At 46.5% G+C, this 60,948-nt stretch overlaps 2 protein-coding genes, 1 non-coding gene and 1 pseudogene across 3 annotated transcripts; 3 read left to right on the plus strand and 1 right to left on the minus strand.

Moving 5' to 3' along the window:
* Window positions 1–37,129: 37,129 nt before the first annotated feature.
* LOC133931143 (auxin efflux carrier component 2-like) lies at window positions 37,130–40,719 on the plus strand. Its single transcript, XM_062377948.1, has 7 exons — window positions 37,130–38,219; window positions 38,443–38,618; window positions 38,718–39,021; window positions 39,627–39,712; window positions 39,813–39,970; window positions 40,058–40,134; window positions 40,243–40,719. Exons 1-7 carry the CDS (start codon window positions 37,222–37,224, stop codon window positions 40,307–40,309), a joined length of 1,866 nt encoding a protein of 621 aa, XP_062233932.1. The 5' UTR covers window positions 37,130–37,221; the 3' UTR covers window positions 40,310–40,719.
* Window positions 40,720–48,689: 7,970 nt separating this feature from the next.
* Window positions 48,690–49,226, minus strand: LOC133883379 (SKP1-like protein 1B; annotated as a pseudogene).
* A 2,657-nt stretch (window positions 49,227–51,883) lies between these two features.
* LOC133931368 (pollen receptor-like kinase 4) lies at window positions 51,884–57,533 on the plus strand. Its single transcript, XM_062378235.1, has 4 exons — window positions 51,884–52,614; window positions 55,803–56,095; window positions 56,177–56,552; window positions 56,644–57,533. Exons 1-4 carry the CDS (start codon window positions 51,996–51,998, stop codon window positions 57,303–57,305), a joined length of 1,950 nt encoding a protein of 649 aa, XP_062234219.1. The 5' UTR covers window positions 51,884–51,995; the 3' UTR covers window positions 57,306–57,533.
* Window positions 57,534–59,310: 1,777 nt separating this feature from the next.
* LOC133883782 (small nucleolar RNA Z247) lies at window positions 59,311–59,450 on the plus strand. Its single transcript, XR_009902991.1, has one exon. It is a non-coding gene; the product is annotated as a small nucleolar RNA Z247 (small nucleolar RNA).
* Window positions 59,451–60,948: the final 1,498 nt, after the last annotated feature.

A 60,948-nucleotide genomic window follows, 5' to 3' on the forward strand; every position in this document is an offset into this window, starting at 1 on the left:
TGTTTAATTGGTAAATCGGCTGATAGCTTGTATAATGCGTAGAAAAATGTATATAACTCCAAAATTCATGAAACCAGTTTTGTTAGGTTTATATGATCATTATCTACATGTTAAAAATACCAGCAGCCATGAAATGTGTTCTGGGAATTATTGAATAAATGAAGCATGTTTAAGCTTTGATAATTCATAATTAAATCTTGGTAGCTCCAAAATTGATGAATCCAATTTTGTGAATCTTGCTAAATTGTTTCCTGATCAGTAAAATATACACCCTCATGTTAAGCATAATTAACTTTCCAGTTTGGTTTAAGCTTTGGTTTATGCTTTAAAGTATTTCAGGAAATGTTTAAATGGTTAACGCTAATTGCAATTAGGAAATATTTGATGTTTTAGCGCAAGGCATAATGCATGTCACCTCCGTTGTTGCATGGCTTTCATACTCATCATTGCACGCGATTATTCTTTTAGGGAACTTCGACCCGGCGAACGAGGCTGTACCCGGAGGTTCCCGCAGTGGTGATCGTGACTCGGGTAGCTGTGAGCAGCAGCTAGGGCAGCAAGGCAAGCATCTATCATATTGCACCGTGTCTACTTGAAAATCTAATATGTTATCTACGCTTATGTATACATTGCATGTGTCGGGTTCCGAGTTGGGTAGAACCTATGCCTATGCATTCTTCCATTTCGGTCACGTGTCATGAGTTATTCCATTGGAGCCTAGTGGTGTCGTCGCGGTCTAATTTTAGTTCGCTATGCTTAGTGGTACTTAGGCTTTCCGGTAGAAGTCGACGACGGCGTCCACCGTTGTCGCGAGCCTAGGACTTATTACTTGTTCACACTTATGGTTGTGTTGATGATGAGTCGGTTTGGTGAGTGGTGAGTTGAGACGAGGTGTGGGCGGTGTTAGGGGTGTCATCTGCTCACGAGGAGTCCTCAGGCAGTTCGGGGAGGGAACCCGGACACCGTAGACCGCTTGCACCGGTTAAGCACCGATCATCGGTGTAGTCGGCTTTAGCACATACCTTACTCACCACATGCTGATATAATGGTAGGCGAGCCGATTACCTTCGCAGACGTGGTCATGTGGGCCTCGTCATAGACGGTGTGAGTCCGGTTTGAGTCCGGGCTTTTAGCGGTATTAGTTTGCTCGAGGAGTAGTTCTAATACCGTCTCGCCGAGCTATGGTTGATCCACATGGTTGGGCCTGGTTGGGAAAGGTTGTCACGGGTACCCCCTTGTGCGCATCTTAGCGGGTGGCACAAGCCGTATGGTCCCTGTGTCGTGTGGGTCCAGGAGTATCCCCCTGCAGGGTGTATAATCAGTTCGAACTGCCGCGCTCTCGGTCATGAGCATCGCTATTGCTTATCTCCACCGAGCGACCATATTTTGGTCGTAGAGTTTCGATGTGGGTTGTGGCATGGTTGGATTGGGTGGTTTGGTCGGTTTGTGGTCGGTGATTTGGTGGTATTGGTTTACTTTTATACACTTGTTATTTACATATCTGTTATGGTCAGTTGGTTGGCAGGGTTTGAGTTGGTGGTTGGTTAACTTAGTTGCTTACACCTAGAGTCTAGGTTGCTTACCGCTTAATGAACTTAAACATGTCTTAATCCTTGCTACAGCTTTAAATGCATGATCCTTGGAGTCGAGAATATATATATACTCATACTGTGTCAGACTTGCTAGTACCTTCGTACTAAGGGTGCTGCCCTTAAGTTGCTTTCAGGTTCACAGGTCGGCGAGGAAGAGGCAGTTTTCGGCTACTTTTTGCCTGCCGATCCGGGTGGCGGGCAGCGGTAGCACATTCTACTCCAAACTCCGGCGCTTTTGGTATGGAGCCTAAGGGCATCCGGCTTCATACTCTTTTGTTGTATAGGTTTCTCTTCCGCTGCGTAGTTGTTGTTGTTCCTCTTTTGTTGTAAATTGTGTAAGCAGTTGCATGTTTAATAATTGTAATTCAGTTTAATTACTTGCTCTCTATTAAACTGTGTTGGGATATTTGAGTTGGAAGGCATGTGTTCCGATCCTGGGCACAAAACACGTGCCGGGACTACCGGAATGGTATTCTGATTAATCGTCGAGGTTGTGATTATGAATAATGATCATCCTGATGATTAATTAGAATTCCATTTGGACGGTTCCTCACAGCTTGGTATCAGAGCCTGGTTTAATTTAGTAGCCTAAATATAATTAGTGCGTTGTTTAGTAAGTCGACAACTTCACCTAAACAACCCATAATTTATGTTTATGCCTCTTCATGTTTAATATGTATTAAACTGCTATCGTTTATGCCCCTAAGTTAAAATGCGTATTATGAGTGACGTTTATATGTCTTATACCACATTGTTTTGCTTTCGACCCTGCATTGATTCATGTTGAGCATTGCATCTTCGGCTTTGCATCGTCGGAAGGTAAGGTACGACGCTCGGTGGCGGTCAATCACCGAGGGCTCAGCCGGATGCGAGGCAGGGGCCCGGCATGTTCCGTACGGTGATCCGTACGGGAAGTGAATACGCTAGCAATAGCGTATGAACATCCACCATGCGATGGGAGACATGGTCGTCTACTCGTGTGGCGTTTACACGAGATGTTCCGTAGGGTCTACGGGAAGTGAATACGTCGTTGTCGACGTATGGATTGTCGCTTGTACGGCATGTGGTACAAGGGCCGTTCGCGCTCTTACCCTTTCTAGCGCGAAGGGTACGTTCTGGATGTTATAAACTGCCTGTGGTTTGATGTTTGCAGGTGCGGCTCTTATTTTGAGAAAGAAGCGGTAGTTAGGTTCGAGCATGCATCATTTCATGGCATTCATGCATGCATTCATATTTATACATGTATTAAGGGATTCTAATAATGTATCCGGCGAATGCATGATGCTAAGTCGGAGTTTGATGTTTCCCCTTTTGTTTGCAGTTCAGAATGGTTGTCACACGGCGTGGTGGGGAAGTTCCGGAGGGTTCCGGTCAGAACAACCCTCCTCCACCACCGACTATGGCGGATGTGCTCATGCAAATCGAGCAGAACCGCCAAGCGAATCACGCTCTCCTCCAGACGAACCAAGCGCTTCTGGAGGCTCTCGTGCGCAACGCGGCTCCTCATGGAGGAGGTGGAGCCGTGCGCCGAGACGACTTCTCGGACTTCTTGCGGACTCAGCCACCGGTCTTCTCGCGAGCTGAGGATCCTCTGGATGCCGATCACTGGCTCCGGACGATCGAGCAGAAGCTCGTCCTTCTTCACTGCGAGGATCACGAGAAGGCGCTTTTCGCCGCCCATCAGCTTCAGGGCCCAGCGGGTGCGTGGTGGTCTGGCTTTCTGGCCATGCACCCCGCCGATCACCGCGTGTCATGGGCGGAGTTCCGTGAGGCCTTCCGCTCGTTTCACATACCTAGTGGTCTCATGGAGGCTAAGAGGCGGGAGTTTGAGGACCTCAAGCAAGGAGGTCGGGTGGTGATGGAGTACGTGCAGGTGTTCAACCACCTTGCACAATACGCTACTGAGGAGGTCAGCACGGATGCGCGCAAGCAGCGCCGCTTCGTGAATGGCCTGAACTCGAAGATGCAGGACCGGTTGTCTGCGCATAAGTTCGCCGACTTCAACGAGTTGGTGAGCACGTCGATCACGGTGGAGCTCAAGTATAAGAGCCACCAAGAGGAGAAGAGGCGGAAGAGGGGTTCCTCGTCTTCTGTGGGCGGTAGCTCGCAGCGCGCCCGCACTGAGAGCCAGCCTCCACAGTCTCAGGTGCCGTCGGCTAGCTACCCACGGCCGATGTGGTTTGTACCACGTCCTGCGTTCTCCGCTCCACAGGGGCAGGCTGCACGACCAGCCGGCTCCCAAGTGAGCGTGACCGGTGGCTCAGGTGGTCCGTGCTTCAACTGTGGCCGCGTCGGCCATTTCTCGAGGGAGTGCCCGTATCCGAGGCCGGGAGCTGTGATGGGTGCCCCACGACCACCGCCGGCTCAGTCAGCACCGCAGTCTTCGCAGGCGACCCACGTTCCCAAGCGTGGTCGAGCTCGCCATACTACCGCCGACGAGGTTCAGGAGGGTGACACCGTCCTGATGGGTACGTTGGATATGAGTTTCAACTCTGACATCTTTTCTGCAGTGGTTTTGTTTGATTCAGGAGCCTCTCACTCCTTTATATCATCGGATTATGTTTGGAAGTGTGGGTTGAGAGTCAGTGCTACCCACACACCGTATCTTATAGACGCCCCGGGGGCCAAAGTTCTAATCAACCAGTGTGTGAATAAAGCGGCGGTAATTGTCAACAAAGTGCCTTTCTTTGTCAATCTGTTAGTGATGGACTCGAAGGGAATTGATGTTATTTTGGGAATGAATTGGCTCTCCAAGAATAAGGCTGTGTTGGACTGTGCTCGGCGAACCGTCACCCTCGATGGTCTGTCAGGCACTCGTATTCAGTTGAAGCTGAAGGGTGTCAAGTCCTGCCTGTTCACCATAAAGGCTGCCCCCACTAGGATTATGGAGACCATTCCTGTGGTGTGGGAATTTCCAGATGTTTTTCCAGATGAGTTGCCTGGAATGCCTCCTGGCAGGGCAGTGGAGTTCTCTATTGATCTCGTACCCGGTGCGGCCCCGGTTTCGAAGAAGATGTACAAGATGTCGCAAATTGAGCTAGTTGAGCTGAAGAAGCAGATTCATGAGCTGCTAGCAAAGGGTTTCATTCGTCCGAGTTCCTCACCTTGGGGATGCTCAGCTTTATTTGTGAAGAAGAAAGATGACACTCTCAGGATGTGTGTTGATTACCGTCCGCTGAATGCAGTCACGGTGAAGAATGTGTATCCGCTTCCTAGGATTGACATCTTGTTTGATCAGTTGACGGGAGCCCGAGTCTTCTCAAAGATTGACTTGAGGCTGGGCTATCATCAAATTAAGGTTCGGCCAGAGGATATTCCAAAGACAGCGTTCTCTACTCGATACGGCTTGTATGAGTTCACCGTTATGTCGTTTGGCTTGACTAATGCGCCGGCCTTCTTTATGTACCTTATGAACTCGGTGTTCATGGAGGAGTTGGACAAGTTTGTAATTGTTTTCATCGACGACATTCTGATATACTCCAAGACCGAGCAAGAACACATTGGGCATCTCCGTGTTGTTCTGGGCAGACTCCGAGAACATCAGCTGTACGCCAAGTTTAGCAAGTGTGAGTTCTGGCTCAGGGAGGTGGCCTTTCTGGGACATGTTCTATCAGAGAACGGGGTGGCAGTTGACCCGAGCAAGGTGCAGGATGTGCTCGACTGGGTTCAACCCCAGAATGTTAGTGAGATCCGGAGTTTTCTTGGACTTGCGGGCTATTACCGCCGGTTCATCGAGAACTTCTCCAAGGTTACGAAGCCAATGACCGAGTTGTTAAAGCAAGGCAGCGTGTTTGATTGGTCAGATGCCTGTGAGTCTGCCTTCCAGACATTGAAGAAGCTGCTCACGACCGCCCCAGTGCTTGCTCAGCCTGATGTGACCAAAGGGTTTGATGTGTATTGCGACGCGTCCGGCATCGGTATCGGGTGTGTTTTGATGCAGGAGGACCGAGTTGTTGCATATGCATCCCGACAGTTGAAGCGTCATGAGGAGAACTACCCGACACATGATCTTGAACTTGCAGCTGTCGTGCACGCTCTGAAGATGTGGCGCCACTACTTGATGGGCAACTTGTGCCGTATCTACACGGATCACAAGAGCTTGAAGTACATTTTCACGCAAGCGGATTTGAACATGAGGCAGCGAAGGTGGCTTGAGTTGATCAAAGACTACGAGCTGGAGGTTCACTACCATCCTGGCAAGGCGAATGTGGTCGCCGATGCTTTGAGTCGAAAGGCTCATTGTCACTGTCTGGTAGCCTCGCCGATGGATTCCACGTTGTGTGATGAGTTCCGGCGTCTTGGGCTTGATATGGTGCCAGACGGTTTTATTGCAAATCTCGAAATCAAGTCCACGCTCATTGATGAAATTAAGGCTGCTCAGGGGGATGATAAGGGTATGGCCCGAATTCGAGAGAAGCGGAAGATCGGGCAGGCCTTGTGCTTTACTGAGGATGATCAGGGCGTTATCTGGTTTGGGAACCGTCTAGTGGTTCCGAGGGTCGAGGCGCTGAGGAAGAAGATCTTTGATGAAGCTCACGATTCGTTGCTGTCCATTCACCCAGGCAGTACGAAGATGTATCAGGATTTGAAACCCCGTTTCTGGTGGACTCGCATGAAGCGAGAGATTGCTAGGTATGTGTCTGAGTGCGACGTCTGCCGAAGGGTGAAGGCTGAACACATCAAGCCTGCCGGCACACTCCAGCCTTTGCCCATTCCATCTTGGAAGTGGGAGGAAGTTGGGATGGATTTCATTACCGGCTTACCGAAGACTTCGAGTGGGTATGACTCTATTTGGGTCATCGTGGACCGGTTGACAAAGTCCGCACACTTCCTTCCTGTCAGAACCACTTATTCTGCTAAGCAGTATGCGGAGTTGTACCTCACTAGAATTGTTTGCCTCCATGGGGTGCCGAAGAAGATCATCTCGGATCGAGGTACCCAGTTTACTTCTCATTTCTGGAGAAATTTCCAAGAGGCTATGGAGACTGAGTTGTTCCACAGCACGGCGTATCACCCACAGACGGATGGTCAGACGGAGAGGGTAAATCAGATTCTCGAAGATATGCTCCGTGCTTGTGTGCTCACTTATGGGAAGAAGTGGGACATATGCCTGCCGTTTGTGGAATTTTCGTATAACAACAGTTTCCAGGCTAGTATAGAGATGGCGCCATTTGAGGCCCTTTATGGTCGGAGGTGCCGTACGCCGCTGAATTGGTCCGAATCCGGTGAACGGGCTTTTCTAGGTCCGGATTTGGTCAAGGAGGCAGAAGACCATGTTCAGAATATCCGCAAGAGTATTCTCACGGCCCAGTCTAGGCAGAAGAGCTATGCAGATCGACGTCGCCGGGAGCTCACATTTGAGGTGGGGGATCATGTGTACTTGAAGGTCTCACCTCTCAAAGGCGTTCGTCGATTCCAAGTCCGAGGCAAACTGGCGCCTCGGTATGTTGGACCGTTTCAGATTTTAGCTCGGCGTGGAGAGGTTGCATATCAATTAGAGTTGCCGCCGTCCCTCTCCGCGGTGCACAATGTGTTTCATGTCTCACAACTCAAGAAGTGTCTCCGAGTCCCGACTGATGTCGTTGATGTTGTGCCCGAAGAATTGCATCCAGACTTGACATATTGTGAGAAACCGATACGAATCTTGGGTGAAACCGAGCGCAAGACGCGGCGGAGTTCAATCAAATTCTTGAAGATTCAGTGGAGTAACCACTCTGAGTCCGAAGCGACTTGGGAGCGGGAAGATCAGCTTCGTTCCGAGTATCCTGAGTTCTTTGAGAATTTGTAATGCCAATGTAATATAGCGTATTTGGAATCTCTCGCATGTATGTGTTCATCTCTATGATTGAATAAAAATCTGCGTTGGATTCCATCTCATGCGTCATGGTGTCGTCTCCCAACCTGCTAAGTCATCACAGCGTTCTCATTGTCCCCTCTCTGGCTCATACCAAATCTCGGGACGAGATTCTTTTTAGGGGGGCAGGTTTGTCATGGCCCAGAATTTCCAAAACATATAATTAAGTGCTAATGGACGTCATTAGCATCATTTGCTTGGTTTTGAGCAATTTTAGGCATGCATTTTTTAATTAAATAAATTGTAAAAATCAATATTAGTTGATGCGTTGTTAAGCAACTCACCATATTTCTATACAACATAGGGTTGGAAACAATTTTAGAAATTAGTAGGTGCCTAGAGGAGAATATCAATGAATTTTCCCAAATTTTTGGGAATTATTTTAAAGGTATAAAAATTAACACAAGTTAGAAAAGCTTGCCTATTTGGAGAATTTTCATTTGAATTTGGTGCAAGCTTTTTGGGTCAAACAAGGTAAAATGGATTGTTCATGATTTATAGAAGCCAACAAAATTTGTTCCACAATTTTTAGACCACAGTAAGGCCTCCACCTTGATAACCAAAGTAGTGAAGATATTTTTGCCTGGCGGTTACTGTTCATCGGCCCCACCTGTCATCCCCTTCGCTCAGGCAGCCTCTGCTTCCCCTTCTCCCGCTCTCACAGAGCAAGGCGGCGCCGCAAATCTTGACTTCGGTGGCCAGGCCACGTTGCCGGAAGCCGAGCACAGTGCCGTGTCCTTATCTTCCCCTCCCCGCCCTCTTCTCTCTCTCTCTCTCTGCTCCTTCTCTCGCGCGGCTGGAAATCAAAGCGCAGAGCACGCACTGGCCGCCGGCCAAATCACCGCGCCGCCGGTGTTTTCCGCCGAGCCCGAGCAAGGTAGAGCACAGAGGGAGGTCGCCAAAGCCCTCCTCCGCCGTTTCCCCTCCTTCCCCGGTTGTTTCCCGCAAGGATTGAAGCCGTCCGCGCCTTCTTCTCCAACGGCGGCAGCCGAGCTCCGCCGTCCTCCGTCGACCCGCCACGTCCTCACTTCTCCGGCCCAACCGACTGCACGGTGAGCTTCCCCGTGCTCCTGTACACCTTATGCGCGCGCCGTTTTCTCTCTGTCCCGTCGCCGGCGCGGTGTTCCGCGGTGGTTGAATCGCCGCCGCCTCCCCACGCACGCCGCCGGTCGGGCCGCCATCGAGCTCGTCGGTCGGGAAGCGAGCCGTTAGCTCTACGCGCTCACATAGAACGTATTGGTGTGCTCGGCCGGGCTTATTGCGTCGCCGTTCGCCGTCGGCGTGTCAAAGCCGTGCCGCCGCCGTGCTAGTTTTGCCCTCGCCGCCGCTCGCCGTGCTCCGGCCGTCGCCGGCGTCGATGTGTGCCCCCACTGTGATCGCGTGCTCGCGCTAATGCCGTTTTTGCCCTCGGCCAAGCCGTGCAGGCTGCCGCTCGCCGCCGGCAGCCACCGCAAGAGCCGCCGGCCGTTCTCCAGTGGCGCGCGCGCAGCTGCCGTGGCCGATTTTGACTTCGGTCAAGGGAGCCGGCCCCACCGGTCAGTAGCTGGGGCTGGGCCGGTGTCGGTAGAAAAAGGCGTGGGCCCATTTGAATATTAGAGAAAAATCGGAAAATGCGAAATTGGATATTTGTTTAATTGGTAAATCGGCTGATAGCTTGTATAATGCGTAGAAAAATGTATATAACTCCAAAATTCATGAAACCAGTTTTGTTAGGTTTATATGATCATTATCTACATGTTAAAAATACCAGCAGCCATGAAATGTGTTCTGGGAATTATTGAATAAATGAAGCATGTTTAAGCTTTGATAATTCATAATTAAATCTTGGTAGCTCCAAAATTGATGAATCCAATTTTGTGAATCTTGCTAAATTGTTTCCTGATCAGTAAAATATACACCCTCATGTTAAGCATAATTAACTTTCCAGTTTGGTTTAAGCTTTGGTTTATGCTTTAAAGTATTTCAGGAAATGTTTAAATGGTTAACGCTAATTGCAATTAGGAAATATTTGATGTTTTAGCGCAAGGCATAATGCATGTCACCTCCGTTGTTGCATGGCTTTCATACTCATCATTGCACGCGATTATTCTTTTAGGGAACTTCGACCCGGCGAACGAGGCTGTACCCGGAGGTTCCCGCAGTGGTGATCGTGACTCGGGTAGCTGTGAGCAGCAGCTAGGGCAGCAAGGCAAGCATCTATCATATTGCACCGTGTCTACTTGAAAATCTAATATGTTATCTACGCTTATGTATACATTGCATGTGTCGGGTTCCGAGTTGGGTAGAACCTATGCCTATGCATTCTTCCATTTCGGTCACGTGTCATGAGTTATTCCATTGGAGCCTAGTGGTGTCGTCGCGGTCTAATTTTAGTTCGCTATGCTTAGTGGTACTTAGGCTTTCCGGTAGAAGTCGACGACGGCGTCCACCGTTGTCGCGAGCCTAGGACTTATTACTTGTTCACACTTATGGTTGTGTTGATGATGAGTCGGTTTGGTGAGTGGTGAGTTGAGACGAGGTGTGGGCGGTGTTAGGGGTGTCATCTGCTCACGAGGAGTCCTCAGGCAGTTCGGGGAGGGAACCCGGACACCGTAGACCGCTTGCACCGGTTAAGCACCGATCATCGGTGTAGTCGGCTTTAGCACATACCTTACTCACCACATGCTGATATAATGGTAGGCGAGCCGATTACCTTCGCAGACGTGGTCATGTGGGCCTCGTCATAGACGGTGTGAGTCCGGTTTGAGTCCGGGCTTTTAGCGGTATTAGTTTGCTCGAGGAGTAGTTCTAATACCGTCTCGCCGAGCTATGGTTGATCCACATGGTTGGGCCTGGTTGGGAAAGGTTGTCACGGGTACCCCCTTGTGCGCATCTTAGCGGGTGGCACAAGCCGTATGGTCCCTGTGTCGTGTGGGTCCAGGAGTATCCCCCTGCAGGGTGTATAATCAGTTCGAACTGCCGCGCTCTCGGTCATGAGCATCGCTATTGCTTATCTCCACCGAGCGACCATATTTTGGTCGTAGAGTTTCGATGTGGGTTGTGGCATGGTTGGATTGGGTGGTTTGGTCGGTTTGTGGTCGGTGATTTGGTGGTATTGGTTTACTTTTATACACTTGTTATTTACATATCTGTTATGGTCAGTTGGTTGGCAGGGTTTGAGTTGGTGGTTGGTTAACTTAGTTGCTTACACCTAGAGTCTAGGTTGCTTACCGCTTAATGAACTTAAACATGTCTTAATCCTTGCTACAGCTTTAAATGCATGATCCTTGGAGTCGAGAATATATATATACTCATACTGTGTCAGACTTGCTAGTACCTTCGTACTAAGGGTGCTGCCCTTAAGTTGCTTTCAGGTTCACAGGTCGGCGAGGAAGAGGCAGTTTTCGGCTACTTTTTGCCTGCCGATCCGGGTGGCGGGCAGCGGTAGCACATTCTACTCCAAACTCCGGCGCTTTTGGTATGGAGCCTAAGGGCATCCGGCTTCATACTCTTTTGTTGTATAGGTTTCTCTTCCGCTGCGTAGTTGTTGTTGTTCCTCTTTTGTTGTAAATTGTGTAAGCAGTTGCATGTTTAATAATTGTAATTCAGTTTAATTACTTGCTCTCTATTAAACTGTGTTGGGATATTTGAGTTGGAAGGCATGTGTTCCGATCCTGGGCACAAAACACGTGCCGGGACTACCGGAATGGTATTCTGATTAATCGTCGAGGTTGTGATTATGAATAATGATCCTCCTGATGATTAATTAGAATTCCATTTGGACGGTTCCTCACAATACAATATGTATATCAATGTGCAGTCCTTATGCCAAATTTTATTTTTTCTGGGTTCCATATATTTAATCTGTCTGGTGAGATCCCCGTTGATAAAAGAATCCCGATCGGTATGCGCGCGGGCAGTTGCCGCTAACTTACGTCTGTCGTGGTAGGCTGTGGTGTTCGGTGTCGTGGCAGTCTCCCGGGCATCACCGAGTCCCTGGGTTCTCTGGTAATCCTATCGCTCGAGCAAAGAGTAGTCTGGAGCCTAGGCCCCAGGGGCGGGCTGTCGGTGCTCGATCTGGTCTGTCATACCCGGGCACCACCGAACCATAGGACCTCTGGGTTATGCCTCTGCCTGTTTAGTCCACCAGTCTGGGTATTCGAGAGGTCTCGGGTCAAAAACGAGAGCAGTCTATAATGAGTACCGCACTAACAGAGCGCACCAAGCAAAGAATCTTTCTATTTTTCTCAAGTCACAGATCGACAATCAAAAGCAAAAGCAGCTCGACCGCGAGGGCCTCAGTGCCCAGGTCACTGTTCGGCCCTAGGGGTCCTCGGGTGGTCCTACCATGAGTGGTTGGGATCGCCTGATCCCGGGCTCCCCATGCGCCCCCAGTGCTCAGGCGCCCCAGCCGCGGGAACCAAGTTCCCGGGCACCCCGAGCTCGGGGCGCATACCTCTCCTGGATCGGTCGGCCGAAAAGCTGACAGCTGTCCGGTGAGTGGTAAAATTCATATGAATTTACATTAAGCAATATATTGTTCCCGAGTTGTCCTCGGGGCCCTCGTATTCTTATCTGTTCGGCGAGATGGTCTCCTCGTGCACAAAACCCTGTCGCATGTCCGCTTTTCTCGGAACGACAGAACGGACAGTAGAAAGGTGTACCGTACGTACGGCAATGTCTGACCGAAGTCTTTCATTGTGGTCGTGGTGTTCGGTCCGCTTAAAAGGCCCCGGGCACTACCGAGCCTTTGGGGTTCTCGGGTTATCTCACTGCTCGAGCTGCTCGAGCGGTCGGGAGCCTAGACCCTGGGGGCGGGCTGTCGGTGCTCGGTCCGGTCCGTCCTAGCCCGGGCACCACCAAACCATGGGGACTCTTGGTCGCATTTCCGCCCGCACGTGTCTCCAGTCTACCTGTTTGAGTGGTCGCTGAGTGGGAAAGTGTTCACTGGTCATGGCGTGCTCCGTGCTGGATCGATCTATCTCCCGAGCAAGGAAGTTCGTGCCTTTGTCTTTTGACTTAGCCACTGCGGACTCGCGAGGGCTCGGGGGCTGAACGCACAGAGAAGGCCTCACTGCTCAGGCAACGAGTGGTCGGGGCGACTTCGTTCTCGGGGAGGGAAAGGTCGGGCTCGGTCTGACTGAGTACTCCTTGGGGCATCAAGTAAAAAGAACAGAAACTTCATCAAGCACTCAAAAGAACACTGGAGTTGCGACCCCAAAGAAAGGCTTCTATTATATTCACAAGAAAGGACAGCTATTCTGAGAGATCACTCCCATATTTACATCAAGTCAAAGAAAAAGAAAATTACAAAGCCTAATCTAAGTCGGAGCCCTCAGAAGATAGCGGGGCCTCCTCGCTGCTGCTCCCCAGGTCCGGAATCGGCGGTGCCTCTCGCGTGAAGCAGGCCGCCACCTCGGCGGCGGCACCCCGACCTGCCTCCCGAGCGGCCTCCTCCTCGGCTTCGACCACCCCTTCCCGAGCTGGTTCGAGCGGGAAGTTCGAGTCCCGGCTTCGGTAGCAAGATAGGACATGCTTGGCCACCGCTTGGGCCAAGCCTCGCCCTTCCCGGGCGGCTAGCTCCTGGACGGCCTGGGGGAGTGCCTCGAGGCGCTGGTTGATATCTTTGAAGCCAAGGGCGATGCGGCCGATGCCCGTCCCCTTCGCCTCCACATGGACTCGCCCGAGCCTGGCCACCCTCACAGACCTCCGTGCTTGCCGAAGGATGTCTTCCATCATCAGCTTCACGTTGGTCTGTTCGGTCTTGGTGGCCTCGAGCTCCTCTGTCATGCTCCGCAGCCGCTCCTCGAGGCTCTGTCCCCCGGCCGCGCCGGCCGAGGCGGCGCCGGGCGCTTGGGCTTCGACCTGCTTCACCCGCTCTGCAAGGGCAGAGAGGGCCTGCTCGCGGGTGGTCATCTCTGACTCCCACTTAGCGGCCCACTCCTCCCGAGCAGCTGAGGCCTCCAATGCCTCGGCAGCCTCCGTCTCCCGGCTGATCAGCAGCTCCTCCCGGGCGTCTAGGTCCATCGCCGTAATGCTGATGTCGGTCTCGCGGATCGCGACGTCCTCCTCCCGGCGCCGGAGCTCCTCCTCCTGCCACTGGAGTTCACCGCGGCTCTGCTCAACCTCGCCTTTCTGGTGGGCCAAGTCCGCCTGGGAGGCCTCCACAGTCGTCTTGCGGGCTAGGACCGCCTCCTCCCGCGCCTGCACCTGCCTCTCCCTGGCGAGTGCCTCGGCAGCCTGCTACCGCGATGCCTCGGCCAGGCGGGCGGCTTCCTCCTGCTCCTGCACGGCCTCCGTGCGAATCTGTTCTAAGGCCTCTCGCTCCGCCTCTAGCGCGTGCCGCTCGCTCTCGTTGGCGCCGCGCGCCGCGGTGACGCGGGCCTCAAAAAGGCGCCTGCCCTCGGCAAGCCGCTCCCTCTCCACGGCAAGGGCGACACGGCTCGTCTCAAGCTACATCCTCTCCCCCACCACGGCCGCCTCCAGCCGCCCGATCACCTCCCGGGCGCTCCCAAGCATGTCTGGGAGGGGTTCGGCAGGCCGGCTGAGCGACGACCGGGCGTTGGGTCCCCTGCGAGCCCCCTCCGAGGGGCTCGGGGTCCCCGAAAACTACCATGCAGGCACCGCCCATGATGAGGTCGTCCGCCCCACATTCGACGCACTCGGGGCGGGCTCAGCCGTCGCCGGTTGCTCGGGCGCGGCCTCCGCCATTGGCTCGGGGTAGGGCACCACCTGTGGCTCTATCTCGGCCAGCGCGCTCAGCGGCTCCGGCTCCACCGGCACGCTCGGCTCAGGCGCGCTCGGCTCGGGGGCTGGAGCCAACCTCCGGCCAACCTTGGTCTCCGGCGGCGCCCGTAGGCGACCTACAAAAGAAAAACGAGGTTAGTCTCCGAACAATCTCCAGGCTAGGCATGCTCAGGAAAAAAGGGGGGAAACTGACGCAGATTTGGGTCTCCGGTATTGCCACCTTGATTTCGGGATCCTGTACCCCGGGCCCGACGGCGTCGGCCCGGAATCCTCCCTGCTCCACTTTGCCGGGGGGCTCTGCGGGGCCGCCGCGCGATCTCCGGGCTCCAGACCAGGCCCAAGCAGATCAAGGTCTGGTTCCAAAACCGCAGATGCCGCCCCCGCCGACGGCCCCGCGCTGGACGATTGGCCATCCCGGCCTCCCACATTCTCGCCAGGCGACGGTGATGGCGGGGACGTTGGCGTAGGAATGAAAGTCCGGGGGCGCTTCCCTCTGTCCCCCGGCGCTGTCGCTGCCCCACTACCGGCGGCGCCTCCTCCTCCGGCCTAGCGACTGCTGCCTGCAGCAGCCCCACCGCTGGCCTGTGGCCCGCCGCCTGCGGCACCCGGGCCACCTGTCCACGTCGGACCGCCTACGGCCTCCTCTCCGGCTGCCTCGTCCACCCCGGGAATCTGGATAGTCCCGGGGTTTCGGCGCCCTGGCCGGTCGACCAGCCCCTGGGCGTCGAACTCCGGTAGCTTCGCTTGCAGCGCCACCTGGTTAGGGTCAGCACAGAGCGCTAGCTCCTTCTAGGGGAGCTCCGCCCGACTCAGGTCGTCCACCCCGATCACCACCCGGAGCAGGTCCCTCAGCGCCGCTCTGTCCAGGTCCCACTCCGCGTCGATCTGGGTCCTGGTGATGTCCTGGGGCCGGTGTACACCCAGCAGGGCCGGGCCTGCTCCCGTAGAGGCGCCAGGCGGCGACGCAGGAAGTCCACCATCACCGAAGTGAGCCCGGCCTGGCACAGGAAGTTGATGCGCTCTAGGACCGGCTCCATCCGTGCGTCCGCCTGCGGCGGCACCTCCCAGGTCACCTTCTGGGGCTTCGCCGCCCTCTCCGGCAGGGTCAGAGCGGGTGGGCGGCGTGCGGGACCTCGCCGAGGTGGTAGAGGGCGGCTTAAATAGGGGAAAGCGTGAGCGGGGTGGCCGGAATTTGAAGGGGGAGGGGCGGCGGCCATGGCCTTAATGGCCGGCGGTTTCTTGCAATCACCGCGCAATAGAGAGGGGGAAAGAAAGGGAAACAACCGGGGAACACTTGGTGGAGCTTAAGGGTTTGAATTCGGCGGTTATAGGGAGAGGAGAGGGCGCCGAGAGAGAGAATTGGCTGGCGGCCATTGAAGCACTAGCGTGGCCAGAGGAAGGAGAAGAGGAGCCGTCGGCTTGGCTCGGCGCAGCCGGCTTCGGCTCGGGGCTCAGCGGGCCCACACGGCAGCGAGAGCGGGCGCTGGCTCAGGACTCCGGTGGGCCGGCTCGGGGAAAGGGGAGGTCGGCGGCCCACGCGGGAGGGAAGGAAAAAAAAGGAGAAGGGGGAGGGGGTTTGGGCCGAGGGAGAAGGAGGATTCGGCCCGAGAGCGCTTTCTAATTTTCCAAAACTTTTTCCAATTGAATTTCAACAAATTTTCCAATGGGGTTTTAAAGCGGCGAAACCTAGCGAAATTTTGCAAACTTTTTCCACCCAATAAAACCTTATTGCATCTACAACGGCATGAATGCAATCAAACAATTATCCTAGGCCATGTTAATTTTAGAAATTAATTTCCTATTGAGCTAAGTTGCAACACCTGAGTTAATTCTAAGAAAGTTTTAAATTATTGCAAAAATTTGAATTTTTGGGTGTTACAAACCTACCCCCCTTAGGATGAATCTCGCCCTCGAGATTCGGGTTGATCTTCAAATAACTGCGGGAATTCTGCCTTCAGATCATCTTCTCGCTCCCAGGTTGCCTCATCTTCCGAGTGATGACTCCATTGAACTTTGCACATTCTAATAGCCTTTCTTCTCGTTGTTCGCTCTGCAGTATCCAGAATTCTGATAGGATATTCTGCATAGGTCAGGTCTTCCTTTGGGTCCACTTCTTCCAGGGACAACTGTTCTTCTGGCATCCTTAAACATTTCTTTAATTGAGACACATGAAATACATCATGCACGTCAGCCAGTGCAGATGGCAGTTCCAACTGATAGGCTACCTCTCCACGTCTAGCGATTATCCTGAATGGTCCAATGTACCTAGGTGCCAATTTTCCTTTGACCTTGAACCTGCGGAGGCCTCTGATAGGCGAGACTTTCAAATACACCATATCCCCCACTTCAAAGGTCAATCCTCTCCGTCGATTATCCGCATAACTCTTTTGTCGGGACTGTGCGGCCTTCAAGTTTTCCCGTATGGCCTGAACCTGTTCTTCTGCTCTTCTAAGAATTTCTGGCCCAAACACTTGGCTTTCTCCAGTTTCGTTCCAATACAGCGGAGTTCTGCACCTTCTACCATACAAAGCTTCATATGGAGACATTTTGAGGCTGGCTTGGTAGCTGTTATTGTAAGAAAACTCTGCATATGGTAAGCTTTTATCCCAACTCTGCTTGTACTTCAAGGCGCAGGCTCTTAACATATCTTCCAACACTTGGTTGGTCCTCTCTGTCTGCCCATCGGTTTGGGGGTGATATGCGGAACTGAAGTTCAGTTTAGTGTCCAAAGATTCGTGTAGTTTCTGCCAGAAGCGAGAGGTAAATTGGGTACCTCTGTCCGACACAATCTTTTTGGGTACCCCATGTAGACACACAATTCTTGACATATACAACTCGGCAAGTTTCGCACTTGAATATGTTGTCTTGACTGGGATAAAATGTGCAATCTTCGTTAAGCGATCCACCACTACCCAGATAGAATCGTAGCCTGCTTGAGTGCGGGGTAACCCGACGATGAAATCCATACCAATTTCTTCCCACTTCCACTCTGGAACTTTCAAGGGTTGCAATAATCCTGCTGGCCTTTGATGTTCTGCCTTTACTCTCTGACAGGTGTCGCACAAAGCCACATATTCTGCAACATCTCTCTTCATACCATACCACCAATAATACTCTTTCAGATCCTGATACATCTTAGTGCTCCCGGGGTGAATGGAATGTGCAGAATCGTGTGCTTCTCGCAAAATTAAATCCTTCAAAACTTTCTGGTTGGGTACACAAATCCTTTTCCCAAACCATACTGTTCCTTGATTATCTTCCGAGAAACCCGGTGCCTTATCTGTTTTTATGAGTTCTTTGATCTCCTTTATTTTCTCATCCTCCCATTGTCCTTTTCGGATGTTTTGTTCCAATTGTGACTTCATTTCTATTACTGTTGCATCCATGTCGGCAATAAAACCTAAATTTAATCTCTCAAATTCCTTGCATAATTCCGGCTGACTTCCTCGCAACATAATCATATTGCAATATCCCTTCCTACTCAGGGCATCTGCCACAACGTTTGCTTTCCCAGGGTGGTAATGTATTCCCACATCATAATCCTTGATTAGTTCCAACCATCTACGTTGCCGCAAATTAAGATCCGGTTGGGTGAAAATATATTTTAGGCTTTTATGATCCGTATATATTTCACATCGGTTGCCAATGAGGTAGTGCCTCCAAATTTTCAGGGCGTGAACTACTGCAGCTAATTCCAAATCGTGGGTCGGATAATTTTCCTCATGTTTTCTTAACTGCCTAGATGCATATGCTACCACATGACCTTCCTGCATAAGCACACATCACAACCCTTGTCGAGATGCATCACAATACACTGAGAACGACGTCTGGGTGTCTGGCATGATAAGAACTGGTGCGGTGGTCAACTTTTTCTTCAATTCGTTGAAACTGGCTTCTCGAGCGGCTGTCCATTTGAATTCTGCTCCTTTTCCTAGTAGTTCTGTCATTGGTTTCGCTATCTTGGAAAAACCTTCTATAAATCGGCGGTAATACCCTGCTAAACCCAAGAAACTGCGGATCTCTGAAACATTCTGCGGGGTTTTCCAGTTTAGTACATCCCTTACTTTGGACGGGTCTACGGACACACCTCCCGATGAAATAATATGACCAAGGAAGGGTACTTCCGTCAACCAGAACTCACACTTACTCAATTTGGCATAAAGTTGGTTCTCCCTGAGTTTCTGTAATACCATCCTTAAGTGTTCCTTGTGTTCTTCCTTGTCCTTGGAGAAGACCAGGATATCATCGATAAACATTACAACGAACTTGTCCAGAAACTCCATGAAGACTTTATTCATTAGGTACATGAAGTATGCTGGCGCATTTGTCAAGCCAAAAGACATTACCGTGAACTCATAAAGGCCATATCGGGTGACGAACGCGGTCTTTGGAATATCCGAAGCGCGAATTTTCAACTGGTGGTATCCGGACCGAAGATCAATCTTGGAGAAAATACACGCCCCTTTCAACTGATCAAACAGACCATCAATGTGAGGCAGTGGGTATTTGTTCTTGATAGTTACTTCATTGAGAGCCCGATAGTCAATACACATCCTTTGCGTTCCATCTTTCTTGGGTACAAAGATGACCGGAGCTCCCCAGGGTGAAGAACTAGGGCGGATAAACCCTTTGTCTAACAGCTCTTGGATTTGCTCCTTGAGCTCTGCCAACTGATTGGCATCCATTCTATATGGTCTCTTATATATAGGTGCAGTTCCTGGCACTAATTCAATCACAAATTCTATTTCACGATCTGGCGGCATACCTGGAAGATCATCGGGAAATACGTCCGGGAATTCATTCACCACACTGATCTCTTCGATAGGAATACCCTTCATTTGATTTAGTGAGCCTTCCCCTGTCGAGGGTATAGCTGCAACAAACTCGACCTGCGTGCCTTCTTGCTTAGTCAGTTGAACTGCTCTTCTTGCGCAGTCTATGATTCCCTTATATTTCGCCAGCCAGTCCATTCCCAGTATGACATCAATCCCATTGGATTCCAGAACTATAAGGTTGGCTAAGAAATCTACCCCCCTTATACAAAGGCTTAGCTTTGAGCATATATACTTTGCCCTCATCTCTCCTCCAGGAGAGCTAATAATCATTTGCTGCTTCATATTTACAATTGGCAGATTATACTTTGCAACATATCTTGCAGTGATGAATGAATGTGATGCTCCTGAATCAAATAAAACTGATGCTGGGTTTGAGTTGACAAGGAACATACCAAGCACCACATCTTGCGCCCCTTGGACTTCTTCAGTAGTGACATGGTTGATTCGCCCACGCGCGTAGTTCTGTTGAGCCCGGTTGGTTGGAGCTGGTGCCGGGTTCCCATTGCGGCCCGGAGCTTGATGTTGTCCCTGCTTTGGAGCATACCCATTGCCATGCTGTACGGGAGAGTTGCTGGGTTTCTTCCTTGGGCATTTATTGGCATAGTGCCCTACTTCACCACAGACGAAACATGCCTTTCCGGTGGAAGGTGCCTGATCACCAAACTTCTGTTGAGGCGTCGGGGGTTGGGTCTGATGAGGGGCTTGGAAATTTGAGCGCTGAGCTTGCATTTGTAGCTTGTTCTGGTTCTGGTGCTGGTTCTGTTGACGGAACATGGGTCCTTGTTGAGGTGGGTTATAGCGGGGTCGGAAGCGACTGCTTGAGCCTTGGCCTTGAGAAGACATCTTTCTCTTATGCTCCATCTGGCGGCGTTTGTGTTCCACCACCAGGGCTTTATTTACCATAGCCTGGAAGCTTGCGAAATCTTGGGGAAGCAATGCATATTGGATACCATCATTCAGGCCCTCTAGGAAGTGTTCCTGCTTTTTCTCATCTGTATCGACATCCTCGGGGGCATACCTTGATAGTTGTGTGAACTTTGCCACATACTCACTTACAGACATAGCTCCCTGCTTAAGCTCATGAAATTCCTTCTTTTTGAGTTTCATTGCCCCAGCGGGTATATGGTGAGTGCGGAAACTGGTCTGAAACTCCGCCCAGGTTATGGTTTGTGCGTCTTCATGGGCATTGACGTATGCGTCCCACCAATCAGCCGCGGGTCCGGAAAGTTGGTGTGAAGCAAACAAGACTTTTTCCCTGTCGTTGCACTGAGCTATTATGAGCTTCTTCTCCGTGGTGTTCAACCAGTCATCGGCATCCTTTGGTTCCATGGCCTGTGAGAATACCGGGGGCTTGGTTCTCATAAACTCTCCCAACTTATTCTGCGGCGGAGGAGGAGGGGCTTGCATGCGCACGGGGGCCTGCTGCATATTTGCCATAGTTTGAGCTAGTCCTTGAAGGATTTGCGTTTGCATGGCCATCATTTGCTCCATGTTGAATTGAGGTGGTGGAGGAGGAGGAGGCAGTTGCTGGTTGTTGTTGACTTCGTTGTTGGCGGCGCGGGGGTTTCTCCTGGTGTTCACCATCTGCTGGTTGCCAAGGTATGAGCGGGGAACGGAGGAAAAAGCCAAGACGACAAGATATGACTGAGACAGGAAGAACAAGAGCAAAAAGACTCCCAACTATTTATTATAAGATAACTGATGCAATGTGGAGAAAGAGCATCCACCTTACATCGACAATCACAAAAAGATCCAACTCATAACATGATCACAAAACAGACACGACGACACCAGGACTAGACAACACAAACGGTCTAGACGACTTATTAAACTGGCTTTAGGTACTCTCCTAAGCATGCGACCCGGCAGATGGTTTGGCAGTTGACTGGTCGTCGTCCTCCGAAGACTCCTCACTGGAAGGATCACTGCGGCGCGGCCTCTTGGGAGAGGGCGAGCGAATGGACTGGTCCTCTGAGTCGGAAGAGCTGGACATCCCATTGAGGCTCTTCTGCAGCTCCCTGATCTGTGCTTCGGCATCACGAAGGGGCTTGCGGGTGTCCCGAAGTTCGTCCAAGGCTTCATCCAAGTCCTCGTGCAGTGTGGTGGCCAGCAGCACCTGCTCTCGAGCCACACCGCTGTGCTCGTGGGTGGTTGCCTTCACCTTGATGTCCCGGCTTCCACGCTCTCGACGAGGGAAGTAGTCGTAGGAGGTCCCCCTCAGAGCACTCCTGTGGCGCTCACAGACACGAGCCAGTGCCTGCCTTGCTGCATCTCGGATCCCCGCCTCGAAGCTTGCACGGACGGCCATGGCTTTGTGGATGCCCACGATCTCATAATTGTCGTCGCCTTCCGGAGAACCGTAGAGGCACACCTCCACTGTCCACTCCTCACGTCCTGGATAAATCTGGCGAAGACCGTGGTAGACAGGCGCCTTGGTGTACCCTAGACGCTGCAGCATTTCCACCAGTATCATTGGTGCCTTCCCTGCTTCGAATCCCTTGGAATGGTACAGCTTCTTGCTTCCGTTCTTAGGGATGATGACTCCACGGCTAGGTCCAGCAGAGGCGTTGGGTGCAAAGGTGGCCGGGGCACGGGGAGGAACATAGCCGCCGGTGGTCTTGCGGGCAGTCTGCTTGACACGAGCCATCTACAGTTTGGAAACAAGAGAGAATCAGAAAACATTTTCAATAAAGCAGTAAAATGAAGCTCAAGGGTAAATGAAGATTTTGCAAATATAATTTTTTTTTATAAATTAATCCCTATTACGCGACCATTTCTAGCTAGGCTTGCGACCTACGGTCAACACGGCTCTGATACCACTTCTGTCACACCCGGTTTAAAGACCAAAACCAGATGTAAACTATATGTATGCCAGGATCAGTTATTCATACATATAGCGACTTCATTAGTGTAACAGACACAGTGTTTCTTATTACAACGCTAGAATATTACAAAATGACCACCCACGGGTCTAAAGAAAAGAACACCACAGCGGAAAAAGGGAACGGCACAGCCCCAAACCAACAGGCAGCCAACCGAGAGGTTCCACAAGCCTAGAACTCGGCGCCATCCTCGGGGAAGTCATCCTCAGGAAAATCTTCAAATGCGTCACCTTCTGAAACAGCAAGCGTGAGTATTTCCAATACTCAACAAGTGGGGGGAAAACAAATGAATCAAATATGGTGGCTTGAGACAAGGTTTTCCTAATCTAGGGTTTCATTTGCATAAAAGCTGTTTTTTTAGCCCTGAACTACGGAAACAAATTTTTATTTTAACCGAGAAAAGATGTACCAAAGGTTTTCTTTAACCTCCGGGAATTCAACCCAATTCCCAGACAAGGAAAAACACCCACCCCGACTAATCATGCGAGGGTCCAGGCTGCTCATAACCGTGAGCACGGCTGAATATTCAGTTTGACACTCTGCAGAGTTTGTGCACTTTACCCACGAGTCGTGATCTTCTCTGTTGCCAGCACCCGATGGTACCTTACACACTTCCGGGGTGTGCGCCAAGAGATCACTACGAGGCTTTTCCAGAGAGTCTCCCAGAATGCACTTGCCCACTGAGGTTTCACCGCCGTACATAAGTGGAGTAACCCTCCACCCCAGAGGCCCCCTCTTGTGCCGGGTAGAATCGGGAAGTAACCCTTCCTTATCTACACATCCGATTGGCTCATACAACCCTGGGAGAACATCTAGTTACTAGGCCAAGCCGTACCATATTGGTCTCGTGGTTGCCTTGTTTGCCATGGGTGTTCGCTCCACGAACCGGTCCTTAAAATGGTCTGGGCAAGACCTCCAATAACCCCATAAGGGTATACTACCCAACAACCAAACAACCAACCATGTCGGAAAAAGTACCCCTTTCTTGCCCAGAACCCCAATTATCACCGTTGTTAACTCCCTTAACAACATAAATTTTCCATGATATTCTTCCTATATCAATTCTTTTTAGTTCATAACTCAAGATTTATCATCCTACACGCTACATGTTCATCTAAAGCATGGCTAAGCAAAAACATGATGATCTTGTATGGATAAAGCATCTATATCCAACACAAGTATTTGCTATTCTACCCATTCTTGTAAAGCATCATGCATATTTTGAGAAAGACTACTTGATGTAAAAGCTGGGTTTGCAACATGGTCAAGACACTTGCCTTCGTCGAAGTGTTGCACAGGTCCCTCAAAATCTTCCTCTTGAAAGTTGCCGAACTCCTGGACTGAATCGTCTACACGAGCACACAATCTAACATGAGAACAGTACACCAAACATTCCTAAAACTAGAGAAAAACCCTATAAACAGATTCTACACGTCGCTACGAGAATATGAGCGCAAAAATCGCCTAAATCGGAGCTACGAGCAAAAAGTTATGAGATTTTGAAGATTTAGGGGCTATTCTGCAAATTATTTGAATTTCAGAGAATTACCGAATTGTTTTTGTACTGAAAAATCCTATTTATTGCACCTGCTGATGTCATAAATAAAAAGAATTGCTACTGGAAAACATGTGAACCGGGTCCACGGGCCGGAGGGAAGGCCCTTGGTCCACCAGACCGTGATGGACCAGAGGGGCTGACAGCCCAGCACGGCGGCGGGCATGGCGGGGGTCGCCGGACTTGGCCGAAAATCAGGCTCCGGTGGCCGGTATGCTCCGGTGAGCGGCGGAAAACGATGAGGATGAGCCGGCGAACTTACCCCGAGCAAAAGGAAGACCGGAGAGCTGTCGAGGTGACCGGCCGACGACAAGGACGGTGGTGGCGGTCGGTGCTGCGGTAGAAGGGGAGTTCCGGCGCCCGAACAACGACGGCGACCCGAAGAATCGGCTCTGGATGGTCCTGCAGGTCCAAAGGAGCGGTTAGCTCAGACGGAGAGGGCGCGCACGCGATGGGCGACGACGGCGGCGCATCTCACCGGAGCCGAAGAAGAGAAGGGGCGGCGACGGCGTTCCGAGCGGAAAAATGAGGCGCGAGTGGGTGGGCGGCGTGCGGGGACCTCGCCGAGGTGGTAGAGGGCGGCTTAAATAGGGGAAAGCGTGAGCGGGGTGGCCGGAATTTGAAGGGGGAGGGGCGGCGGCCATGGCCTTAATGGCCGGCGGTTTCTTGCAATCACCGCGCAATAGAGAGGGGGAAAGAAAGGGAAACAGCCGGGGAACGCTTGGTGGAGCTTAAGGGTTTGAATTCGGCGGTTATAGGGAGAGGAGAGGGCGCCGAGAGAGAGAATTGGCCGGCAGCCATTGAAGCACTAGCGTGGCCAGAGGAAGGAGAAGAGGAGCCGTCGGCTTGGCTTGGCGCAGCCGGCTTCGGCTCGGGGCTCAGCGGGCCCACACGGCAGCGAGAGCGGGCGCTGGCTCAGGACTCCGGTGGGCCGGCTCGGGGAAAGGGGAGGTCGGCGGCCCACGCGGGAGGGAAGGAAAAAAAAGGAGAAGGGGGAGGGGGTTTGGGCCGAGGGAGAAGGAGGATTCGGCCCGAGAGCGCTTTCTGATTTTCCAAAACTTTTTCCAATTGAATTTCAACAAATTTTCCAATGGGGTTTTAAAGCGGCGAAACCTAGCGAAATTTTGCAAACTTTTTCCACCCAATAAAACCTTATTGCATCTACAACGGCATGAATGCAATCAAACAATTATCCTAGGCCATGTTAATTTTAGAAATTAATTTCCTATTGAGCTAAGTTGCAACACCTGAGTTAATTCTAAGAAAGTTTTAAATTATTGCAAAAATTTGAATTTTTGGGTGTTACAGAGTGCTCGGGGCTGCGTGCAGCGGCCCCCGAGCACTCGGTCCCCCGAGGATCCGTACAAGCATGCCCGGGAGAGAGTGCTCGTGAAGGTGAACAGTAGCCCCCGAGCACTCGGTTCCCCGAGGACCAAGAAAGAGCGTTCTCGGGAGAGAGTGCTCGGGGAGGTGAACAGTGATCCCCGAGCACTCGGTTCCCCGACGACCCAGGAAGCCCCTCCGTCAGTGGCCCCCACAGGGGCCCAGTGATGAGGTGTCAGCCAGTCAAAGGCCCGAGGCCGTATTTAAGAGCGCGCGTGGCCTGTCACCTCCAACTGCTCCCACCACGCTCGGTGTCAGTTCCTGCCACATTTTGGCAGGAGGGCGTGGGGACATTAAATGCACGGGTCCCATCCCGTACCATCCGGCACGCCTCGGGAAAACATCGTGAGGGCCGAGGCGTTCCGTCTGTCGCACTGCTGTGGCAGGAGAACAAGACAGGGCGGGCACGTCGGGCCGCTCTGCGGCTGCCCGGTGGGCCCTCTACACGGCACCTGTTGCCAGTGCATTTATGGTGACGGATGACCGGGCGCGGGGCATTTTTTCCACCCCCGGCCACTTCGCGCAGAGGCTATGATGACACCCTTTCCATTTATGGTGCCTTGGGACTCGTGCCCTCCCGTTCAGGGCACGCTACTGCCGGCGGGTATTTAAAGCAGCCGGCAGCACGGACAAAGACAGAGGCTAAGAATATCAGAACAGGCTGAATCGAGAGACAAGTGAGAAAGACGCTCGACGAGTTAGACAATCCCAGAGGAAGTTGGTAGAGAAGAGAAGAGAAGCTCAAGAGCACCCGAAGCCAACAGATATGCACAGACTGAAGAACAAAGAGTCCCATGCTCTAGGATAGACAAACATTCTTGTAACCAGCAACATCCTTGAGGGACATTCTCAGGGCATTTATAGTATCCATACAGGAGAAGGGTGTTATGCCTCCGTGCGGCCCGAACCTGTCTAAACCCTAGTGCATTTACTCCATTCCGCACTAAATCATTCCACCCCACCGGCCATCGCATTTATTTCTCCGGTGAACATATTCAGGATCATCCCCCCAGCCGAATCTCTAAAAAGGGGTCCCTCAGGATCCCTGCGACAGGAGTTAACCCTCCGATAGGCGGGATACACATTCGGTGAGGGTCCCACAGGGAAGGACATTGATGATGACGAGCAATGGAGCATGAGGCAGGGCCAACACAGGCCGCTGGGATAAGGGCCACACACCTACCAAACGCGTACACTCCTAGAGATTGTGTACGGTGTCGTCGTCGTTGAGTCGCTAGTACAGTTGTTTGGTGCATTTGTACTTGTTAACGACACATGTATTGTTGACTTTATTATCGTAGTCATCCCTATTTTGTATTATTCACTGTATTGTTAATTTAATTATTTTTAGTTTATGTAATGTTTGTTAAATAATTCTGGCACACAATTTATGTAATGTTTGTCAAATAATTGTGATATTTAATACTTGTTTAATGTTTCTTAAATAGTCATGGATTTGTGCTTTGGTACAGAGTCATAACGTTGCGTTAGGTGTTCCCAGAAGACGCACAGTTGATCAATAAAGACATCACAAACTATTTAGTGATGTATATGCTCTTTGGCGGGGGTGTCTGGTTCGCGTAGAAGACAACGACAGTCAGCAAACCTAAGGGGTACGGGGGCGCTCTCCACTACTCATCCAGAAAATGGTGAGGACGATGAGGATAATGATTTCATGCCCCCAATGCATCGACGTTCCAGCAGCAATACATGAGAAGGTTCAATAATCACTGCAAGATGACGTTCACGCACCATATCGAGATGGCGTACAACCGACAAGAAAATATGACGTGCTACTACCATAATAGCTCAAGATGACAACGACGACGACGATTTCATGCCACAACAACCCCTCCCTCCGAGGCCTCCATCTCCAGAGGACATTGATGACCCTGAAAATGATGGTGGATTTGCTGTTTTCTATCCTTACAACTTTACATTACCACCTCAGAGAGATAACTATCTTACCCTGATAGCATTGACTGGCACAGTTGGCATTCTTCCACTAATTTGCATCACCACTTTCCTCCGTCATCTTGACATGATCTAGGTATTCAACATCTATGCACTACGAACTATGCAAATTGCAGGCAAGACTATTTATTTTGTTTATGAACTATTTGTCTAATCAATGTGATGGTAAGTTTATTATATTAACGTACTATCCAAGCACAATTCTTTCTAACATATGAAAGGTATTTGTGAACTCAGGCTTTAGACACGACAATGTATCACCAGCACCTCGGAGACTAAAATTAATTGCAACTCTAAAATCAACAATGTGATTGTATGAACCGTTTAACCTCGGGTTGTGCTTGCTTTAGGATGAATGCTTAAAGCAGGCTTCGACTTTGGATTAAGATCAAAGGGATAGATGTTACTTCTACACCCACTCAAAATCAACAGCTTTAATAGGAAACGCTTTCATAGGATTTTATACCTCCATGCAGAGGCAACATTAACTCATTGCTAAATTTTTGTAGAATGAAATAACTACACCAAGCAATAGCTTTCATGGGGAATCTTTATCAAGCATCAATACCATAACTTTTTTCGCTTTCACAGGGAATCCTATGCTCTAGTCTCTAGCCAAGATCATGCACTCAGTCCATTCACCAGCCCCCAGCCAACATAAATAACCTCACCCTCATCCATGGATAGACCACTCCCTCCTCAGCTCTCTCAACTGCAATGTCTTCCTTAGCTCCACCAAGCCCACCCAAGAAACATTAGGAAATTTTCATCCCCCCGGGGGTCAAACTGCCGATGTGCTTCTGTGCTAACTCTTGTAGGCTTCATGAGTCCTAGGATATCTCCTACACATATGACCTACGCTTCTTCATGTGTGCCAACTCCCAGTGCAACAAACCTCGATATGGACCGTATGAGTACCCACCGGTATAGCGACATATATCACTAATATGGCACTTTCCGTACGATTTCATGCATTGTCTTACTAATCTACCCTCTTGTTTCATTTGTTTAGTATCCTCCACCTATTTGTGACTTCATGGAATGGCTGGACATGGAGCAAAATGCGCACCAGAAGCGGTGGGTCGACATGAGCATCCGGTGGAGGAGGGAAGCGTACGAACGCTGGGAGTATGAGTAACAGCAGAAGAAACTACGGCTCAAGCGTCAGGAGGAGGAGCATATGAGAAAGACGGCCAAGGACCACGCCACGGTTGAGGCACGTGAAGTAGAGAGAGAAAGTAAGCGGGAGAGGGCCCATCACGCTAAAGCGGAGGGCCTCGATGCCCTGCGAAAGGGCAAATATCCTAGGTGCACTCAGTATAGAGCATCTATTGTAACGCGATCTATTTTCATTCCCTAAGGTATGTTTGATTTAGCAATGCCACACTATTAAGTTAGTCTTTAGGCATACCGTACATGCCAACGTTTGTTATTATCATTTCTTTATGGTTTGGGTCCATTCACGCAGTGACGAAAAACCTCATATCGCATGTAATATTTATCAGCGTATGTAATGTCTATAGCGGGTTATGATAATCGTACTTCACAACTATTAATATTCAACAAATTAGATTTTGTATCCTCCCAGTGTTACTTCCCAAAAAAGTTACCTACACAAATACATTAAATGAATAATAAAATATCGAAAAAATTACGACACACTAACTCATTCAGTTCCTTTCTTTATTTATTTGTTTGTGCCTGATAAAACTAAATTGTGCTACAAAACCATCCCGCTCATATTTTATAGCAAACCATGGCATCACATGGTTTCAAAAAAAGCGACAAAACCGAAACGACGCCACGGTCGCTTTGGGTCGGCCTGTATTCGGCACCTGTTCACTGTATTCAGCACCTCAAGTGGCGAATATGGTGAATAGTATCATATTCGGCACCTCAGGTGCCAAATACAGGAGTCTTTGGTACCTCAGGTACCGGAATCTATTTTTCAGTGTTTGAGGTGTTGAATGCAAGTGCTAAATTTGCAAATATGCCGATATGTTGTCTATTTTAGCAAATACAGTTACGTTTGTTGCGTATTTTAGATTTTTGCCAACAAGCAATGCATCTCAATAATTGAGTAGATCTTTCAACAAAAAGTGATTGTTTAATTCCACAATAATTTGATCATATACCACATTAAAGATTTCATATTTGAAGTGATGATAGTAATTTACCAACTGTCCAACACGACCCCTTGAACGACCCCTAACAGTTATTATATCTTCCATATTTGGTATAACGATGTGATGTAGAAGACAAAAGGTCTTTACCTCCTCAAATAGGTCCTCCCAACCATTCTCTTGTATATCATTAATTTTCTGCAACGTGGTCCCAATCAAACCTACTGCACGAATAATGTTCTGATCTTTTCTTTGCAAGCATTGTGACAAATCATTAGTTATGTCCAATAATTTAATCGTAAGATGCAATATAAGCACAAATTCAAACACACTCCATTTGTTTTAACAAAACCGAAGCCATGTACTTCTTTTCCCGTTGGAGGCATAATCAGTCACATTCTCCAATACCTCTAGAACTGCATCCCACATGAGAATAATACGACACCATGGCATAAGCCCCATCGAGTTGGTTTCTTGGTTTTTCCCTCTCCCTGAAAAATTGTTACCGTTGTCCAATTGGCTCATAAGATTCTCATGGTGTTATTGGGCCAATTGATCCCTTCTCTTGCAAGAAGCATTAACGGTATTCACAATCAAAGTGGATGTGTGAAAGAAATCAAAGACAAAAGAACAATACTTGGCAACCAAAACAACCACTAATTGTAATTGGTGTGCAAAGCAATGTATATAAAAAGCATATAGATTCTCATCCAATATCTGTCTTTGCAAACCATGAAATTCTCCTCTCATATTTGATGCCCCATCATATCCTTGCCCACGCAACTTAGACATAGACAAACCATAGAAAGCAAACATACCATCCAAAGCTTCCTTTAGTGAAGATGGTGTTGTGTCAGCAACATTCTTAAGACCAAGAAATCTCTCAATCACTTGACCCCATGAATTGACATACCTGCATGGAGGAAAAAGCATGGTTTGATGCTAATATGGTGAGCCTTTAAATAAAAAACAGCAAACAAACATTAGATACTAACCTCAAAACCATAGCCATTTGCTCCTTTATAGATGCATCTCGAGCCTCATCAACAAGAATGGAGAAATAGCTATCCCCAATATCTGCAATAATGGTTTGGGTGGTTTTTTGTGCACAAGATTTGCACAAGTCTTTTTGAATTTCTAATGAAGTCATTTGATTGTAACGAAGTAGGTGTGCAATATTTTTATCCTTGGCTTTATACCACTCTATCAACTCTAAGAAGTTTCCCTTGTTGCTTGAGCTAGAAGACTCGTCATGTCCACGAAAAGCATGTGCTTGCAATAGAAGAAATCTTACAGCTCCTAATATAATAAGCATACGACATTTGTATTCATCATCTTTCTTCTTTTTTCCACTAATCATCACATGTGACATACTTTGCCTCTGATTTCTGTAAGCCTCATAATGCCTTCTTGCATTATTGTGAGCAATACCTTTAGCATGATCATTCAAACTTGTAGTTCCATCTTTCCATCTATGAAACACAATATTGGTGAAGGATATGATACCAAAGTTTTCAGCTCTTGGTTGTTAAAGAAAAAAAAAACAAAAGGAAGCATCCTTAGCAACACCGTATTCCAACCAAGCATGACTTTTAAACCATCCTTCAAGAAAACTCCTATTGCGTTTTTTTATTACACTTTATGGATAATTATGATCTTTTGGTCGGCATGGACGTATCGAAATGTACTCCCTTTTGGCAACATCCCCAATGTTCAAATGAATTTGCTCAATTGGTATGCAAAGACTAGGATCTACGACAATTTGATTGGAATCAGGCTCAACATGGGGATTGAAATTAGCATTGCTAACTCTTGTTCCTATTGTTTATGCTTGTAATGTTTCGTGTTCTTCATTTCTAGTTCTAGAGGAGGTTGGCTAGATCCTACTACAAGAGTAGGAGCAGGAACAAAGTAAGATGACAATGCCTTGGTCCTCTTCATTGTGTAATTCTAGTACCAATTAACTACAATCTACAAGATGCAACATAAATATAATTAGATGTCTACAAATGATACAAAATTTAATCAAATTAAAGAACCAATCTACCGAAACACTAGACTACATAAATATATTCAATTCACAGGCATTCTAACCAAACCAGAAAATATATACCTTCTGTTCACTTTTTTAGACTGCATATGAACCAATCTACTAAACAAAAATATATATATATACTACACTACATATGAACGGATGAACTAATCTACCAAACCAAAAAACTTTATACCTTTTGTTCACTTGAGCTCTTGACTCTTGTGCAGAGGAAGAGGGCGAGTTGACGAATGACAAGTTGAGCACTTCTGCTGTTCTACATACTGAAAGGACAATGATGTCGTCTAGAGGGGGGTGAATTGGTGTTTTAATAAACTAACGGATTTTTCACAAGTGAAAAACCTAAATATGGTAGGCTTAACCAGTGCACAATCACCCTAAATAAGTGTGGAGCTTACAATACTAGAGTGTGACATAGATTATTCAAATCTAGCAAGATATGCAAGAAAACTCTAATATGAAATTCTAAAATTACTGTTCATCAAAAGTTCTGATTTTACTATTTATCGGGTGTTCTGATTAATTATGGATATCAAAGTAATGCATAAGAGTAAGGAAATACGGAGACAAATGATTTATTACCAAAGTTCGAATATCCACCGATAACCTACGTCTCTGTTGAGAAAGCTCGATCACACTTGAGCTAGGTCGCTTTCAACCATTTTCTTCACGAGGTTGCACACATGCACTCCTCACCTCCATTATGACCAACTATTCCTCCACTCCAGAGATGGTGAGTTTCACAACCACTTTCGGGCCTTCACACAATCTTCACTTGAGGAGATCGCCTGCAATCCACCACCGAGCCGTCTAGGAGACGGTAGTCTCCAAGAGTAACAAACTCCTGATCTCGTGCATGATCAACACCGAGTACTCAACACACGTAACTAATACGACAACCGTTGGCTACCAAAGCATCACACCTTTCACACCTCTCTCCCTCTATTCACTAAGCCACAAAGGTTTGATTCTCACCAAATCTTGATAGAGAAGGAAGGAGTGCACTCAAAGGTGGAACACTAAATTCAAACACCTCACACAAGCAGCGCAAAGCTAGCCATGCAACCAGCCCCACTCAAGAAGGCCAAGGGGTATAAATATCTCACTCTAAAAAACTAGCCGTTGGACTCAAACTGTACATATCGGAACTTCTGATATCCTGATCGGAACTTCCGATCCTATGAATCCCAACGGTCAAATATGGACGAAACTCACTCCCAGACTTGGTAAAAACCACACATCGGAACTTCCGATTCCCAAATCGGAACTTCTGATTAAAAAATAACTCCAAACGCGAGAGCAGTAGATTTCTAAAACATCGGAATTTCTGATTGACATCGGAACTTCTGATTTTGGGAATTGGAACTTCCGATATCAGCATAGTTGACACTTTGAAAACAGCGATAACTTCTGATCTCGAAGTCTGATTTTGGCGATTTTGGACTCTACATAAAGCGTATTCAGAGGGCTACACATTCTTACTGAAGTCATGATCTCAAACACATTGAATCAAAGCTAGGAACACTCCGAAGACCAATTCGAACACTTCCTCTAATTTTTCAATGCTTAATCCCCCCAGATTAAACTAAGAACCACATGGTACGTGCTAAACACCACTAAGGATTGGCTACAACCACTTTTCGCCACTAAAGCCAACAACACAATGGGTTAGATCTAAAACACCTTTTAGATACCCTGGACTCCTAAAGCAAACTCTCAACACAAACCCATCCCGCACTAAGCACATGGTTTGAGCACTCAACACAACAATCGAGAGCAACGCTTTCAGTAGCCCCTCTTAATAGTATGGCTATCGATCCTATAACCTGGTATCTCACCAAACTCCTTAAGACCAGTAAAATTAGAAAATATATTCTAGCTATACCTTTGCCTTGAGCAATCCCGTCGGACTTGACGAACATATCATCCAAGCCCTGATACCTCTCATAGCTCTTCAAGGCACATCATCAACTCCTCTTCTCTTGATGATGACGATCATCCTCGCTTTCATCTTGATCTTCTCTTGACCTTCTAGAAGCTTGATGAAGTCCACTTGATTGCTTCCCATGCATCAAGCGTGGAAGACTTCTTTCTTTTCATCATCTTCATCTGGTTCACGACTTAGGTATGAACCATAAGCATCAAGCACACAAGTTGTCTACTAAGCTTGTCTTGATCTTGCTGTTCCAACTTGACATATTGAATATCTCAATTCAACTCATGCCTTCTTATAGAACCTAACCCCCAACTCACTCTTAAGCACAAAGCACATGAGTTAGTCCATAAAACTCAATTAATAACTTTATACCTTAAATCACTTAACCTCCACAAGTGACTTAGTCTTCACGTTTATTGTCAATCTTCTTGAGCTACTTCTTCATCTCATGAGCATCACTTAGAGATCATTCATCTTGATGCATCTATGTTGGTCACATGGCATTCCTTAACGAATCAATGCTCAATCTTCCATGCATCACATATGGAACAACCTACCAACAATTCTCAACAACATTGTTAGTCTGTAGGTATTGTCATTAATTACCAAAACTAAACTTATAGGCTAGATTCACTTTCAATCTCCCCTATTTTAGTAATTGATGACAATCTTACTAGATGGTTATATTTAAAATTTAAAGTTCTTACTATACATCTAATCAAAAAAACAAATGTATACAAAGAACATGTTTGGATTTATCAATCATTACAAAGATATTTGATGTTATCAAAATAAGCTTTACTAGCATCAAACACCACAAAGCTTTTAATGTCAGTAAAAACCAACATATGTATATAGTAAACTCCCTCACAATATATACATGTGTGAATAAATCTTAATATCATTCAATATATTGTCTATCTCAAATTTTCAATGGAGTTTCCTTTATACATATGAAGCAAGCATAACAATATATATATCAAAAGTGAATATGCAATGCAAAGCAAACCATGCAACTTATGCATGCAAAAACCTTCACCTCATTTATCAAAGGCATAGCCTTTAACCCCCCCCCCCCCAACCCCCAATAATCAAATTCTCCCCCATAAGCAAAGCCTTCTTACAAAATATAACATCTAGTCTAAATTCTCCCCCAATTGACATCAATGCCAAAATAGAATCATAAAAAAATTTCTCAACCAATTGATGTCAATTCGGCAAGAAATTTTGGAGGACTTGCTAAGAAAGAGAAAATTTCCTCCAAAGCACATTAGCTCTATCCCACAAAAAGAATCATCGAAAGCTTGAATTCAGGTGTTGGTAATGTATCTTCATCGATTACAGTGATCTCCACAAAGGGTACAAATGCCTAGATCGCAGTATTGGTCGAGTGTAAATTTCCTTTTGTTGATTCTGGTTCTCATTCTACTTCTGCTCGCACTCAAGCTCTGACAGACCTCCTTGCTCTTAAACTGACACATCTCACAAATTCCTTTGTTCCTGCTGAACCAAATACCAGTAATGTGTCGTATGATGATCATCTTATCATTACTACTGATGTCTCTGTAGTCTATGGTTCTGATTCTATAGGAACACAGGGGAATGCAATCTCTGACGAGTTGGTCGACAACACCAACACAAAGTCTTCTGACAACACAGAGTAGGCTGCAGAGCAAGCATAGAATGCATAACAAGAGGAGCGGGAACCTGTCTATCAGATTCAACTTCAGCAAGATCAACAAGGAGATGGTCCAAGTAGACCATGCACTAGATTACAAGACATCATTATCAAGCCCAAATAGTACAAGGATGGAACTGTGAGGTATCCTTTGACAGGTAAAAGTGCATTCTTTGCTAAACCAACGTCACATCATGAGGTCCTAAAGGACAAACATTGGAGGCAGGCAATGGACACAAAGTATCAAGCTCTCATTAAGAACAAGACCTGGCACCTTGTTCCATCTTAGAAGAATTACAATCTAATTGACTACAAATGGGTGTTCAGAGTAAAGCAGAAACCCGATGGCTCAATTGACAGATACAAGGTGCAGTTAGTAGCAAAAGGGTTCAAACAACAGTATGGTATAGAGTATCATGGCACATTCAGTCCAGTGGTAGAACCAGTCACTGTTCATGTGATCTTAACTCTTGCTATAACTCGTGGATGGAGCCTTCGGCAAGTTGACGTGCAGAATGCTTTTTTTGCATGGTGTGTTGGAAGAAGAAATATTCATGCAACAACCACCTGGATATGAACATCCCAAGTTTCCTAGTCACATCTGTAAATTGGATAAAGCCATTTATGGTCTAAAATAGGCTCCATGTGCCTGGTACTCTAGGCTCAGTTACAAACTTGGTTTTGAAGTATCCGAGGCTGATAATTCTTTGTTCATTCTGAAGAAGCCAATTGTCACAATCTACATGTTAGTGTTTGTGGATGAAATTATAATTGCAAGTTCCTCGGCAGAGGCAACTAACCTTCTCATTCAGCAGATGGCCATGGAGTTTGCAGTAAAAGATTTAGGGGAGCTCGGATACTTTCTTGGAGTGGAGACAACTAGGAAAGGTGGAGATCTAATTCTGACACAAACAAAGTACATCTACGATCTGGTACACAAAGCCAATATGCATCATTGCAAACCGCTCAGTACACCTATGGTGAGCTCAGAAAAATTATCACGAGATTCAGGGAGAAAATTATCAGGAGATTCAGTTTTTCAATATAGGAGCATTGTAGGAGCTCTACAATATCTTACTTTGACTTGTCCTGATATTGCATATGCTATAAACAAAGTTTGTCAGTTCCTTCAAACACCTACTGATGAACATTTGGCAGCAGTAAAATGAATTCTAAGGTATGTCAAAGGGACCATGAGAGTAGGACTGAAAATTGGTAAGTCTAACTCAGTGGTGCTCAATGCTTATTCCAACTCTGGTTGGGCCGGTTGTCCAGATGACCGAAGGTCAACAAGTAGGTTTGCAGTTTGTCTTGGGTCCAATATTGTCTCTTGGAGCTCTAGGAAACAACAAATTGTGTCGAGATCCTCAAATGAAGCTGAATACAAAGCCGTAGCTAATGCTACAGCAGAATTGATGTGAGTTCGGTCCTTGTTGAAGGAATTGAGGGGTACGGTTGCTTAGTGCTATGAGGTTGTGGTGTGACAATTTAGGAGTTACATATCTGACTATCAATCTAGTGTTCCATGCTCGCACTAAGCACATAGAAGTGGATTATCATTTTGTCGGAGAGCGTGTTGCAGCCAAGGCACTAGAAGTCAAGTTCATTTCATCGAAAGACCAGTGGCAGATATGTTTACCAAACCACTTGCCAGGAAGTCTTTTGATCGTCTGAAGAATAATCTCAACCTGGTAGACCTAGTTGAGATTGAGGGGAGCTGTAAAGAATCAGTGTAGTAGTTAGGATTCTATCATGTGTGTATTGTCGTCAGATAACTGACGGAGATCCCGTAACAACCGATTGTTTGGTTCCTGCGTGATCAGAGACGATCAGATAAGATCGTGTGTAATAAACTATGTAATTATGTGGCTATATATAACACGATCCTTACGGTAAATTCATCTAGGTTTAGCTAGGTTTTCAAGGAGGAGGAAGATCAGTCCTGTGTCCGCCGCTGTCCACTGGTGCCGCTTTTCAGACCAAGAAACCTGTAAGGCTAAAGAACGATCCAAATCTTTCTACCGCGGTCGATCGAGAACCAGATGATCGAACAGCACGGACGCCATGTCGGTGTCGCTCGTCGTGCAATTACGACGAGACTGTAGCAGCCAGCTCGATCGATCGAGCCCATCTCTGGTCGTACGCGTCATGTACATAGTGCGCGCTGAGCTGCAATCCTATCTCCTCCTGATCGATCGGTTGCGATCGAGCCGTGCATCCATGCATCTTTCTGCTACTTGTACGTACCTAAATAGTTCATGTCAAGGTCATCGATCATCACTTAATTTCTCTGGACCTAGATGCGTGCATAGATGGAGCTTTCAGATTTTGCTCGATCTTAGCATGCATTTACTCTGTTCTAGCTAGCTAGAGCCAAGGTTCTTGTCAGAGAGCTTTTGTCAAACAAGTATGGGGCTCTAACAGCTTAATTAGTACTGGTGCTGCGATTATCTTATTTCCAACTTTCTAACCAGCATCACACCTCCTATATAAGTAGATAACGATCCCTTCTACTTCTCTTCTCACACTTTCTTAGCGACATAGCGTCAGCTAGCAGCAGATCTTGTAGAAACCGAAGAACAGTTAAGTTGCTGCGACTGTGAGCGTCTGCGTCATCCGTCGTCGCCGCGATGATCATCGGGCGCGACATCTACGACGTGCTGGCGGCGATCGTGCCGCTGTACGTGGCGATGTTCCTGGCGTACGGGTCCGTGCGGTGGTGGGGCATCTTCACGCCCGACCAGTGCTCCGGCATCAACCGCTTCGTCGCCGTCTTCGCCGTGCCGCTGCTCTCCTTCCACTTCATCTCCACCAACGACCCCTACGCCATGCAGTACCGCTTCCTGGCCGCCGACTCGCTCCAGAAGATCGTCATCCTCGCCGCGCTCGCCGTCTGGCACAACGTCCTCTCCCGCTACCGCAGGGGCGCGGCGGGTGCCTCCCTCGACTGGACCATCACGCTCTTCTCCCTCTCCACGCTGCCCAACACGCTCGTCATGGGCATCCCGTTGCTCCGCGCCATGTACGGCGACTTCTCCGGCTCTCTCATGGTGCAGATCGTCGTGCTGCAGAGCGTCATCTGGTACACGCTCATGCTCTTCCTCTTCGAGTACCGCGGCGCCAAGGCGCTCATCTCCGAGCAGTTCCCGCCAGACGTCGGCGCCAGCATCGCGTCATTCAGGGTCGAATCCGACGTCGTCTCGCTCAACGGACGCGAGGCGCTGCAGGCGGACGCCGAGGTCGGCCGCGACGGGCGCGTCCACGTCGTTATCCGGCGCTCCGAGTCCGCGTCCACCACGGGGCACGGGACCGCGCGCTCAGGGGTGTCGTTGCACCGGCCGTACGGCGCGTCATCGGCGATGACCCCGCGCGCGTCCAACCTGACGGGCGTGGAGATCTACTCGCTGCAGACGTCGCGGGAGCCCACGCCGCGCGGCTCCAGCTTCAACCAGTCGGACTTCTACGCCATGTTCTCCGGGAGCAAGATGGCCAGCCCGTTAGCGCAGCCGGGCGCCGGCGCCGGCGCGCATGGGCTCGACGAGCAGGTGGCCAACAAGTTCGCGTCCGGGAAGGGCAGCGACGCGACGGCGTACCCCGCGCCGAACCCCGGCATGATGCCACCGCCGTGGTATGTATGTCAAGTCCGTTCTCCATATCTAGAAAAGCTTTGGCTCATCAGCTTGTTAAGCAAATGCATTGAATCTAATCATCTAATGAAAAATGCTGTACATTTGATTTACTCAAGCAAAGTAGGTGGTTTGAATGGAGAAACGTCCTTGAAATCTTAATACTTTTTAGTTGTATATGATATCGAATCTCAAACTGATTTTTCCTTTGGCAATATATACCAGGAAGAAGGAGCTCGGGGGTTCCAACTCCAACAAGGAGCTTCACATGTTCGTGTGGAGCTCCAGCGCGTCGCCCGTGTCGGAGGCAAACCTCCGCAACGCCGTCAACCACGCCGCCTCCACCGACTTCGCTGCCGCACCGCCGCCGGTCGCGCCAGCCGACGCCACCACTCCAAAAGGTAACAAGCTAGCAATATTCCAAAGGACGCGACGATCGCCGGATACTGAAACCTTAGCACTAACAGTGGTTGGTCTCTACGTACGTGTGTGTACTCCAGGTGTGAGTGGCACTGTCACGCCTGTCAAGAAGCAGGACGCGGCGGCCAACGATCTGGAGATCGAGGACGGCCTGAAGAGCCCGGCGACGGGCCTGGCCGCCAAGTTCCCCGTGTCGGGCTCGCCGTACGTGGCGCCTCGCAAGAAGGGCGCCGACGTGCCGGGGCTGGCCGAGGCCGCACACCCGATGCCGCCGGCGAGCGTGATGACGCGCCTCATCTTCATCATGGTGTGGAGGAAGCTCATCAGGAACCCCAACACCTACTCCAGCCTCATCGGCCTCGTCTGGTCCCTCGTCTCATTCAGGTGCAGATTAGCACTAGCACATCCATCCATCCATCCGTTAATTCACGCACGATTGGTTCTCGTGGCAATATAAACACTTCACAGAGCGTAGGAATTTCACATAGAATAGCTCAATTCCGTAGGATTCAATAATCAAGTGCGTCAATTGACCAGGTCCATATCTAGATTGCCATGTCGTTCATTACCAGGTTGCTTGTAATTGTAGGATTAGCGTTTGCATGTGAGAGCACATGAGAAGTACGTCGGTCTCGGGTCTGGCACATGCACGGATGCAGGTCTTATGTGAGGCCTGGAGGCTGCAGCCTTGCAGCAGCAGACCAAATCATGCCGTGTTTGTCTCCATCCATCCAGACGGCACAGGCATGATCGACAAGCTCATCCATGACCAAATGCACGACGCATCGTGTCTAGAAGAGTACAATTATATGCACGCGTCATTGTACTATTTTACACTACGAGCTGGTACATCTAGAGGAGAGATGAAAACAGCAGGCATTTCTAGGGGAGAGGGTCACATGCTGCAGGCATCTATAACATTGATTCTCTTATCATGTGTATGCTGATTAACATGGATTGATTAAACAATTTCGTTTCTGAAATTTCAGGTGGAACATCCAAATGCCCTCAATTATAAAGGGATCAATATCTTTACTCTCCGATGCAGGGCTAGGAATGGCTATGTTCAGCTTAGGTACGTACAATATTGACAATTTGATATCTGTTCATAAACTGATATATCGTTTCTTCTTTACTAGAACCAAGAAATTCTGACTGTAGTATGTGTAATCTAGGTCTGTTCATGGCACTGCAACCAAAGATCATCTCATGTGGCAAGAGGGTGGCGACGTTCGCGATGGCGGTGAGGTTCTTGACCGGTCCGGCGGTGATCGCAGCTACCTCCATTGCCATTGGGCTCCGGGGAGTGCTCCTGCACGTTGCCATTGTTCAGGTATACATGAATGACATATTTACCTTCAAATTTTGCAAAGTAAAAAGTTGCAATGGGCTTAAGTTGGAATCTTTGATTGCTCAACAGGCTGCACTTCCACAAGGCATCGTTCCCTTTGTGTTTGCCAAGGAGTATAACTGCCACCCTCAAATCCTTAGCACAGCGTAAGCAATTCCCTGCTCAAAGTTTGCAAGATATACATCTCATACTGAACTGCTGTTTGTTTACTCACTGAAGTAGGCTAACACCTTCCATGTTTGTGAATATTTCAGGGTTATTTTTGGGATGCTCATCGCACTCCCGATCACGATACTCTACTATGTTCTTCTTGGGATATAAACTTCCTGAAGAAGAGCAAATGGGTAGGGAGAAGTAGGATTCTAGGATTGTACCTATGAATGCAAAGAGAAACACATTGGCTATCTTGAAAACCTGAAGAGATCATGAGAGCAGAGAAATAGGGCAAACTAAGTAGGACCCTAGAGAGAAATGCAGAGGGAAAAAAAATCCTTGATTTCAATTTTTCATTTTTTTTTTGGCTACTGTTTTAGATCCAAAGTAAAGGTTAGGGATTTGAGTATGAAGGATTCAACCGTTGATTTGCCAAGTTGGTGCTAAAGATTCCACCAGTTGATTCCTTTGTTCAGAGACACATGATCTGCGCAATTTTGCCTGATCTTACACACACATTGGGATAAAGTAATACACGCAGTTCCCAAGTTGCATGGCCAGATCAGACCAATCCACTCTGATGGCTTTGTTGAGAGAGCTGGAGGCTGGAGCTTGCTTCGATTTGTTAGGAATAAAGCACGACAGGATCAAATACGAGATACAATTTTTACGTAAAAAATCTTTGTGGAAAAAAATTACGGGTGCAATCGACGATCTTCACTATATCAGGGATGTGTACAACGTAGGGGATTACAATAAGCCTCTTAGCTCTCTTTACAGCTTACAAGATATATTTATATGGGTGAACACATATGACTCGAGTCTAATACGGACTATTCTGGAATATGGGCCGAAGATGTCCCTTGTCTGGCCCAACAAGAATTCCAACAAAAATTCGGATCATAATCCAACAAACTCCACATGAGACAAATTTCATCTTATAGCAAATAAAAAATCATCAATAAACTCCCTTCAATAATAAATATCACCGACGTTAAAAGTCTCTAGGACTCAAACTGTAACACCAATTAAACTTGAGCATAGCTCAAATTTAGTAGCAGAAACCGGCTTTGTCATCATATCAGCAGGATTATCATGAGTACTTATCTTGTATATTTTAATATCACCTTGAGCAATGACATATCGAATATAATGATACCTCACATCAATGTACTTTGTTCTTTCATAAAATATCTTATTCTTTGAAAGACAAATAGCACTCTGACTATCACATAATATATTAATGCAAGAATTATCTCCACAAAGCTCAGTGTACAAATCTCTCAGCCAAACAGCTTCTTTGCATGCTTCAAAAATAGTCATATATTCAGCTTCAATAGTTGATAAAGCAACAGTAGTCTGCAAACATGTTTTCCAACTAACAGCACAACCACCAACGATGAAAACATAACCTGTGAGAGATCTCCTCTTATCCAAATCACCAGCATAATCTGAGTCAACATAACCAACAAGTCCATCTCCAGATTTTCCAAACTGCAAACAAGCATTAGAAGTACCACGCAGATATCTGAAAATCCACTGAACAACTTTCTATTACTCTTTGCCAGGATTAGCCATGAATCTACTAATAACACTCAGTGTATGAAATAAATCAAGACGAGAGCAGACCATGGCATACATAAGTGAACCAACTGCACTAGAATATGAAACTCTAAACATGTACTCACTATCATACTCTGACTCAGGACATAGAGCTGAAGATAATTTGAAATGAGTAGCTAATAGAGTACTCACTGGTTTTGCATTATGCATATTGAAACAACAAAATACCTTCTCAATATAACCTTGCTGACTAAGATATAACTTGCCAGCTTTCCTGTCTCTAATTATCTCCATGCCAAGAATTTTCTTTGCTGCACCTAAATCCTTCATCTCAAATTCATTACTCAACTGTGATTTCAATTTGGCTATTTCTGATTTATCTTTTGCAGCAATCAACATATCATCAACATAGAGAAGCAAATAAATAGCTGAACCATTAACAGTCTTCAAATAGACACAACTATCATAATCAGAACGCTTAAAACCATTAGAGAGAATAAAGGAGTCAAACCTCTTGTATCACTGTCTAGGGGACTGCTTCAAACCATAAAGAGATTTTTTTAATTTACAAACAAAGTCTTCTTTTCCAGGAATAACAAAATCTTTAGGTTGATCCATATAAATGTCTTCATCTAACTCCCCATGTAAAAATGCAGTTTTAACATCTAATTGCTCAAGTTCATAATCACGCATAGCAACAATACTGAATAAAATGCAAATAGAACTATACTTCACAACAGTGGAGAATACATCATTATAATCAATACCTGGAATCTGGCTATTGCCTTTTGCAACCAACCTTGCCTTATACATTGCTGCTTCATTAGGAGAAATACCCTCCTTTCTTTTGCAAATCCACTTGCAACGAACAGACTTCTTCTCTTTTGGCAATTTGACTAAATCCCAAGTATCATTCTTTTCAAGTGACTCCATCTCATCTTGCATTGCAGTCATCCAATTATTGCAATCAGCAGAATTAATAGCCTTATTGTAATTAGAAGGTTCTGTATTACCTTCAACTTCTTCTGCACAACTTAGAGCATAAGCAGCAATATTACACTCCTCAATTAACCTCTTGGGTGGATTAATTTGCCTTCTAGGCCTATCAACTGCAATAAAATGTTGTGTATGCTGCACAACGGAGAAAAATGTGGAACACTAGATGAATCATGATAAATAAATAAATTTTCAGCAATATGTGTATCTTGGACAACGGTATATGGTGTACTTTCTGCATTAATAAAATGCTCTACCTGCACGCTAGAACTCTGTTGACTCTGAACAGGAGCATTTGGCAACATAGTAGATTCATTAAAGACAACATTCCTGCTAATCACCATCTTTTGTGTTGCAGGATTCCATAATTTATAACCTTTAACACCAAATTTATAACCAAGAAAGATGCACTTAATAGCTCTAAGCTCCAATTTACCATTATCAACGTGAGTATAAGCAGGACAACCAAAAACTCTCAATTCTGAATAATCAGATGGAGAACCAGACCATACCTCAATTGGAGTTTTTTTATCAATGGTAATATTAGGTGATCGATTAATAAGATAGCAAGCAGTGAAAGCGGTTTCAGCCCAAAAACGTCTATGCATACCTGCATTAGACAACATGCAACGGGCCCTCGAGATAGTTCTGTTCGTACGTTCAGCTACACCATTTTGTTGTAGAGTACCAGGAACAGTGTAGTGTCTTACAATACCTTCAGACTTACAATATGAATCAAATTCATAAGAACAGAATTCCATCCCATTATTAGTTTGAAGCTTCTTTACCTTCTTTTCGGTTTGCCTTTCAACCATAACCTTCCTCTCTTTAAATGCTTTAAATGCTTCTGATTTATACTTCAAGAAATAAGGCTAAACTCTTCTCGAGTAATCATCAATAATAGTTAACATATAACGAGAACCACCTAGTGAAGACCTACGAGATGGTCCCCACAAATCAGAATGCACATAATCAAGAATATCTTCTGTTGTATGAACTGAAGTATTAAATTTCACCCTCTTATGCTTGCCAAAAATACAATGCTCATAAAATTTTAGCTTGCCGATACTCTGTCCATCAAAAAGACTTCTCTTGCTCAATTTTGCCAAACCAAGTTCACTCATATGCCCAAGACGCATATGCCAAAGATTAGTAACATCAGAATCTGATAATGAATGTGAACTTACAACAGCATCACCTGTGATTACAGTGCCTCGAAGATGATATAAATTGGCAGATTTTAAATCACCTTTCATTACAATAAGAGAACCTTTTTCAACTTCAAAATATCATCCCCACCTGACCAATCATACCCTTTATTATCAAGAGTACTCAAAGAAAATAAGGTTCATTTTCATACCTGTAACGTACCTCATATCTGTCAAAATTCTAGCACATCCAGCAAAAGCAACGAGAGTCTCTCTATCAGAACTATTATCAGAAGCAGCAACAGATGCTTTACCTTCTTCAGTAGATTTACCTTTCCTTTTTCTTTATTCTTCAACTTGTAACATTCATATATGTCATGATTATTTTTCTTGCAATACCTGCAGAATTTTTCTTTGCCTCTAGACTTTGAACGAACCTTGTAACCGTTCGAACTTTTATCTCTTTGGCTATTATGTAAATTCTTTTCCTTTGTCCTGCCACGCATAATCAAACCTTCTCCATTGGAAGTAGAGCCATCTGTAGACACCATTTGTTTCATCTTTTCCTTGGCATGCAAGACCTCATAAACTTCTTTCAAAGTTAGTGTATCATGACTATATAATATGGTATCTCTGAAGTTTGCAAAAAAACTAGGTAATGAGCACAAAAGAATAAAACTTAAATCCTCATCATCATATTTTACCTCCATAGACTGTAGGTCAGCAACGATCTCTTTAAAGACCGAAAGATGATTCAACACAGAACCCTCCTGTAATTTGTGCATGAACAATTTCATGTTCAAATGCATTTTACTGGTTAGATCCTTGGACATGTAGATCGATTCCAGCTTTAGCCATAAAGCAGCAGCGGTTTTCTCCTGCAAAACCTCCTGCAAAATATTATTTGATAAATGAAGATGAATTTGTGACAAAGCCTTATGATCCTTTCTCTTTTCTTCATCAGACCAAGACTTTTGATCCTTATTTCCAAAATTATCAAGCGCATCATCCAGATCAGTGTGTACAAAAATAGCCCGCATTTTTACTTGCTATAGAGAAAACCTTGTATCATAATCTAGCAGCAGAATATCATATTTCATAGAAGCCATGATGAAGAATAGTTAGCAACAAAATAGCTTGCAGCCCCTCTGGTACAGCCCTGTGTGCACGAAACAAAAAACTGCAGAAGTCCTGGTACAGTTTGTGTACATGCAGCAATAAAACAGCAAAGCTCCTGATAGACTTCCTCGGGTGCACCTAGAAAAGATGCCAAGTTTTGGCTTTTCACGTGAGAGAGCAGGCCGGGTGTCCTCGAGACTTGAACCTCTCCCTTTTTTCTTTTCTTCACAGGAGAGCAGCCAGCATGAAACAACTTTTTCTTTTGATCTGATCTGAGACACGTGAAAAACGTCGAACGAACTTGGCCAGGAGCGGAGGGAAGAGCACCAAATCCGATCGGACGGACGGCAGTAGTGGCAGCGCGCGAATCGGCGAAGATGACGAAACTGATCCGGCAAAATCGACAAATCCCAACGACGTGATCCGACGACGATGAAAATAGATCTATTTTTTTTCCGTATTCTCGTGTATACTGATCCGGCTCTGGTACCACTTGTTAGAAATAAAGTACGATATGATCGAATACGAGACACGATTTTTACGTGAAAAACCCTTACAGGTAAAAATCATAGGCGCCAATCAACGATCTTCACTATATTAGAGATGTGTACAACGCAAGGGATTACAATGAGTCGTTTAGCTCTCCTTACAGCTTACAAGATATATTTATAGGGGTGAACACATATGACTCGAGTCTAATACGGATTGTTCTGAAATATGAACCGAAGACGTTCCTTATCTGACCAACAAGAATTCCAACAAAAATTCGGATCACAATCCAACAAGATTTAGTCCCTGCGTGCACACAGATATTTTCAGATGCTTACTCTGAAAGCTCAAGTCTGAAGCTGCATCTGCCATGGCTACTTAGCTAGTTACAGCATTGTTAATTTATTGATGTGTAAAGGCGTTGTGTAGCTTGCATTGGTGAGTCCAAAGCGATGCATGCACGCAGCACGCTCTGGCTTCTAGGGATTTAGCAGTGGACCACATGAGGAAGCCTCTTCTCTGATTTTATTTTTTTTGTCTGCCTAACAGAGTACTCCTATAATTGATCAATGGTACTTAACTGTGAAGGGTCAAACATTAGCTAGATGGTCTGCTCACACGCATGTGAAAGCTCTGTGTTGTTTTTGCTGCTGGTGGGTTGTCCTTTGTTGCCTGGAGCATGCATGATGATCTAGATTAATCAAAGTCTGAAACTTTTCTGTAACTGATTGGTGATTAGTCTTCATCCTGATTATTGTAACCATTGTTCTTGTCTTAACCATTGTTCTTGTCTCATGAAGGCCGCCTTCAAAGTCTGGACTATTCGTGAAAGCTGTTGTCAAAGTGAAGAATACAGGTTGAGCACACAGTGGGGTAACATCTTATATTTCGTTGATAGCAGCCAATACCGGCCATGCCTAATTCAGTATATTATGCTTCATCGACTGGACCAGAACTCCAAATGGCAGCAAAAGTCAATGAGTTAACCCGAAATTTAACCACTTAGACCAGCTAGTCAATGGAATCTAATCAAAGGAAGCAATACAACATTGTCTTTTTTTTATGCCTCATAACTCGGCACAACTGCAGTATCTGTTCATACGCAAACACAAGCTCCAACCCAACGCACACCACGCACACTCCTAGACCTATAATAAAACTACACATAGCTATAGAAGATCGTGTCCTTAGAGAGCTATCAAATCAGTTTATCGCACTGAAGGTAGTAACTGGGAATACTCAATACTGAAAATGAACCATATTAAAGTAGAAAAGATAACATTAACTCATGAACAAAATTCCTATGCTTCATCCAACTATGAACCATCTACAGCTGTTTGGTTCTTTTGGATAATGTGATCTGTGTAGGCTTACATAAAACAAAGGGGGAAACAACAAAGATACTATTCTTTGATGAATCTAGAGACTATACTCACACGGAGTCACCTTGACCCTCCACATATATTCTTCACCAATGAGATTTGCTTCATTAGTATTGCCCTTGCCATCATACTCTGCAGTATTTGCTTAAGCTGTGGCACTACTGTTTTATTCTTGAACACATTTGAGTGGCTTCCATACGAAAAATAATCAGGGAAGAAATCTGAAATCATAGAAAGAAATGGCATCATCGGGAACTGTCCTACTCAAAGGAAGTAGCAATCTTCAACAGAACTACAAACATGGTTACACAGTCCATTAGAAAGATCCATATTATTTATCCTTTCAAAGAGCAGCCCAACCAATCCATTGGTAGCTGAATTTAAAAATAATACCATGCCCACAATATTTGAGATGTCCAGGAATGGGAAGTTCTAACACGTTCTTCTGTTCTGCTGAATAAGCATCATGGGTTCTCCCTCAAGTTACTTGCAAGTCTCTTGAAACGTGAAAATGGCAATATTTGCAATAGTAAAATATGAAAGCACGAGGCAGCAACAAGTTGGCAGGCAGAGGCCGTGATGTGCCGTGCGCGCTGGAAGCACGGCGGAGGCCCACTTCGCCCGTCATGCAAAAAAGACTTGTTGGATAATGCGTCGGTCTCTTTTTCTACTATGGTTTGAAGTGGGCTAGCCTGCTAGGCCCATTGAATGTTGCAAGACCTGTAAGGACCCAATTCAATCTGATATCTTGACGATTTTTTATTTTTATATTTTGTTAAATCAAAATATTACAAATATATACGTCTGTTTGGAAAATTGCCCACAAATACCTCCCAGCATATTATCTTCTTACGCCAGTTAGGACAAACACCTCCTAGCATGTTGTCTTCCTACAACCATGGAGATGATGTGCACTACTATACAGTACAAATAAAAACAACGTAAACAGGGATTTTGGTATTTTGGGCAGAATTTGTTATTCACAGTCTTGGTATTTTGAAGACAAAAAATTGCAATTAATCTACCAGAGAAGTTTAGTCAAAAGCAGCACCTCAACCTTCAGAAAACATCAGACTAGTCGAACGAGCACTAGATAAATGGAGACTTGAGAGAACAGCAGATCGAGGGTAGCCGAATTAACTCTTATTAATCTTTGATTAAACCTAGGAGACTAAGAAACAACTTTAACTGATATTAAAGAAGCAACTAATGAATTAGATGTGCATCTTAAGTATGGATGGTAATTTATTCTGATTACCTATTTATTCGCAAGTAAATATCCTAATAGGATAGGGTATATGTAGCAAATGGTACCTACGGGTATATTTGTAGGTAAAAAATACTACATAATGGGTAAATGGGTATGGATATAGGTAAGACATACTCATACCTACGAAATCCATATACCCGCCGTATAAATATCTCATCTCTGAACCCTAACATTTTATATCATATAAATACTTTGCCCTGATCCACCCCGTTGTGCCGCCACCGCCCTGGCCCGCCCCGTCTTGCCACTGTCGCCTTGTGCCTCCCCGTCGCGTCGCCCCGCCACGCCCCACCCTACTGCCATGTCTCGCCGCCACGCCGCCCTGTCACGCCACATCGCCGCGCTGCCCCACGGGTAAACGGTTATACCCACAGGTAACGGATTTAGGGCCAACTCTTCACTCGCAGGCGTTCATGAGTATACTCACGGGTGGGTAAAAACCAACAGATACGGATATGAGTGAGCACTACCCGTACCCGTCATACCCAATTGCTATCCTTAGTCTTAAGCATGCTTGAACAGACTAATGAAGCTAAATCGCAAAAAAGAAACTAATTAAGCTAGCTAAACTCCTCTAGCTACTACTCGAAGGCCCATTGGTTCTCCCTACGGATCTCCTCCTCCTCGTCGGGCGTGAAGTCATTCTTGATCCCGAACATCTTCATGATCTCCTCTACCGTCTTGCCCTTGATCATGTCGGCGACCTTCTAGCAGGCGAGGTCCAGTAGCCCCTTGACCTCGAGGTAGTTGGCGGCCAGAATGAGGTCGTACAGCATGTCCAGGTCGACGACATCCATGAACGCCTTGTCGAAGGTCGCCAAACCCTCCTTGTCAGAACTCGAGGCCGCATTAGAGGAGCTTGCCGCCTCGGAGCTCGCGGCAGCGCTCGAGGAGTTTCTGGCAGCATGGTTGATGCAGTACTCGAGAACCTTGGTGAGGACCATGGCGGTGACGTTGGGGAGCGGGATGCCGCCGTCAGCGCAGTCATCCTCGATCATGTGGCGGATGGTCTGTGACATGTTCGCCGCCTCCTCCGGCACCTCGAAAGACTCATTGTCCGAGCTGATGAGCGTGATCATCGTCACGCCCTTCCCTTGGTCGGTGCCGTCGGAAGCCATCGCTAGCTGTTACCTCGGTCGTGTACGTGGTCGCTGGAATGCTGGCTTTGCGATGGATCAAAGTACTATCTCCTCAGATTGATTTGCAATTGGCGAGTAGCACACCTATGGATCGATTTATAGGATGAGGGGAGGGACATATCGTGGAGTCGGAGTAGAATTACTGTATTGCTTCACTACTCCGACGTGGAACAGAGCTTCTACTCCGACGAGGAACCCAATTGTCTGGACTTATGCTCGAGACAGCCCAGCCCACTTTCCAATGATGGTCCAGTCTGCTCCCTTCATTAGACCCAGCCCAGGCAGCGGGAACGACGCAGACCATAGGTAGGGGTGAAAATAGATTGGATACGGATGGATAGTGGTTATTTCATGTCATTATCTTTATTTTTAATTAGAAACGAAAACGAATATAGAAATCTCAAATACGAAAACAAATACGGATAGTATCAAAAATAAATACGGTACAAATATGAATCGAATACAAATACGAATCTATATATTTGTCAAATTATAAAGACCCTTATAGTTGACATATAAAAATAATAAAATAACAATGTAATATAGCATCACACATAAGAAAAATAAATTATGCATATAAAAACAATAAAAATAATAATGTAGTCTAAGTAGTAAGGGTTATGGTGGGCTGTTTCACTGTTGGCGATGGTGATGAGCTTGTTCTTTAATGGCTGGGTGAATCTGATATTATATGTATCCTTGTCTAGATATTATCCATTTTCGTATCCATATCCAGCTCAAAAAGTTTTTTTGTTTCCGTATACTTATCTGGATAAGAAATATCCATATCTATATATGATTCGTATTTGGATAAGACTATCCAGATCCGGAGCGGGAAGTATCGGTTTTCAAATCTAAGATGACATCTGGTTAAGAAGGGTCAGGCCAGTGGCAGCGATGGATCTGGCTGAGGGGACAATGCTGGAGGCGTAGGGGACAATATTGCGGACAGAGCAGGTTGGTGAGGCGATGGAGCAATATGAGGATGGTAAGTAGCTGCTGAGAAATTCGACCGGGATTGTTAGTTGTTGTGCTGAGAAAATAGTTGGGGAGGAGGAAGACGATGTGCAGACCGTTGGATCTTGATCGTAAATTATCCTTGTTTTTGTATAATTGAAATTTAGTATTTTTTTACCTGTCGCACAGGTGGTAAATATGAGGGAAGTTCATGGGAAAATAGGAAATAGAGGTAGCAATGCTCCTTCTGGAGCGAAACACCCTAGAGTCCCTTCTGATAATAGAACAACATGATGCGTATTGTATGCACCCTTTTTTCTTGTGAAACATATAGCTAGTCCATCTGTGCCAATTTTCACAGATATATATTTTGTTCCTAATATTTGCCATCTCTTAAGCACTATATCTCAGCATTATTAATTTACTGGGAAGACAATTTGCATGGTCATATATCGAGATCACGGTACATTCGGCGCATGTATTTAATATCACATAGAAATGCGCTTAGCTATCGTAGATAGTATTTAGGGAACAAAGGATTTTCCAAAGGCATATCCTGTCAAAACACTGTTTTCTGAAATGGTGGCAAAAACATTTAGTACTACTAATATCCATCACATAAGATAAGGTGGCCATGCGCCTCGTTCTCATCGTGCCAGATTGTTTAAAAGTTTTCCTACCATTGCAATTTTGCATAATCTCTTATTTACCACTATCAATTACATAGCTAGGTCTCGAATGTTATTGATATACCAATGACAAATAAAAGATTGCAAAAAAAAATTAATAGCAAATAAGGAACTGGGTTCTTTAATCCGACGGAACACAGGTCACATGCCCACATCGCTCGCTGAAATCGTGGCCGCACGAACTGAAACGTGTGAGGTTAAAGCGAGGGAACCGCGAGCTGTCGTGCGTCTCGTTTCCAACAGGGAATAGAAAATAGCAGCAGCACTCCTCGTTTACCTGCAGGTTGGTAGGCGATGTGTGTATCGGTTAAAAAACGAGTGCATTTGCGAGGACGGGAAGTAAACGTCGCCAGGCAACTCTTTGTAGCTCTGCAAGCACGAAAGTTCATATGCTAGCTCGTGGCCTCCTGAGAGATATATGGATCATGGTCAGATTATTTCATGCGCGTTATATTCTCCACTGTCGGTGACTGTTTCAGTCAACCGATCAGTTGCAGCTTGGCACTATTAACCGTGGCTTTATTCTTGGTTTTCACATGCTTGACTTGCAATGTGCTGTCGGATCAGCAGTTCAAGACTACTTTTTGCTGGCGGCAGCTGAAGATGGCGTATGGTTCGAGACTTGCGCAAATTTGAGTCACTGAGCGAGCAAAAACTTGCTAAAAAACCACTGAGTTTTCTAGCTCATGACACAGGGATAGAAAATGAGAGGAAAAGTTCAGTTGAGTTTCAACCAGCTCTGGCTCCAGGCTTCCATCTCAAACCAATCTACCGACCAAGAAATTGTTTGCAGATGCAGAAGCAGAAACCGCGAATATTATTTCCACAGTTTAATCACAGCTGAGCTGACAGCCGCGCGCGCAAACGAACAAGAGCAACAAGAAAACGTTGCAGTCCCAGCGGCGACTCCCAAACACGCCGGCCTCGGTACCTAAGCCCACGCGCCTCTTCTTAGCTCGCCCACGACACCGGCGCGGGAGTCTCGCTCGCCTCCCTCTCGTTAGCGGGCATGCGCATGCGCCGTGCGCGCTCCACCTCTTCCGCACGTCGCCGCCACTACTAGTGCGCCGCACGCTCGGCCCACATTCTTTCCCCGCGCTCCATGGCCGGCGAGGCCGCCGCCACCGGGCGGCTTCTCCTGGCCGCGGCGCTCATCCTCGCGGTAGCCGCTGTCTCCGCGGTGGCTGATCAGTCCGAGGACGCCGTGCTGCTGGCTTTCCGAGCGACGCTGCGAGGGCCGGAGGGCCTCCCTCCGGCGAAGCTGAGCCAGTGGCTGACCTCGGCCGGGCCCTGCTCCGGGAACGCGTCTCTGTGGGAGGGGGTGACGTGTCGCACCGGCGTCGTGCTGGTCCTGCGACTGGAGGTCCTCGGCCTGCAGGGCCCTGTGCCCAACCTCGACTTGCTCGCGCCGCTCCCAGGCCTGCGCTCGCTCAGCCTCGCCAACAACAACCTCACCGGCGCGTTCCCCGACGTGTCCGCCCTCCCCGCGCTCAGGATGCTCTACCTGTCGCGGAACAGGCTCGCCGGCGAGATCCCCGACGCCGCGTTCGCGCCTCTGAGGGGGCTCCAGGTGCTGCACCTGGAAGAGAACGCCTTCACCGGACCGATACCGAATTCCATCATCACGCCGACCAGGCTGCGGGAGCTGAATCTCTCCGGCAACGGCTTCTCAGGGCAAATCCCCGAAGAACTCCGACGATTCAACGCCAGCAGCTTCCAAGGTGAGTTCATCTTGACATACTTACTGTTGTTGCCATGGTGAACTTGATGATTCAAGCATATGCATGCGTTGGTCAATTAGAGTAGTTTCGTGCACTGTTTTTTTTTTTTTTTTTTGTTTGCCGTTTTGAATAACTCTATGTGAGATGTGCAATTAGTAGGATTTATTTAGGAGTAATATTCCAGATTAATTGCGGGTTAAGTGCCTTTAGTATGCATGTCTTGTAGTCAACAGGTCAACTCCTGATTCTATTCTTTTAAGCAAACCCATATTGATATCTCACAACCCGAGAAAACCATGGGCTCCAACAACTAAGTTGAGAAAAACAATTCTCAAACATGTTGAGAAACACAAAGTTTTCTCCCAAGGTCAAAGTGCATCACGCCGGGGGAATTTAACTTTTTACCATCCTATCAGATGCCGCACTCCAAAATACCACTCTACCATATTCGCTAACTCAAATGATACTCGACCCCACATTCCCGTCATGAACAGTACTTAAGAGTTAAAAAAGACACCAAAAAATGTGTCGATTTTTTTACAAGCTCTATAATTTATAAGCAACCCATTTTAACTATATTAACCTAAAAATCTTATGTAAATTCAAACTAAAATTTCCTAAAAAGTGCTACTTTTGCAAGTTCTAGTAATTTTTAAGGCCGCACAAAAATTCCCAAAAATTCTGGAGAATTTACTAATAATCCTATAATGTGATTTACTAATTTCTGAAATTATCTCCAACATTAGGTTATAAGTGAAAAGGTGAGCTTCTTTATAATGTACATTTATTCATATTATAAGTGAAAAATAGGTATTACAAAGGAACTCACATTTTCACTTTCTAACCTACGGTGGAGATAATTTTAAAGTACATCACATTAGAGGAATATTAGTAGTTTTTCCTATTTTTTGGGAATTTTTGTGCAGCCTTAGCAAAAGTAGCACCTTTTAGTGAATTTTAGTTTGAACTCTACATAAGACTTTTAGATGAACCCAAATAAAATGGATTGCTTATAAATTATAGAGCATGTAGAAAAATCAACACATTTTTTTATACCTTTTTTGAGCTCTCCGGCACTATTTATAGCAGGAATGTGAGGTTAGGTGTCATTTGAGCAAGGGAATATGGTAGGGGAATTTAAACTTTTTCCACCCTACCGATGGTTCACTCCAAAATATTACCTACCATATTCCATCACTAAGTATCACCCAACCCTATATTCCTGCTATGAACAATACTCGAGAGCTAAAAAAAAAGGCTCCAAATAATGTGTCGATTTTTCTACAGTTTATAATTTATAAGCAACCCATTTTAACTAGATTCAACTAAAAGTCTTGTGTAGAATTCAAAATAAAATTCCCCAAAGGTGCTACTTTTGCAACTTCTAGCAATTTTTAAGATCACATAAAAATTCCCAAAAATTCTGAAAAAAATCATTAATATTCCTCTAATATGATGTACTAATTTGTAAAATTATCTCCCACACTAGGTTATAAGTGAAAAAATGAGTTACTTTGTAATGCCTATTTATTCATCTTATAACTCAGTTACTAATAAATAGACATTACAAAGGAACTCACTTTTTTACCTTATAACCTAGGGTAAGAGATAATTTTAGAAATTAGTACATCATATTAGAGGAATATTCTTGATTTTTCTCATATTTTTGGGAATTTTTGTGTGGCCTTAAAAATTGCTAGAAGTTGCAAAAGTACCACCTTTTGGAGAATTTTAGTTTGAATTCTACACAATATTTGTAGGTATTGTTCATAGCGGGAATATGAAATCGGGTGGCATTTGAGCGAGGGAATCCAATAGGGTGGCATTTTAAAGTGTGCCATCTGGTAGGATGGGAAAAAATTAAATTCCCTGCATTCCCACTATTTATTAGTAACTGGGTTATAAGGTGAATAAATGGGTATTACAAATGAACTCACTTTTTCACTTATAACCTAGTATGGGAGATAATTTTAGAAATTAGTACATCACATTAGAGGAACATTAGTGATTTTTTTTCAGATTTTTTGGGAATTTTTATACGGCCTTAAAAATTGCTAGAAGTTGCAAAAGTAGCACCTTTTGGGTAATTTTATTTTAAATTATACACAAGATTTTTAGATGAATCTAGTTAAAATGGGTTGCTTATAAATTATAGAGCCTGTAGAAAAATCGACACATTTTTTAGTGCCTTTTTTGAGCTCTCGAGTAGTGTTCATAGCGGGACCATGTGCAAATGTGTCAGTTAAATTGAACTTAACTATGCAAAAAAAAAATGTCCATATCGTCGCATGTATAGAAAGCATCAAAGCATGTTAGGTTAGAGCTGGGGAATTACAACGTTTTTCCAAATTTTAAAGAATATACTCACAATGTCTTAAAATAGATATCGTTTTTAAGTTGAGCATAAATATTAAGATGAAAAATAAAATAATCATCTTACTCTCTTTTAGTATCATTCATTGTATGAGAAATTGTATGAGAAATAAGACTATATTAGGAAAAAAGTTACTTAATGGAGATGCAAGATTGAAAAACTTGAATTAAAGCTAATTTGGAATCATAGAGCATCACAAATTTTGAACATTGTATAAGAGCCTAAAACATCATCTATTTGAGACGGAGAGAGTAATTTTTTTTTCTAAGTGGAACACTCAGAACCTGCTCTCTGCAGCAAACAGGGAGTAGTGCTGATTCTGGATCTAGTCTTAGCTAATCATGCAATAGTATAAATTATTGATGCTGCAATATAGAAAATTTTTCCTATATTTCAAGAATTTGTATTTGCAACAAATTAACTTCCAGTTAATCCTCTTAAAGAATCTATAGCTTATGCGTAGAGTTCAACTACTAGGTTTTTCAAGTATAGCATCATACAGGACATGGCACAAGTTCCAGTGAGAATTACAATAGTTGATGCAGTGCTTGATGCACTGTGATATACTGTTGATGTTTGTACTGCTCTAAGTATTGCAACACCACGGAAATTTCAAGTCAAATTTATCTCTTATGAATAATGTACTTGAAATCCCGATTGCTTTGTTCTTGCTTAATGCTTGCCACAAGGATACAATACAATCAAAGATGTGCATGGCAATAACAGCTAGCAGCTAGTTCTTCATCTGTTCATCTCTGATCAATGCTGTATATACATATACCCTGTGATCCAAACGTTTCCTGGTAATCTTCAGGCAACAAAGGTCTATGCGGCCCACCGCTCGGCGTCTCGTGCCCCAAAGATCTCGGATCGCCTTCCTCGTCACTGGCGCCGTCGTCATCTAAATCCGGCAGCATGAAGATACTCATGATCATCGCCATCGTGGTGGTCGCCGTCGGCGCGCTCCTGGCCGTCGCCGGCGTCTTGACGGCAGTCCACACCCGTCGCAACGAGCCACGCTATGCCGGTGGCACCGAAACACTCGGCGGCAGTCCGGACGCCGCCAAGATGAAGGTCGCCTCTACTCCGGCTGTCAAGATCGAGAAGGTTTCTTTTCACATTGCACGTGTCAGGCGCCGGTTCAAACTCTTGCGCGACGATCGATGTAACTAACGTTCGTGATAGCAGGGTGGCGCGGAGCAGCACGGCGGCGCGGTGACGCCCGCGTCTGCGAAGCGCAGCGGGCGGCTGGTGTTCATCCAGGAGGGGCGGCAGCGGTTCGAGCTGGAGGACCTCCTCCGCTCCTCCGCCGAGGTGCTGGGCAGCGGCAACTTCGGCGCGTCGTACAAGGCCACCCTGCTGGACGGGCCGTCCATGGTGGTGAAGCGGTTCAAGGAGATGAACGGCGTCGGGCGGGAGGGCTTCTCGGAGCACATGCGGCGGCTAGGGCGGCTCATCCACCCCAACCTCCTCCCCGTCATCGCCTACCTCTACAAGAAGGAAGAGAAGCTGCTCGTCACGGACTACATGGTCAACGGCAGCTTGGCTCACCTCCTCCATGGCGGTATGAAATAAAACCATTGCAAGCTACAACATCTTACAACGAGTGCAATTTTGCAATGTGATGAGATGATCTTGCGTGCATTGCAATGCAGGGACAAGGTCGAGCCTTCCGCCGCTAGACTGGCCGAAGCGTCTCAAGATCATCAAGGGCGTGGCGCGCGGGCTGGCGCACCTGTACGGCGAGCTGCCGATGCTCACCGTGCCGCATGGCCACCTCAAGTCCTCCAACGTCCTGCTCGATGCCACCTTCGAGCCGCTCCTGAGCGACTACGCGCTCGTCCCCATCGTGACGCCGCAGCACGCAGCGCAGGTGATGGTGGCGTACAAGTCGCCCGAGTGTGCGGCGCAGGGGGGGCGGCCGAGCAACAAGAGCGACGTGTGGAGCCTGGGCATCCTCATACTGGAGGTGCTCACGGGAAAGTTCCCGGCGAACAACCTCCGTCAGGGCCGCGCGGGCACCGACCTGGCCGGGTGGGTGCACTCGGTGGTGCGGGAGGAGTGGACCGGCGAGGTGTTCGACAAGGACATGCGCGGCACCCGGAGCGGTGAGGGCGAGATGTTGAAGCTGCTCAAGGTCGGGCTCAGCTGCTGCGAGGCGGACGTGGCCCGGCGCTGGGACCTCAGGGAGGCCCTCGCGCGCATCGAGGAGCTTAGGGAGCGCGACGCCGGCGACGAGAGCAGCACTGCCTCATCGTACGTCAGCGACGGTGAGGAGGCGTCGCGGCCCGGGGACCCGCACTCCCACTCCGCGTAGAACCTCCGCGCCATCAGTGCAAGCCTTGTGTGCGTGTACCGTGCACCGTCGTGACATAAGTTTCTGAGAGGCGCGGCCGGCGGCGTGCGTGACGGAGATCGTCGGGGTCTGTAATCGTGTCAGAATTAACTTCGGCGCGTGTTAATTAAACCGTAAGATTTGGTAAACAAAGAGGGGGCGGGGTTGCGGTGATGTCAGAATAAGGCTGTGTGGCTTGTTTTCTGTTTGGATAATTTTTGTTTGCAGCCTTGCAGGTGGTATAATAGTGAGTTCACTACCAAAGATTGTGAATAAAAAAGGTCGCTCTTGTACCAGTATTTCGCTTTGCATTTTGATCGATTTGTTGGTGCTCCTCATTTATCTTTTATTGGGAGAGCTTTTCTTCACAAGGACTGCTTGGATTGCATAATTGCATATGCATAGTTGAAGGCTGCTGAGTGCTGATTCGGACCTAGCTGAAGGCTTCAAGCTAAGCCCATACCAGCCCGAAGTGATTGAAAACTCGCTGATCAACAACTTGTACCTAAGGAAAAGGTCTTACGTGACGTCGACATGTAAATATTTTGATGATGTGGTGTCCACTTAAGCACATAATTCAGCACAAATCACCAACTAAATTTAAAAAGTAATGGGCCCACATGCCAGATATCATTGGGTCCACCTGTCATCCTCATGACTTCATCTTCCTCCTCTCTTTCCTCTGCATATCTTCGTCTATGCTCCCACCACCACCGTCCTCCTCCTAGGCCACTCTTTCCCTCCTCTTTCGCATCCTCTCCTCGCTTCCTCCTCCGCCGCGGACCATCTTAGAGCCCACGCACCACGTCTCATCTGTAGGGAGGCGTGTTAGAGATAAATGTATCAATGTTGTAAACACACTCGTAGAAATAGAGTCTAACACGGTTTCACAGCTTCAAACTTCATCGTGTGTGATGCGTTCTGTCGATTTGAACCAAACACGAATTGTAATCTCTGCCGATGTTTGCCAGCCTATATAAATACATGACATGGCCTCGAGAGAGGTGAGAACGCTTTCCCTAGGACTAGATAATTTTACATGGCATTAGAGCCTCTCCTCTAATTCTTCTATCAATTTCATCTGTCGCAGCGCTTGGCTTCTTCTTCTGTCATGCCTATGTCACTCCATTTGCTGAGCCACACATGCATCGACTCCTGCGGCACCCAAATCTATCTATTGGCATGTGCATCTCCACTTGTGCCCACATGTTTCTTCATCTGTGTGCGCTCATACCACCTCATCATTGTGCATGCACGCCTCCGCAGAATTGTTGCTCTCACTTGATCTTGTTGTTGCATCTACGTGCGCGAGCGTGTCTTAGCAGAATCGCTGCACCCACGTGGTCTTGCATCTCCACGACGTCCGTGCATTGTTCCATCTGTGCGCGCATGCTCATGTTCAACCACTGTGCCATGATCTCATCTGCTTCTATGGTGAAAGTTGATATGTTATCACATTTCATCTCTAGCAGAATCATATCTACGGCAATGTCTACTTCATCTGTTGTCACGCTCAGCTTGTCTGGTGCTGCTGGCGGCTTGGTCATGACCTCGGGGCTAGGGCATCCAGTCATCAAGAAGCTGAATCAGAGCAACTATTAGTTGTGGAAGGCGCAAGTTCTTCCTGCAGTCTGTGGCGCTCTTCTAGAAGAATATCTCGACGACACCAAGCCAGCTCCACCCAAGGAGATTGATGCCACTGCCAGAGATAAAATTGGTCAAGGTACCGAACCCAGCTTATGCGTATTGGATAGCTCGTGATCAACCTCCTGTTGTCTCTCTCTTGAGAGGTGCTCACCCAAGTTGTTGCAATTAGGACTACTGTGCAAGCTTGGAAAGCCATTAAAGACATGTTTTCATCTCAAACGTGTGTGAGGTCCATCAATATCCGCATAGCATTGGCTAGTATACGGAAGGGCAACATGTTTGTTGCTGAATATGTTGGGAAGATGAGGTCGCTATGTGATGAGATGGCATCCACCAGCAAACCCTTAGACGACGAGGAGATACTTTCATATAATCTTACCGGCCTCGACATCAAGTTTAATCCAATTGTCTCGGCCATTGTTGCAAGAGTGGAGCCTATCACACTGACTGAGCTATATGCGCAACTCTTAAGCTTTGAGACTCGAATGAATCTACTGCAAGGAAGCTCGTAATCCCAATCGTCAGCCAATGTTGCCTCACGAGATGATCGTGGCAACCCTAATTCTAGAGGTTGTGGCAGGCGTGATGTGGTCAAGATCGTGGCTAAGGGAACTATTCAAATTCATCTTGGTCTAACAACAATAGCAGCGACCACAACAACTCTCATTAACCTAAGTGTTAGCTATGTTATAAGAACCGGCATACATCGGTGAATTGTTGGAATCGATTTGATCCAGAAAAGAGAAGAAATACTATTGACTGCAAATGAGTATATAAAATGAAGCGCAAGGTAGATGGTACGATAAATACAAGGCTAGGTTAGTTGCAAAAGGTTTCAATCAAAGGTCTGACATTGACTACGAGGATACTTTTAGTCCTATTGTTAATGCTATCACTATTCATCTTGTTCTATCTATCATGGTTTCTAGAGGTGGAATCTTCATCACCTAGATGTGCAGAACGCGTTTCTTTATGGTATTCTAGAGGATGATATTTTCATGAGGCAACCACCTGGCTATGAAGATCAATCTTTACCTCATCATATTTGCAAGTTGGATAAAGCTCTATATGGATTGGAATAGGCTCCCAAAGCATGGTATTATCGACTACGTATGAAGTTACAATCGCCTGGGTTCAGCCCGTCTAAAGCTGACACATCATCATTCTTCTACAATAAAGACAATGTCACAATATTTTTTCTTATATATGTTGATGATATAATTGTTGCAAGTTCTTCCTAGAAAGCAACAACCGTGTTATTTAGAGATCTCAATACTGAGTTTGCACTAAAAGATATAGGTGATCTACATTATTTTTTGGGAATTGAAGTGAAGAATGTATGTAAAGATATCCTATTAACTCAAGAAAAATATATTGTGGATGTATTGAAATGTATAGGAATGATGATCTGCAAGGCATTTGCTATACCTTTTTCTACTATAGAAAAGATGTCAGCTCATGTTGGGGAACCTTTGGGACCTGAGGATGCAACACGATATATGAGTATTGTTGGAGCTTTCAATATTTGATATTGACATGTCCTACCATTGTTTTTTCTGTTAACAAAGTTTATCAGTATCTTCATGCTCCGACTACTTAATATTGGACTACAGTTAAGAGAATTCTACGATATTTGAGGCATACGCTAGGAACAGGGTTACAAATTAATCAGTCAATCTCTATGTTGGTTATTGCATTCTCTGATGCAGATTGTGATGGATGCTCTGATGATAGAAAATCTATTAGAGGCTTTACTATGTTTGTTGGTACAAATCCTATACCTGGAGTGCACGAAAATAAGCTATTGTGTCAAGATCTAGTACGGAAGCAGAGTACAAATCATTAGCTAATGCAATAGCTGAAATGATGTGGGTACATAGAATTAGGGGTTAAAAGTCCCAAAGTGAAAGGATCGAATGGCCCAAGAGGGGGGGGTGAATTGGGCGCTAATTAAAATTTCTACCGCTTTCTAAAACAA

The sequence above is a fragment of the Phragmites australis genome, chromosome 10 (genome assembly GCF_958298935.1).
Source record: "Phragmites australis chromosome 10, lpPhrAust1.1, whole genome shotgun sequence".
NCBI classification, from domain to species: Eukaryota; Viridiplantae; Streptophyta; class Magnoliopsida; order Poales; family Poaceae; genus Phragmites; species Phragmites australis.

Bases quoted from the DNA above. Each gene is read 5' to 3' on its own strand.
- LOC133931143 (XM_062377948.1), top strand. From the start codon at position 37,222: ATGATCATCGGGCGCGACATCTACGACGTGCTGGCGGCGATCGTGCCG. The intron at 39,022-39,626 runs GTGCAGATTAGC...CTGAAATTTCAG, and splicing joins TGGTCCCTCGTCTCATTCAG to GTGGAACATCCAAATGCCCT. The intron at 39,971-40,057 runs GTATACATGAAT...ATTGCTCAACAG, and splicing joins TGCACGTTGCCATTGTTCAG to GCTGCACTTCCACAAGGCAT.
- LOC133931368 (XM_062378235.1), top strand. From the start codon at position 51,996: ATGGCCGGCGAGGCCGCCGCCACCGGGCGGCTTCTCCTGGCCGCGGCG. The intron at 52,615-55,802 runs GTGAGTTCATCT...GGTAATCTTCAG, and splicing joins CAACGCCAGCAGCTTCCAAG to GCAACAAAGGTCTATGCGGC. The intron at 56,553-56,643 runs GTATGAAATAAA...ATTGCAATGCAG, and splicing joins GGCTCACCTCCTCCATGGCG to GGACAAGGTCGAGCCTTCCG.